General features: G+C 33.5%; 1 protein-coding gene across 1 annotated transcript; it reads right to left on the reverse strand.

Moving 5' to 3' along the window:
- Positions 1–18,063: 18,063 nt before the first annotated feature.
- Positions 18,064–42,056, reverse strand: LOC133802265 (alpha-galactosidase-like). Its single transcript, XM_062240535.1, has 13 exons — positions 41,631–42,056; positions 41,444–41,502; positions 27,629–27,685; positions 26,511–26,649; positions 26,219–26,294; positions 25,860–25,918; positions 25,657–25,722; positions 25,397–25,480; positions 25,246–25,310; positions 19,420–19,502; positions 19,169–19,309; positions 18,871–19,011; positions 18,064–18,345 (listed from the first exon to the last, which is right to left on the reverse strand). Exons 1-13 carry the CDS (start codon positions 41,783–41,785, stop codon positions 18,256–18,258), a joined length of 1,215 nt encoding a protein of 404 aa, XP_062096519.1. The 5' UTR covers positions 41,786–42,056; the 3' UTR covers positions 18,064–18,255.
- Positions 42,057–72,089: the final 30,033 nt, after the last annotated feature.

The raw sequence follows: 72,089 nt of genomic DNA on the forward strand, positions 1-72,089 counted from the left end.
GCACACTAATCAAGGCCTTAAACCTTATTAGCAAATTTGAGTCATTACAGCTTCACCCCAAAATTGTCTCTCCAAACCAGCACTATTGGGCATGCATCTCACTCTTCCCAAGAGTGTTTTGTTCATTCTCTCTGCAAGCCCATTTTGTTGGGGTGTTTTAGGCACTGTATGATGTCTTGCAATTCCTTCTCTTGTGCAAAATCTATCATACTCCTTTGAACAATACTCAAGCCCATTATCAGTTCTTAGCTTTATAACCTTCTTTCCAACTTGATTCTCAGTCAATCTTTTCCAATCTACAAAGGTGTTGAAAGCCTCATCTTTGCTTTTGTGTAAGAATATCCACACCTTCCTTGAGTAGTCATCAATGATACTCATGAAGTAGCTTGCCCCTCCTAGAGTTTTTACTCTTGATGGACCCTAAAGATCTGAGTGGATATAATCCAATGGTTTAGTAGAGGTATGCATGCCAGTACTGAATTTGACTTTACAGGTTTTGCCTAACACACACTCTTCACAAAACTCAAGCTTCCCTGACAGTTTTCCTTTCAAGATACCTTAATTTTCTAACTCTAAAAGACATATCTCACTGACATGACCAAATCCCAGGTGCCACACTCTAGTTTGATCTGTAGCATTGTTGCAATCTGTTACTGATGTTGCAATACTTCTAACTGATGATGCAACACCAGTTACTGTCTCTCAAATAAGGTAGTACAATCCATGTTTGTATTCATCTCTCATTACAACCAGAGATCCTTTGATAACTTTAAGAGAGTTATCATCAATCTTGGCTGTGCAACCTTTGGCAGTCAATGAACCAATCGACAAGAGATTTCTTTTCAGTTTAGGAACATACCTGACATCAATGAGGGTTCTTTGTATGTTGTCATGCATCTTTATGATAACAAACCCAATACCTTGCACCAAATAGGCCTTGTTGTCACCAAGCAAAACAATTTCACTAGTGTTCTCTTCAAGAGAACTAAAGAGGCTCTTATCTGGGCACATGTGAAAGGTACAACCAGAGTCCAAAATCCATTCTTGTCTCGAATCTGAATTAGCAACAACTAGTAAATTGGCTGATTCATAGCCATCTATCACAATACTCGCTTCACCTCTATTGCCTTTGTCATTCTTATCTCTATTCTTGTATGTGTTGTTCTTATTTCTCAGCGAGTAGCACTCATCTTTATAATGACCTTCTTTCTTACAGTAATTACAGAACTTTCCATGTCTGAACCTTGACTTGGATCGATGACCACTATGATTTCTGTTACTACCAATATTCTGATGATTCCCATCATGATTACCATTACTGTTATTGTTCTTGAAACTCCTATTCTCTCTCTTTTCTGATCTACCTCAAACCATAAGTCCTTCTCCATTTGAGTCATTCTTGTCTTCTGGTCTTTTCTGAGTTTCTTTTGAATTCAATGCAGCTTTGACTTCTGACATTGTTAAAGTTTTTTTCCATAAAGCATGGTGTCAACGAAGTGCTCTTATGACTTTGGCAAAGAACTTAGCAAGGCAATCCCTTGGTCCTCCTCATCGATTTTGACACCAATGTTCTTAAGTTCAAGAACTATCCAGTTGAATTCATCAAGATGTTTTATGAGTTCATGAGTTTCATCAATTCTTAGTGTGTACAATCTTTTCTTCAGATACAGTTTATTGGCTAGCGTTTTCTTCAAGTAACTTGTTTAATAACCCAATAGCAGTCTCTTCATGTGAGACTTCTCTAAGAACTTCATCTCCCAAACTTAGAAGAATGGCACTGTGAGCCTTGGTCTGAAGCTCCTTAATCTTCTTTTGATCTTCTTTCGAATCCTTGAATGCCTCTTCTTCAATGGCTTCTGAAAATCCCTAATGCACTAACAGTGCTCTCATTTTGATTCTCCAAAAAGTGAAATCATCCTCCCCAGTGAACTTATCAACTTCAAACTTTGTTGAACTCATTCTTGATGTAATCTTTATCGAGATAAAGACTGTTCTTGATCCTCCAACTTGGCTTTGGTACCGCTTGTGGTGATCAAACCACACAAAACAAGAACAAACAAGTGACTAAGAATAGTATCTGATCACAAACATAAAATGAGAAATTATAAAATAATAGCAAAGTAAACACAACTCACAAAATTACATGGTTCAATCAAGAGATGTCGAATCTCTTGTCTACTCCACGAGGGAGAAGTCTATAAGGCTTGCAGTCTTTATTAGCCACTTAGCTCAATCACACAATCTCAGTTACAAACAATGGAGATCAAAAGCTCATTACAAAACAAAGATTCTTGGTTCTTGGAGAAACATGAGCTCAAAGAATCTTATAGGAGAAAAATTTACAGATGAAAGAATGAAAATGGATTGCCTCAACACTGAGAGTAAAGGCAGAGACTTTATACAAGAGAGCTAATTGTATAAACTGAATAAATGCGTTTGAAAAATGTAAAGGTTGGCTGAGCTGCTGAGGTGGCATACTAAACTAACTTAACTAACTTCCACATAATTAAACCTAAACTACTCTTGTTCTTAATTATACACTTATTTACGTGACAAAGTCTAGCATGCCAAGTATTAAAAGTACACAACATATACGCAAAAGTAGAAACTTTATTAACATCAACATTAAACTTAAATATTCCCACAGTTGCATATCATTTCCCTACAAACATCCCATTCTTAGTTAAAGTAAAAAAAATCAACCCCTATAGTATGTGTAACACCCGCCTTGGTGAGAAGATAGGCTGGGACCAGATTCTTTCTCATTTTTGGTGTGTGCACCACCCTTTGAAGATCACAGTTCTTCCTAAGGTAAACTTCAGTTCCACATCTCCAGTACCAATAACAATAGTGGTGTGGGAATCTCCCAGCAACACTTTCTTATCCTTAGTAGCAATAGCATATGTCTTAAACATATCACAATCATAGCAAACATGGCAAGAGGCGTTAGTGTCTACCCACCACCCTTCCGATACACCAATAAGGTTGACCTTAGAAATCTTAGCCGTTAATGGCTTTTCAGGTAGGTTAGCCTATGGGGCAAGGCGTGGCTTGTTCCGACACTTGTGTGTCATATAACCTGGTTTGTTACAGTTATAACAAATAAACAGTCCAAAGTCATTCTTAGGGGGTTGCTTTGTCTATTTTGGTTTATGGGAGGGTTTAAATTCTTATTATTGTTCCGAGGTTGATTATTGCTGTTGGGATTCTGCTTGGGATTCTAATTCTTAAAAAATTTCCCATTGGGTTTCAAAACTGTAGTGGATCTTTTCTTAATGTTGTTGTTATTATAAGCACTTCATCTTTCTAGCCATGCATACGAGCTTCCTCCTCAATGCGAAAGCGAGTGATAAGACTTTCTAAGGAAAAATCCTTCATTTTGTGTCTGAGAACATTTTTAAAAGCTTTCCATGCAGGGGTTGTTTGTCCATAATAACAACAATTTGAAATTGCTTATCTACTGCTCCGAAACCATATAAAAAACAATGCTTATTTTTTCTGAAAAAAAATGAGATGTGTTTCTCTCGTTGGTTTTGTCACATTATATAAAGAGAATGGAAATAAAAGTATAGGTGAAAGTCTGGTAAAAAGTCTTGTTTACTTTTCTTTAAACCCATTTTATTTCACTTAATTAATTAGTGAAATAAAAATATTTCATTTATTAAATAAATTTTATCTAAAAAATAAAGTGTCACATCATACCGACTATATCAGCTCAGATGGCAGCACGTGTATAGTGGTCAAGTAAATTATGATGTATTTTCTCTCTCTCCCACAAAAGTAGGTAGCCCTTGGGCACAACTCCAAAACTAGAGTCTCCACCTTATATACATCTCCAAAGAAATGATCTCATTCCATGTGAGACTCTTTCACTAAGAAGAAAAAATGATACATTTTCTATTTTTAAAAATTCCAACAAAAGTAATTACTCATTACGATAATATTATAAATGTGACATTCTGATAAAATAACATTGTAAAGGATAAAATCAAGCTCATTACTATATAGAGGAATATGGTCAAAATAGAGTTTTAATTAATAAAAAATTGCATATATATGGAGGAATATTTGACATAGAGACCCTACGATCATAACAATTTTGATATATACGATATATATATTAATCCTCAAGCTGGAGTAGTAAGAATCATTAGAAGCAATATAATACCCAACTTTATTTTTTGCCAAAAAAATATAATACACAACTTGTTTAAAAAAAATTGAAATAAAAAAGATTTATGATATATTTATAGATATAAGTGCGATTTAGTATACTTTTGAAATGCTCAGAAAATGAAACGGTATACTTTTGTTACATTTAATTAAAAAGGTATATGTTTCGGTATATCATTTACTTATGAAATTGTATACGTTTCAAATATTTTAGTTGTTTGTACTAGAGAGATTGGAGGGGCCAAAAGAGATTTTTTTGGGGGGCCAAAATATAATTATTAAAGAAAATTAGATAAAAATATAAGGAAAATAAAATTTCAATAATTGTAGGGGGGAGGGCTTGGCACCGTTTGCCTATACGTTAGTTCCGTCCCTGTTTGTACTCAAGATACAGTATATGTTGGTATATTACATTTGTTCTTTGGTTGTTTTTACTCAAAATGTAGTATATGTTAGCATGTGTTCTTTTTTGACAAAAGTATATGTTGGTCTGTATTTACTATATTAAAATAAAAAACTTCGTTGAAGAAAAAATAAACCACAAAATTGACAAACAATCATGAAAGTTGATTACTTTTGAAACTTTCCAAAGAAGAAGGCCTCTCACAATACAAGACCACATGGGCCTCAGCCCATAAATATGGGTCATGGCTTGGTCTCGCCTTCTTCTACTGCCAAATGGGCCGTAGCCCATAAGCACGGCCCATAATGTGGTATCGTTTATCATTTTCTAATAAATCTCAATATATAATAATCTTGGGAAATTAACACATATACGGTAAATTTGAAAAAAAAAATCTAAAAATATGGTATTTTAAACTAATTACAATATTACGGTAACTCATGCCTATTATATAACCCACAACCCACTATTACCAACATTTACCCAGTTATCCATATTACCCACCCCATTACATGTTTGAATATCACACTCTAAATTTGTATCAAACCATTACAAATATTATCCTCGACAACATATATATATTAACATATTCAAATCAGTTTTGAATTACTTATTTGTAAACTTCCAAAATTGTAATCAAAGTTTACACTTAAGAAAATTATATTGTTGAAAAGTCATAATCATAAAATTATTTAAAAATATAGCAATTAACTTGTAACAAATTTTTACAAACAACAGTAGGGGTGCTCATCCGATCCGATCTAATATTTTTACCACTAACCAATCCAATCCAATCCAATTGTAATTGGATTGGGTCGATTTATTTTTTATTTTTATTTTTTTATCTTTGAACCTAAAATTTGATATTAAACAAATTAACAAGCAAAACAAAAAACATACAAAAACTAGACACTATGGAGTAACAATACCAATTTAAGTCTTTACAATGGTCACATTATAGTCCTTTAAATATTAAATTTACAACATTATGTCTATTAAACACCATGTTAGAGAAAGGCTAAGTCTACAAATCCAATCAAATCCAATTGCAATTAGATATCCAACTTTTTATTATTGGATTGGTTCGGGATAATTGGACTGGTTTGGATCTTGAGCAACCCTAAACAACATGATAGACAAATGCTAAATAAGAATTTATATGTTACAAAACTGTAACAAGCTTTTACAGACAACGACAACTATGAATTTACATGTTACAAACCTGTAACATGCTTTTACAGATGCGTAAACCAGTTACATAAAAACATTTTTGTAAACAACATTTACAAATATATAACCAAGTTTTACATATTTGTAAACAAGTTTTACATTTTTGTAGACAACATTTATAGACTAATTCCTTGCTAAATACATAACTAATTTTATAACTAAAAAAATTATATTTGTGACTAATATTTTCAAAAAGTAAGTTGTAAATTTAGTTAACATATTTGTAACAAAAATATATAAAATTAAGTTTGTAACTAAAATAATTTTATAATTAGTATATACAAAAATATTAAATTGCATTAAACAAGTAACATATATATTTTTTAAATTGTAACAACTAATAAAGAAATAGATTATATTGATTAAATATATAATATTTTATGTAAGCATAAATATATATTTAATATTAATAATTATATTTATTTTAAATATTTATAAATAAAATAAATTTATTTGTAATTATTGTTATTATTATCATACTAAAAGTATCTATGAACTAATGATCGAAGAGAAAAAGACAAAAAAAAAATTAAAGTATTGAGACTTTTTTTAAATATACAATATGAAAATTGTAATATTTGTATTATAAAAATTAATATTGTAAAATCCTTTATTGGCATTTTTGATAATAAAGACAAAATTAATTAAAATGGTTTTTTCGAAATTAGTAGTTTCCTCTTTTTGTAATATTTTGTGGTGAATTTCGAAAATGGGTAGTTTCTTGTTTTGGTGAAATATGTCTTTCTATATTCAGATTTTTATTTATTTGTTAATAAAATAAATATATATATATATTTCCTATAAAAGAATATCTTTTTCTTGAATTGGAAATTATTAGTATTTATTTTATTTATCTGATTTGGTTGCCCAGAAATCGTGTACATCTTGCAATCATAAATGATATATTGTTTCCTTATTTATTTAAGGAAACTGGGTTGAAAAACTGTCCAGGTTCAATGAATCTGTTTGAACGGATTGCCAGTCTGTTTGAACAGATTCTGACTTTCTTGTTTTGGAAGATTTTCCATTTATTGGCTGTTTGATTTCTGATTTGTTTTCCACGACCTAAAGGGATTCTAAAATGTATATAATCATCCTTAGGTCGCTGGTTTCTATTGATCTCTCTCTTGGTGTATTATTTTCTAGATATTTCTCAAGTTTTAGAGAGACTTTTTGTTATGTGAAGAACTTGAGTCCAGCAAGTTCTTAGTCGTTTATTACAGTGTACTTCTGTATTGTTTTCTTTGTGTTAATTGTGCAGGTTGAACACACTTGGACCTTTGTCATCAAGCTTCAGGAGAAGTCTTGTTCGTGAGTCACTTTTCGGGAGGAAAAGTGCAAGTGTTATGATTTGAAGGGAGTTCAAGATCTTAGCACTTCAGAAATGTGATTAGAAGTTTAGATTACAACAGTTGCGACAAATTCAAGAGGGAGTCTTTATTTGTATAAGTCAATTTGGTTTTGTAATCATTTAGATATTCTTCTAATAAATTTCATTCTCTGGGCGTGGCCTCATGGACTAGTAGCAATCTGCAAAGATTGCTGATACCACGTAAAAATTCGTGTGTTCTTTACTTTATGTTCGTTTTTATCTTCTGGTCACAAACTGTTTAAACATATCTGGTTTCTGTTCAAACAGTTTTGGTATCTGTTTAAACATTTCTGTAACAGTTTAACAATTAATTATTTAATTTAAATAATTAAGTTGGTAATTTTAAAAAACGAAATTTCAATTGGTATCAGAGCGGTTCACTAAACTCTTCGTGAGATCTTGTGGTTATTTTCTGTTTGATTTGTTTTGTGTGAAATGTCTTTCTTTGCAGAAGGTAGTTCGGTGTCTCGACCTCCATTGCTAAATGACTCAAACTATCCATACTGGAAAGTTAGGATGAGAGCTTTCATAAAAGCTCAAGATGAGAAAGCATGGAGAGCAATTTTGTCTGGATGGTCACCTCCTACTGAAAAAGGTGAAGATGGAAGCACAATTGTAAAATCTGAACTTGTTTGGGACACAAAAGAAGAAAAATTATCCAGCTATAATAATAAAGCTCTTCACGCCATATTTAATGGTGTTGGAGAAAGTTTTATAAAACTTGTTTCCACATGTGTCTCGGCTAAAGATGCTTGGACAATTCTTCAAACTCAGTTTGAAGGAACTGTAGATGTTAAAAGGTCTAGATTTATCATGTTACAAACCAGGTTTGATGACCTTAGAATGTCTGATTCTGAAACACTATCTGAATTTTATGAGAGATTATCTGATATTTCTAATGAGTATTTTGCACTTGGTGAAAAACTTGATGATTCTGTTCTTGTTAGAAAAATCGTTCGAGTTCTTCCTGACAGGTTCAATGTTAAGCTCACTGCTATGGAAGAGGCAAAAAATTTCAGTACTATGAAGGTAGAAGAACTGATGGGGTCACTTCGTACCTTTGAGTTAAATCAAAAGATTCGTCAAAAAGACAAGCCAAGTACTTCCAAAGAAAAGGAGAAAACCATAGCTTTCAAGAGCACTGAAAAGGAAGTCTCAGATAATGAAGATGGTGATAATGAAATGGCAATACTAGCAAAGAATTTTCGAAAATATATGAATAAGATAGGAAACAAAAAATTCAATGGCAAGATGTCAAAAGGTAACCCTTCTTCTCTTAAACCTTTTCAAACTAATAAAAAGGGTATTCAGTGCAGGGAATGTGATGGATTTGGTCACATCCAGTCTGAATGTGCAAATACTTTGAAAAAGAACAAAAAAGGTATGATTGCTACTTGGAGTGATAATGACTCTGAAAGTAGTGAAGATGAGGAAGGTAATGTCGCTCTCACTTCTATTTTACCTGGTTCTAAATCTGAAAATGAAAAAATTGTTTGCTTGAATAATGTTTCAAAAGATGAAGAAAATTCTGATAGTGATGAATCTGAATTGAATGATGAGTCTTTGAGTGAATCTTACAAAAAGATGTATGGTTCATGGGTGAAAGTGTGTTCTGAAAATCGGTCATTGGTAAGCAAGAATAAAGATTTATCCCTTGAAATTAAACAACTTACTGATTTGAATGAAAATTTGGAAAAAGAAATAATTTCAAAAAATGTTGAAATTAATAAGTTGTCTAAAGATTTGGATACTCTTGAGAAAAATGTTAGAATGCTTAACCCTGGTTCAACTATTTTTGAGAATATACAGAATTCAGGTCAAAGAAGTCATGTGGGACTGGGTGCTTCAAGTTCTCAAAAATCAAAGAAAACTGTCTTTATCTCGGCTGGGATGTTCTCAGTGGATGTTCCTGTTGCATCCTCAGTGAAATCTGTTGTATCCGGTACTCGGTTTGTTCCAACAGAAAGGACACAGTCAGCAGGTAAATCCAATGGTAAATTCGAAAAATTCATTCCAATCTGCCATTTTTGTGGTAGGAAGGGTCATATTCGTCCTAAGTGTTTTACTCTTATGAATTTTGCTAAAAATGAATATTTTAAAAAATTCAATTATTTTGATGATTTCAAAAGAGTAAAAAAGGAAAATGTTCAATCAAAGAAAATATGGATAAAAAAGAATAATTGTTTTGCTAGTTTTACTAGTGAATATGATAGATCTGCTTCTTCATATTTTTGGTATTTTGACAGTGGTTGTTCAAGACATATGACAGGTGACAAGTCTATTCTTACAGACATAAAACCTATGCATTGTGGGTCTGTTACTTTTGGCAATGGAATTGAAGGTAATGTTCTTGGTATGGGTACTCTTAACTTTGAAGGGTTGCCTAGAATCAAAATAGTGTTACTTGTGGAAGGTCTTAAAGCTAATCTTCTAAGCATAAGTCAAATTTGTGATCAAGGTTATACTGTTAACTTTGATAAAGAGAATTGTTTTGTGTTAAACAAGAATGGTGAGAATGTTCTTGAAGGTTATAGATCTAATGACAATTGCTACACTCTTCTGCCATCTATTATGTGTCAATCTGTTGTGAGTAATAACACTGATATGTGGCATGCTAAACTTGGTCACATAAATTTCAAAACCTTGAAAAAATTGTCACATGCAGGGAGTGTTCGTGGTTTACCTAAGCTAGGTAAAGAATCTGATGGTAAGTGTAAGAGTTGTCAACTTGGTAAGCAATTGAAAATTACACATAAAAGTGTTTCTGACATAAACACTTCGAAAGTTTTAGAATTGCTTCACATGGATCTTATGGGTCCAATTCAAATTGAGAGTTTAAATGGCAAAAGGTATATTTTTGTTTGTGTGGATGATTTTTCTAGATATACTTGGGTGGATTTCTTGAAAGAAAAATCTGACACTTTTGATGCCTTTAAAACTCTTTGCTTGAAATTAAAAGTTGAAAAAGATTGCAACATTGGAAAAATTGTTCGTATAAGAAGTGATCATGGTAAAGAATTTGAGAATTCTATCTATGATGATTTTTGTAAGTCTGCAGGTATCTCTCATGAGTTTTCAGCTCCCAAAACTCCTCAACAAAATGGAGTTGTAGAGAGGAAAAATCGCACTCTTCAAGAAATGGCTAGAGTGATGCTAAACAGCAAAAAATTGACCAAACGGTTATGGGCAGAAGCAATCAACACTGCTTGCTATATCATAAATCGTGTTTTTCTTCGTCCAGGTACATCTAAAACATCCTATGAAATTTGGAAAGGTAAGAAACCAAGTGTGGCTTACTTTCATGTTTTTGGATGTGTTTGTTACATTTTGAGAGATAGAGAAAATCTTGGTAAATTTGATGCTAAGAGTGATGAAGGTGTTTTTATTGGATACTCCACTAACAGTAGGGCCTATCGTGTGTATAACATGAGAACCCAAACTGTAATGGAGTCGGCTAACGTTGTTATTGAAGATTCCAGGGATTTCTCGGAGTTTTCTACTGAGGAAGAAATTGAAAGGTTTATTGATGAACCTACTAAAAAACACAAAGAAGCTTGTGTCAGTGATACTACTGTTGCAACGTCTGGTCCATCTGTTCCAACAAATCGCGAATCCGATGAAACAGATTCTGGACAGACAGAAAAGAAATTTCCAGATATTATTTTGGATGAAATCCAAAAGGAGCCATCAACCAGAGTTAAGTTAAATCATCCAGCAGATTTAATACTTGGAAATCCAAAAGACAGTATGGTAACACGAAGAAGGTTTAGTAATGTTGTTCAATTTGTTTGTTTCTTATCTTTAATTGAGCCTAAAAATGTGAAAGAAGCTTTAACTGATGAAAATTGGATTAAAGCTATGCAGGAGGAATTGGAGCAATTTTTTAGAAACAAAGTGTGGATCCTTGTGCCAAGATCGTTGCATACCAATATTATTGGCACAAAATGGATTTTCAAAAATAAATCTGATGAAATTGGTACAATCGTGCGAAATAAAGCAAGATTAGTGGCACTAGGGTACACACAAGTAGAAGGAATAGACTTTGATGAAACATTTGCACCTGTTGCAAGACTTGAATCAATTAGATTATTATTGTCTATTGCTTGTTTGATTGGTTTCAGGTTGTTCCAAATGGATGTCAAATCCGCATTTCTCAATGGGATCTTGAATGAAGAGGTATATGTTGAACAACCCAAAGGATTTGAAGATACTCATGCACCTGATCATGTTTACAAATTGGAGAAAGCTCTTTATGGTTTGAAGCAAGCCCCTCGGGCTTGGTATGAGAGACTTACTCAATTTCTTGTTTCTCATGGATACAAAAGGGGTGGAGTAGATAAAACGTTATTTATCAAAAATATTAAATCTAACATAATTATTGCTCAGATTTATGTTGATGATATTGTGTTTGGTTCTACTTCTGACAATGAGGTGCAGGTTTTTGTGAAACAAATGAAAGAGGAATTTGAAATGAGCATGGTGGGAGAATTGACTTATTTCTTAGGTTTACAAGTCAAGCAGTTAGATGAAGGCACATTTGTTTCTCAAAGAAAATATGCTAAGAACCTGGTCAAAAAGTTTGGACTTGAAAGTTCAAAGATTGCCAAAACACCAATGGGAACAACTGTAAAGCTATCCAAAGATGAAAATGGTGTCAAAGTGGATCCTACACTGTATAGGAGCATGATTGGTAGTCTTCTTTATCTCACTGCTAGTCGACCTGATTTGAGTTATAGTGTTGGTGTGTGTGCCAGGTACCAAGGAAATCCCATGGAGTCTCATGTTGCAGCTGTCAAAAGAATCATTCGATTTGTTCATGGGACTGCTGATTATGGTATTTGGTATTCAAAAGAAACTAACCCTAATCTAGTGTGTTTTAGTGATGCTGATTGGGCAGGTAACACTGATGACAGAAAAAGCACTAGTGGAGGATGTTTCTTCTTGGGAAATAATCTTGTTTCTTGGCACAGCAAGAAACAGAATTCTATTTCTCTCTCAACAGCTGAGGCTGAATACATTGCAGCGGGAAGTTGTTGTGCACAACTTTTGTGGATGAAGCAAATGATGATGGATTATGGGTTTGATCTTGACATTTTAACTATTTTTTGTGATAATACAAGTGCAATCAATATTTCAAAAAATCCTGTGCAACATTCTCGTACTAAACATATTGATATTTGTCATCATTTCATAAGAGAATTAGTTGAAAATAAAGTTCTTGTCTTGGAATATATTGAAACACATAAACAAATTGCAGATATTTTCACTAAAGCTCTTGATTCGCTTCGCTTTGATTTCCTCCGAAAATCTTTGGGGGTTTGTTCTCTTTAAATTCTCTCGTTATGTTGTCCGCTTGATCTAATGTGTGTTATTTTTGGTTAAGAAAATTGTCAATCACTTTGAAAATTTTGTTGTGTGTCAAGCTGGATAATCTGTCTTGTGTTTACGAATCTTTGGTTGTATATTCTTGAGAGAAATTTAATCTATTCCTCCTAGGCATATTCGAGTAGATTAATCAATGTTTAATGTTTGAGCTTCCTTTTGTGTAGCATTGTTTCAAGCTCCTGTGAAAGAATAGAGCTACCTACATCAGTGTGTGAAAGCCGTCTTTTGAGTAAGTTGGAACTTTGTAATTCGGAGTTATGAAGATGATACGCTACCATAGAAAAAGGCTACCACTGGTGTAGTGTGACAGCGTCTTCATGGGTTACAATTATTTTAATTTCGAAAAAGACTTATTTGTCATTGGGCAATGTTCCCTTGCATACACTGTCACACACTTATGCTTGAAACAATGCAATAAAAATTGTACACAGTTTATAAAAAAAAAAAAAAAATGTGTGTAAGACTCATATATGTTGGTTGATTCACTTAAGAATATGTGCTTGTGACTGAATTGTGCTTTATTTCTCTCGAATATTCTTTCTAATTTTTCATTTTCACAAGTGTTCTTATCTCTGATTTACACTAACTCTTATTTTCATTTGCTTGATTTTATTCTTATCAAGATGACTCTCTTTGATCAAAGCAGATTTTTTTTTTTGGGTTGAGTTTTTATTTTTGTACATATATATAAAATAAAAAAAAAATTATAATAAAAAAAAAATGATAATCAAGGAAATTCATGTGAACCGAATCATTGTGGTGATTATGAGAAATTATGCATTTAATTGTGTGATTTAATATATTCTTTGTCTCCAAGGAATCTATTTTTGACTTCTTTCTCATTTTGGAATATCATGATGTGTATCTTTATTGTCTAGTACTTTGTTTAGGATTTTTTTAAAAACAAAAAAAAGGAAAAAGTCAATAAGGAGATCGTGTGGGTATTTATTTCTGGTTACCTTTTTTGGTTTGGGTGTTTATATATATTACATCTTTATAAACAGATTTTTTTTATAAAAAAAAAAAAGGGAAAGTTGTATGTGAATCGTGTGTCTTCAAGATTGTTTCCTTTTCTTGGTTAATTAAAACAATTTTTTTTAATAAAAAAGGGAAACCTCTTTTTGCTGTGGGTATTCATTTTGGGTAAGTAAGTTATTTAAAAAGGCATGTCATTACCCTATTTCCTCTCACCCACGACTTCACTCAGTTATTTCTTCTCCTTCTCATTTTTTTTTTCTCTCATTCTCTTGTAAGTGCTTTCTGTTTTTCAGAGAAAAAATGGTGAGAACTCGTGGTGCCTCCTCCAAGAAGATCCTTGTTTCTCAATCCCGAAAGGTGCCATCTCCTTTGCCTCCTCCGTCTGTGTCAACGGCGCCTCTTTCTGTTCCAACAGCTCCCACATCTGTTGGAAAGTCCTGCAAATCCAAGGCTCGCAAGAAGGTGTTTTCACTCTCTCATGAACATCCTATGGTGTTTCCAGATATCTCTGCTGACATTGTTGCACCACCATTTGAAGAGGTGGTGCCCTCTCGAGCCAAGGACCATTCTCCTCTTCCGTTTGATTCGTCTTTGGAGGCTAGGGAAAAATCGAAATCTGTTTCCTCCTCTTCCAAAGCTGCTGCTGCTGGGTTGCTCAAATTGCCCTTGAAGCCGAGTCAGTCTAAGAAAAATTATGTGACTCCCAAAAGGAAATTGGGGTTGGACGCGTCTCTTTCTCCTTTGTCTGCTGCCAAGAAAAAATTGAAGGCTCATCCCCCTTCATTGTCCTCCTTCGAATCTGATCCTGAGGAAGATAAGTCCGAATCTGAAGCAACTCATGATACCACATTGTCTGATGAAATGGTTCCTGACATTGCCGAATCAGAGGCTGAGTCTGATGAGCCAGAAAAAGAAGACACTATCCCCTCTGAACAGGAAGCCGAATCTGACTCAGACCACATTGCATCTCCTTTGCCATCCAAAGCTAAAGGGAAGAAACTTATTTCTGGTTCTACACCTTCACCAAAACATTCAGGTCAAAAAATGGTATGGCCATCTAATACAGTCATCTCGGTCTCCAATCTCACTTACACTTATGCTGTTCTCCATAAGTTTGCCACAACAAATTGGAAGCCCACTTCTCACACCGCCACTATCTCTTTTGATATGGCCTCATTTTTGTACAAGGTGGGGACCGGTCTTGGTATAAATTTGGCTTCGGTTATTCATGATCAAATCATTGGGTTTCGCAAAGGTAACAGGAAAAACTTGAATCTTCCTTTTCCTCAAGTTATTTATAAAGTGTTGAGTATGCAGAAACAAGATCTCCAACGTGATCAAGAAGACTTGGTGGCCCCAACTACTGTTGCTTCCTACAAAGCCTCTGCCCCTCCTACTGAAGCCACTGCTGCTCCGTCCTCCAAGAAAGTCAAGCCTCAATCCCTGAAGATTTCTTTGGATGACATTCCTCATGCTTCCTCCTCTGTTGCCACAGATTCAGGACTTGTTGCAACCAAAATAGCTGCTGTTCGAGCCTCTGTTGATACTTTGACTGCTCGAGTGATGTCAATTGAAGGGCTGCAACGTTCTGTGTTGGAGGCTGTTCAATCTCTGTCCAAAGATCCAGTTGTTTAGTTTTATTTTTGTTTTTGTCATTTAAACATTGATACTCTTTTTTGTTCTTTTGTTTTATGGTTCTTTGGCTTCTTTGAAAGACACAAAGGGGGAGAGTAGATTTCCAAAAACCTGTTTGTTTGTTGTTTTGTTTAACTCTGGACCTTCCTATTTTGAGGGGGAGTTAAGTCTAGTTTATTTTCATGTTTGTTATAAGTTCATGCATGTTTGCAGGGGGAGTTCTTTCTCTTTACTTATCACTAACATTTGTGTTGCAGGTTTTTGAATTAATTTTGTCTATCAAATTGCCAAAGGGGGAGATTGTAAAATCCTTTATTTGCATTTTTGATAATAAAGACAAAATTAATTAAAATGGTTTTTTCGAAATTAGTAGTTTCCTCTTTTGTAATATTTTGTGGTGAATTTCGAAAATGGGTAGTTTCTTGTTTTGGTGAAATATGTCTTTCTATATTCAGATTTTTATTTATTTGTTAATAAAATAAATAAATATATATTTCCTATAAAAGAATATCTTTTTCTTGAATTGGAAATTATTAGTATTTATTTTATTTATCTGATTTGGTTGCCCAGAAATCGTGTACAGCTTGCAATCATAAATAATATATTGTTTCCTTATTTATTTAAGGAAACTGGGTTGAAAAACTGTCCAGGTTCAATGAATCTGTTTGAACGGATTGCCAGTCTGTTTGAACAGATTCTGACTTTCCTGTTTTGGAAGATTTTCCATTTATTGGCTGTTTGATTTCTGATTTGTTTTCCACGACCTAAAGGGATTCTAAAATGTATATAATCATCCTTAGGTTGCTGGTTTCTATTGATCTCTCTCTTGGTGTATTATTTTCTAGATATTTCTCAAGTTTTAGAGAGACTTTTTGTTATGTGAAGAACTTGAGTCCAGCAAGTTCTTAGTCGTTTATTACAGTGTACTTCTGTATTGTTTTCTTTGTGTTAATTGTGCAGGTTGAACACACTTGGACCTTTGTCATCAAGCTTCGGGAGAAGTCTTGTTCGTGAGTCACTTTTCGGGAGGAAAAGTGCAAGTGTTATGATTTGAAGGGAGTTCAAGATCTTAGCACTTCAGAAATGTGATTAGAAGTTTAGATTACAACAGTTGCGACAAATTCAAGAGGGAATCTTTATTTGTATAAGTCAATTTGGTTTTGTAATCATTTAGATATTCTTCTAATAAATTTCATTCTCTGGGCGTGGCCTCGTGGACTAGTAGCAATCTGCAAAGATTGCTGATACCACGTAAAAATTCGTGTGTTCTTTACTTTATGTTCGTTTTTATCTTCTGGTCACAAACTGTTTAAACATATCTGGTTTCTGTTCAAACAGTTTTGGTATCTGTTTAAACATTTCTGTAACAGTTTAACAATTAATTATTTAATTTAAATAATTAAGTTGGTAATTTTAAAAAACGGAATTTCAAATATAATTAAAACAATTTAAAATATAAGATCAAAATTGAATAGATTTGATAAAAAAATATTAAAGTGATTTGACATATAATATTTAAAAAAAAATTGATTTGACAAAAAAAAAATGTTAGTTCAAAATTGTTATACCCAAAAAATAGGAAGGTGCATTCTAGGAGAGTTAAGGGGAATGGTCCTAGAAGACCCCAAGGAGGGTGTGGTCCTAGGAGACCCCAAGGGTGTATAGGAGGTAAACCTCCCAAGGTTTTCTAAGTGTTGGCTCGAACGTGTCCAAGGTAAATAGCTAAGGAGGAGGAGTCTCATGCAAGAGAATGGAGACTTAGACTTTCATAAGGAAAGTTTATACAATGTTCGATCGGACATGTTTGGGAGATGCTAAAGGAGGTTGCCTCAATGTTGTCCAAGGTGAGGTTCCCTCAATGTTGTCCAAGGTGAGGTTCCCTCAATGTTGTCCAAGGTGAGGTTGCCTCAATGTTGTTCAAGGTGAGGTTGCCTCAATGTTGTTCAAGGTGAGGTGCCAAGGAGGTTGCCTCGGACCACCTTGGTCCGAGGAGAAGCCAAGGAGATTGGTTCAAGGAGGAACATGGCATGCTAGAGGAGAGTGCATGTTAGAGGAGAGAAGTGCATCTCCTACCACCATGCACGTTCAACCTACCACCATGCATATCCTACCACCATGCATGTTCAACCAGCACTTGCATGGGTAGTGAGTAGGAGGTGGACCAACTAGCTAGAGGAGACTAAGTCAGACACAACTTCAACAACATGCGCGGGAATCTCTCATTCTTCCCACAAATGGGGAGTTTGTTACATTTCAAATTTTGAATGTTTATTTGTAATATAAATGTAATAAATATAATAAAATATCCCTATTATAAGGGGATATCAGTTGAGGATCCCATCTCTATAAATAGAGAGCTTATGAGATGAGAGGGGGGTCCCTTCTGCTTCTTCTTTCTAGAGAGAGAGAAAATTGGGTCTGTCTATTCTAGAGAGAGAAAGTGCTGAAATTAGAGAGAATTCTTGTATTTTCACAATTTATACTGAAGAAACTCAGTTGGCATAGTTCATCTGATCTTGAGTATAGATTTATAAATCACAACTCTAAGTGGATTAGGCTATTACCGACAATTGGGGCTGAACCACTATAAAAATCTCTTGTGTTATTTACTTTTCTTGTTTATACCGTCTGTTGTCGTTTTGGTTTCTCTTGAAGGCTTGTCGTATTTGACGTTCTCACGTCGTTGGCTAAAAACGCAGTCAACAAAAATTATATATTAATAGCGGATACGGTGAAAAAAGCATGTGTATATACTAGTTGGTTGGAGCACAATAAATTTGTAATTTTTTTAATTTGTCGTATAAAACGATTTTTTTAAAAATTATCGTGTAACATGCAATTTTCCCAATAATCTTTACATTTCATACAATAAGATCACCAAAAAACCTAGAAAAGATTAGTAATAATTTATTATTGACTCAAACTTTGAAATCTCCAAACTTAACTGCTTGATCTGTTATAAGATGAATTTATCTTTACACCAGATCATAGCTATACAAATATTGAAAATTATATATTATATATATTTATATAATTATTCTTAGAGAAGGTGCTTAAATATTCAGTCAAAACTTCCATCTTAAGAAGGAGCCAGGGTATACATCTTACATCCATGTGGAGCAACATATGAAGTCAATCGAGAACGAATATTTCTTGACACAAACGAATGCTGCAAATATAGCCACATAAACACAAGAAAACTCAAGACTCAATCATATTACAATGATTTTAACTAAAATATATATATATTTTTAAAATAAACAAATTTGTACAATATTTAGTATATGATTGGTATATATTAGATATCGGATCTGTATTTTTTAATTAAAAAATTTAAATAGTATTTTCAAAAAGAATAATTGATAAAAATAGACATTTTAAAAAAAAGTTATTTTGCAAAATGACATTATTTTGATAATTTTTTAGAAAAAAGACTTCTAAATATAACGTGGAATATTTTTTTTATAGGACATCGAGAGTGTCTAAAATATCATTTTGCAAAAAATTATAACAAAAAGTACTACATAGTGGCTGTTAAAAAAATGCTATATGTTTTGTCGAGCATCCATTGTCTAAAATTGGCATTTTTGAAAAAAATAATATTGACAGTAAAATAACGACATGATAATATATGAACATATAAAAGAGTAAATGTGGAAAAATCTAAAAAAAACAAATAAGGGTGATTGATTACCGCCCATAAATCTCTAACAACAACAGGTGTAAAGGTTGAGAGTCCAATTTCTCTCCATCCCACAGATATTGCAGCCATGGAGCTGCCCCTATTCCAAAATACTACCACCACTCTTTTTCTTGATAATGGCCCAGCCCAAACCTGCATTATATAAATATATATATATATATATATATATTATATAACATATTGGTTGATGGTATCAATGACCATCTTGAACAAAATTGAGATAGACCACCAAAAAAGTACATATTGAATATGCATTATAGAAGATTTTGGTTTAATATATATAGCATACTTCTAGGCCAGTTATTGATCGAATTTTCCTTGCTTGAACACCCAAAGGGTCTTGATTAACACTAATGACCTCCTTGTTTCCAAGGATCCCAAGAGTTTCTTTGCTCAAAGATCGAACATCACATCCAATAAGCAATGGAGCCTGTGCCAATGCAAGAGTTTGGAACATCAGTCAATGCAAGTGAATGAAAGAGAAGAGTAGTAGTAGTACTAAGAGAATTGCCCAAGATTTGCGGTGAGAAAGAAACACACTTTCATTGCTGCCCAAATACTAAAATGTGATCGATATTCCTCTACATTCATGCCTCCATTTCCCACTTCCAACATGTCTGGATCTATTGAGAAATCATAACAATATTAATTATAATGATATCATGGTATTTAGAAAAAGAAAATATATTTTTTTGATATTATTTTAATAATTTTGTGTAAAATAGCATTTTTGACGAAATGTCAATAGAGTATGTCAGAATTACCATTTTACAATAAATTATACATCAAAAAGAATATTTGGCATGATAATATTAAGAGAAGTATAATCAGTCTTCCCAACAAAGATGACATTGTCAAAAGAGTGTTATTTTGCAAAAAAAAAAAAAAAATTGAAAATTAACATAGAAGAAAATGTTAAGACCTGGAAAAATAAGCAAGAATAAACTAGAAACCAAGCACAACACTAGCAAGACAGTAAGTAATTGAAGCACAAAAGTTATGAAATTTCTATTAAGAGGAATAGGCAAATACACTCTCACAGCCATTGGTGGTATTCGAGAGACCACCAACTCTCCACACCTTCAACAACTCACTCTACAATCCCCTTACAAACCAAGCCCTTACCTATTTATAAAATAAACCACAGCCTATTCCCATTCCAAAACTGACAGCAATAACACACAGCTTAAATAACATAATAGTAATTAATAGCAACCCATTACAATTCTATAACCCCAGAAGATGAATCAACACCTTTATTTCTTACGTCTAACATAAGTGATGTGAGTTGGAGGCCTAACATTACCCGCCGCCCAAACTCGAACCTTGTCCTCAAGGTTGAAATGTGGAAATTGTTCTGTAAGCACCTCAAAGCGCTCCCAAGAATCCTCAAAAGCTGGCAGCCCCTTCCACCTGATGAGAACCTCAGTACTCGTATAATTGGGATGTGTGGAGGATCGCACACTAACCACCTCCAATGGTTCCACCAAAAGCTCCATGTCAGAAGAGAGATGAATAGGAATAACAGGAAAAGTTGCATGCTTACCCACTGCTAGCTTAAGCTGAGAGACATGGAAGACATCATGAATCTTGGATGTAGGGGGTAACTTAAGCTGATATGTGACCTTTCCAATGCGGCGAAGTATCTCAAAGGGGCCATAAAATCTGGGAGCTAGTTTTTCATTGATTTTGCGAGCGAGAGAATGTTGTCGATAAGGCCTGAGTTTAACATAAACAAAGGTCCCAACCTCATAATTCACATCACGACGTTTCGTATCAGCAAAGGATTGCATCTTTTGTTGGGCTCGAGAAAGGTGAGACTTTAACTCCGTCAAAATCACATCATGTTGAATCGGTTGTTGCTCTACTTCAGCATTGACATCAGAACCTAACTCATAACGGATCAAGGGCGGAGGGTCGCGGCCATAAAGAGCTTTAAAATGTGCCATGCCCGCCGAAGAATGGAAAGAGGTGTTGTAGCTATATTCAGCCCAAGATAGCCATGCAGACCAGCGAGAGGGTTTATCCAAAGCAAAACAACGCAAATAGATTTCTAAACCCCAGTTGACCACCTCGGATTGGCCATCAGTTTGTGGATGATAGGAGGAGCTTTGTTTGAGTTTATAGCCTTGCAAAGAGAACAGCTCTCACAAAAAAAGACTCATAAATATCTTATGCCGATCAGAAATAATACTCTGAGGTACGCCATGTAAGCGAACCACACCCTGAATAAAAACTTCCACCACAGAAGGGGCAAAAAATGAATGCTTCAAAGGAATAAAGTGTGCATATTTGGAAAGTCGATCGAAAACTACTAGAATAGAATCATACCTTTTCGATTTAGGTAAGCCCTCAATGATATCCATAGTAATATCATCCCAAATTGTTGTGGAATTGGCAAGGGTTGAAGAAGTCCAGTTGGAGACATGGCTTCGTATTGGCTGCGTTGACAAACATCACATGCAGCAACAAAATTATGGACAGATCTTTTAATGCCTTTCCAATGAAACTAAGCTGCCAAACGATGATAAGTACGACGTATTCCAGCATAGCCTCCGACGACCCCGCAATGGAATTCGCGAAGCAATATTGGAATATAAGGAGAATCTGCCGGTAAAACGAGTTTCCCATTGTATCTCAAATGGCCCCCAACAAGTGAATATGAAGAATAAGAAGCGGGATATTGTTGCACGCAGTGCTTGATTTTAGAAAGAAAGGCATCGGTATCAACTTGCTCCTTGAGTTCCTCAAAATCTTGAATGATTATGCCAGAAAGTGTACCCAGCGAGACTTCAACCGGTAATCGTGAAAGGGCATCAGCCGCAGTATTAACACTTCCTGGCTCGTATTGAATGTCAAAATCATAGCTCATAAGCTTTAATAACCATTTATGCTACTCACCATCGACAACTCGTCGATCTAATAAAAATTTTAAGTTGCGTTGGTCCGTATGAGCTATGAACTTTTGACCAAGAAGATATGGGCGCCACTTCTCAATGTCGAAAACAATTGCCATTAGTTCCCTCTCGTAAACAAATTTAACGCGAGAGACAGAGCTGAGCTTGTGACTGTAAAAAGCAATGGGATGATCTTCTTGAATAAGGACAGCTGCCAACCCAAAACCAGATGCATCTGATTCAATCACAAATTGCTTAGAAAAATCAGGTAGCGCAAGCACTGGTACACTAATCATGGCTTCTTTAAGTTGGCAGAAAGTTTCCTCCGCTTTCGCATTCCACCCAAAAGCGTCTTTCTTCAGTTGCTGAGTTAATGGCCATGCGATCTTGCTGTAATCTCGCACAAAACGACGATAATAGCTAGTAAGGCCTAGAAAAACTCGTAAGGAACGAAGACTGGTTGGTTGAAGCCAGTCCACCATGGCTTGTACTTTTGCTGGATCAGCTGAGACTCCGGTATCATCAATGATATGCCCTAGATACTCAATCCTCGTTTGAGCAAAAACACATTTCTTAGAATTAGCATACAGTTAATTTGCACGCAATAAAGAAAAAACACAATGTAAGTGATAAAGATTACTTTCTTCAGATGAACTGTATATCAGAATATCATCAAAGAAAACAAGAACAAATTTTCGAAGATATTCACAAAAAAATCTCATTCATCAAGGATTGGAAAGTGGAGGGGGCATTGGTAAGCCCAAACGGCATGACAAGAAACTCGTATTGCCCTTCATGGGTGCGAAAAGCAGTCTTGGGCACATCTTCTCCACGGACACGAATCTGATGATATCCAGATTTAAGATCAATCTTGCTAAATACTCGGGCTCCATGTAATTCATCCAATAATTCCTCAATAAAAGGGATAGGAAATTTATCGGGAATTGTTGCTCGATTCAAAGCACGATAATCAACACAAAAGCGCCAACTCCCATTTTTTTTCTTGACCAATAAAATTGGGCTAGAATACGGACTCGAATTGGGTTGGATAATCCCAGCAGCTAGCATCTTAGCAACCAACCGTTCAATTTCATCTTTTTGAAACTGAGGATATCAATAAGGATGAACCAAAATTGGTGAGGTGCCCTCCTTGAGAATAATGGCATGGTCCTTGACTCTAGTAGGGGAGAAGCAAGAAGGCATGTTGAAGACATCACTGAAATTAGTTAAGAGAGTGGCCACCGTTGGCGACGATATAACCGGTGAGGCCAAGTTATCCAAATCAGGTGCCAACAAAGTCACCTGCCCAAGTTCCAACAGCAAACCATGCCCTTCATGAGTGATCGTTCGCATTATGGCATTTAAGGAAACTTGAGCTTTGCTCAAAGAAGGATCCCCCTGAAGCTTAACCCTCGAGCCTCCCATTGAAAACCTCATACACATGGTACCCTAGTTCATGTAAGATTCCCCAAGAGTAGACAACCATTGGTACCCCAAAATTACTTCCAAACTGTCCAAATGCAGAGGAAAGAAATCTGCAATCACATCAAATTTTTCTAGGTGTAAGCAAACCTGTCGGCATACCCCCATAGTACGAACCTCATCAGCATTGCCTATAGCGACTTCGAACTCTCGTGTATGGCTAATAGGCAATTTTATCTCTTCAACTAGGCTTGCTGAAATAAAATTATGTGAGGCTCCAGAATCAATTAAAATCACAACCTCTCATTCGCCAATCAGCCCACGCACCTTCATAGTGTGTGGAGAGCATAGACCCACTAAGGAAGAAAGGGATAACACTGGAGATTCTAGTTCATCCCCCACCACTGAGTTGTCAGTAATGGCTTTTGCGATCAGTCCATCATCATCAGGTTCTTCATTGACCCATAAAATCTGAAGTTCCTTCTTCTTACAGCAGTGACCTGGACTAAATTTTTCATCACAGCGAAAACAAAGTCCTTTCTCTCGTTTGGCTTGCATCTTTGCATCAGTTAATATGCGAAAAGAATATTGGTTAGGGGGTTTTGAAACTGATATATCTGGTCGATTAACATGTATGGTGGATTCGTGAGAAGATTGGTGAGTGAAAGTAGCACCAGAAGGAGTACGCTGCCCCATTTTCTGGGTCCAGATCGGTACGACAAAATGGCCTGATTTTTGTCTTCAATTTTCTGGGCTAATTTCATTTTCCTGACAAGGCCCATGGGCTCCAAAATTTTGAGTTCAGCCCTAATGTCCTCACATAGCCTTTTTATAAAAATATTTTCCAATACTTGTTCCGATAAATCACGGAGAGGGGCTGAAAGTATTTCAAACTGCTTTATATACGTCTGAACTGTGGAGAGTTGCCGAAGAGAAAAAAGTTGCTCGTGAAGTGACCCTTCTTGAGATGACCGGAAACGTTCAAGAAGCATGTCACGGAATTCGTCCCAACCGCAAAAAGGTCGTCTTCCATCCTCCTAATGGTACCACAAAAGAGCATCACCCTCAAGACACACCACTGCTACGCGAAGCTTCTCTGAAGGAAGCATGTGGTTGATGTTGAAATACCGCTCAGCTCGAAACAACCATCCATCTAGATTAACCCCATCGAAAATGGGCAGCTCCAACTTCCTAGATAACAAATCAGATGAGTTTCTAGGCGTAAGTAACTCCGCAGAATTCTCAACGTCCATACTCTTTACCTTATCACTACTAGAAGCTGCCGCTGGGTTCGGACTCGCACCAGATCCAGCAGAAGGTTGAGGACCCAAGTTGGGCCTTTGATGAATAAAGTCATCGAACTGCCTAACAAGGGCGCATATACTTGACTCCAGGTCTGGGATTTTATCGATTCCGTTGTGCAGTTTTTTAATTTCGAGTCCCTGGAACTCAGATCGCAGCTGACCAAATTCAGTTTGAATGGCCTCTAATTTTTCCTCCAAATCGTCGACCTGGTTCTCCACCCGTTTCACGCCCGCCATAGCCCAAGAAGGAGACTGCTCTGATACCACTGTTAAGACCGAAAAAATAAGCAAGAACAAACCAGAAAACCAAGCACAACACTAGCAAGATAGTAAGTAATTGAAGCACAAAAGTTCTGGAATTTCTATTAAGAGGAATAGGAAAATACACTCTCACATCCACTGGTGGTATTCGAGAGACCACCAACTCTCCACACCTTCAACAACTCACTCTACGATCCCCTTACAAACCAAGCCCTTACCTATTTATAAAATAAACACAACCTATTCCTATTCCAAAAATGACAGCAATAACACACAACTTAAATAACATAATAGTAATTAATAGCAACCCATTACAATTCTATAACTCCAGAATATGAATCAACACCTCTGTTTCTTACGTCTAACATAAGTGATGTGAGTTGGAGGCCTAACAGAAAACAAAATGGTCAACTTTTGTAAGGGGACTACCATATGGTCACATTGGCTAGGATTAACACCAGAACATATGAAGTGTAAATTACCATTCCACCTGCCTGGCTCTGCATACCTTCCCCAAACATTGTTTTGATCTGCAATGGATGTTATACTGAAATACCACAGAAGCACAATATGATCAATTAAAGCAACTGACACAAAGTTATAAACTTTAAATCTCGTTAATGAAATTTGTACCTCTCCCAAGTGTCTTTAATGTCTCCTGTAGTTCGCCAAGCATTACCATATCGACCGGCCCATGTTGCCGGATTCTCTTGTCCCCTACAAGAGTATTTTCTTCTGTTAAAATCCATTAAGAATGTTAAGATTAATAGCGTTTTTACTCATAATCTTATATATAAATATGTTAATATCTTTACATCTATTGGATATCTCTCATATGGAGGAGGAATGAGGAATGAGACGAAGAAGTAATCATGAAGTACAAACTAACTTGCCATTCACACAAGGAGTAAAGGATTGGCCGGCCAGCCTTAGACAATGCATAACTCATCCTAGCGTATCTGTTGCACATCAACAAGTAGCTACATAAATATATATATATATATATATAAGCTATTAATGGTAGAATAGTTTGTTTTGAGTATAGATTTTATTGATGTAAATAATAGCTTTAATTGACAAAAAAAAAAAAAAAAACCTGTCTTGAGGCTTAGAGCCATCATTGTAGCAGTTATCATACTTTAAATAATCGACCCCCTGCAACCAAAATTCACCTATGTAAATTGCAGTATATCTTGTTTGTACTTATTAAATTAGGTGTGTTTAGCGAAATAGACATTTCTTAATGTCACTTTTATAAATAAATTATTAATTAACGTTCGGAATACATGCTTGACATCTTGTTAGGAAGACTATTTTGTAAAATATAAAAATGGTAAAATGACATAAAAAAATGCTTATTTTTGCAAATTACACTATTTTTAACTATAAATGTAATTTAATTATTTTTAAAAAATTCTTGGAATGATCCATGATAAATGTGAAATACCAACTAACCCATTGGGCAAAGGTTTTTGCATCCTGATCTTCATGTCCAAGTGAGCCAGGCATTGTCTTGCTACATGTCCTAAAACTGTATAATACAAAATTAAAGAAAAAACACAATTAGACTTTTACATTCTACTATTTTCTTTTGTAACAAAAATTATACCAGATCAGTTATGTCTTTCCAAATTGTGAAGGCTTATTTAAAATGAAACATGTTATGACTCAATTTTTTATTCCAAATGTTTAATGTTCACAATTCTTTTCATTATGAAATAAGAAGAAAAATATAGTACAAATTTACCCAGCATCAGAGTATATGCCAATTCTTAATCCTCTTGCATGCATGTACTCTGCCAGAGCCTGAATTCCAGAAGGAAAAGTCTTAGATTTTGCCTTTAAATTTCCCTTCTCGTCTCTCTCCATTTCTCCCCAACAATCATCTGTTTTCATGAATTGCGTGATCGTGTTTGGAAAACAGAATAGAATTGGATTGTATTGGATAATATAATTATTATCAATCACGTGATTCTATTATGAAATTAAAGATAATATTGAAAAAAAAATATAACAACCTAAGAAATCTATCTGCGAAGAGATAACTTATCACATTAAGTGTATATTTGATAGGGAAAATACTATTTTCGCCCATTGTTTTTCCCGAATACGCAATTGGTCCTTATGTTTTGTTAAATGACAATTCAGACCTGTGTTAATTTTACAAAATTGATCAAAATAGTACCCTAGACCCGATACTGGTCAAAATAGTTTCAATTATAAGATCAATTCTTAGGTCGTTAACGATGCGATAAGTTCAGAGAAACAGAGAAAATTGTCGATGAGCTAAGAATGAAAGATTATATTTGAAATTTTTTTGACCAAAAATAGGTATAAAGTACTATTTTGATCAATTTTGTAAAATACAGAGTCTGAATTGTCATTTAACAAAAGACATAGGTCAAACTAGTATTTTTCTTATTTTATATCTCATATTATATCGTATTGTATAGTATTATATTAGGATGTATTTTATAGCATATTTTTTTTTTATATAGTAATATGTTTAGTATACTATCTTTGATTAAAATATTGTATATTTATATGTAAATACAAGTCATATAAATATACAATATTTTAATCAAAGTGAATACCAAACATTCTATACAACAATAGAGTACAATAAAACACATCAAATGCACCCTAAGAAAATTGAGATGAATTTATTATATATAATCTTCCATCTTGCATCTAACTTTTTTTCTCTCATAATTTATTAATTATTAGCAAATAATAACCTCATTCATTCTTTTATATTTCTTAATATAATTAAATCATAATTTCCAAACATAACTATAATATAGACATTTTTGCCCCAATTTAACAGAAAAAAAGAAACCAAAAGAATGAGGCAAGAATCCAAACCTATGTTCACATATTTGTATCCAAGTGTTGCCAAGCCAGTTGAAATAAGAGCATCCGCTGTTATTTTAATTTAACCAAATTTATATTAAGGTTCCACTACAAAAAATCTCATTTTTAATGGTGACAAAATTTGTGACTAAAAAGTCATTATCATACTCATGTAATCACTAAAAAAATTTATTGTTAAAAATATTAGTAGCAAAAATCACAATTTTCTGTAATTAAATATAATTTTGACCACAATAAAGTTTATCATTATATTGGCATGCTTGCTCAAAGGAAAAGAAAATGGTTTATATGGTAATGATTCTCATTTGATTGCTTAAAGAAAAATTTATGTGTTGCAATAAATAAACTCTCACTAAATTACAACTTATATTATATATATAGCTAAATTATAATTTTGGGTCCTATGATTTTTTATATCATTTTAGACCCTCATTTTCAAACAATTACAAATAAGACCCCCAATTTTGTATATTGGTAAAATATGGTACCCTCATATCAATCGATTGGATTTTTCCTTCACACTTTTTTAATCTCTCACTAACTCAGCCACAAATGCTAGCAACAAATCTTCAGACAATTTTTTTAGTTTATTGTTGACTAAATTTGAGTTGAAAGTATCATTTTTTACCATTTTACAAAACAAAGATTTATGTTTGTAATGGTTGAAAACTAAGGGTCCAAACTAATATAAAAACAAATCAAAAGGGTTATTGTATAAATCCTTTACAATATTATTTGTTACAAAATAAACACAGCCTTTAAAAGTAAAATCATAATAACAATTGTCAAATAAATTAGATAACTAATTTCATAAAATTAAATAAACAGTATTATAGTCTTAAATAAGTTTTAATAATTAAGTTAACCAAAACCAATCTTGAGCAATATTTTTGTATTAATTTGTCGTACATGATGATGTTTTGATATTAACTCAATTAGAAGGATGTACACAAATAACAAACTAACTAAAAAATTAGTAAAATCTTATTTATTAATATTTATATTTTTTGTCTTGATTTTTCTCATTAATCACCATGACAATGGTACTCATGAACACTAAAATAAACACAACTCATATTGTCTACACAACAAATGACAAGCCTATTGTAACATTAAATTTTTTGAGAGATAAGTAAATAATTTAATAGAAAATGTGACAAGAGAAAAAAGGGTGTCAATATACCAACAATTTTAATTGTAAGTGATATTAAAGTAAGGTTCATATTTTCAATCAAAATGTGTAAAATCCTTTATTGGCTAACTTTAATTTAGACAAAATATTTTAAAGTTATTGAGAAAAATCAGTAGCATATCCTTATTGATTCATGATTTAATTATCAAATTGATTCTGTTTTTTTAATGTGAAAATATCTTTTAAGTGTGAATACATTTTTTTACCTTATTTATCACAAATAAACATTATTTGGTAAAAATATACATTTCAAATATCTTGAGATTATTTTCACGGATTGTGTTCATTCTGGAATAAAGAATGTGTCGAAAATGAACATGGTCAAAAGAAATGACCATGTTCGTTCTCCCAGATAAAACTGATGGCGTTGCTGACTCATCAGTTTCCTTTTCTGTCGACACAAAATTCATCTGGTTGGCTGATTTCCTAAATCAAAGGAATTTGCAAATTGATTACAAAGATCTCAGAAAATGTTGGCCTTGGACGATTTCTTTTCCTATAAATACCTTGCCAAGGCCTTTGGAAATTTCATCTCTTCCATTTTGAATATTTGTAAATATTATGTTATTTTGAAGAGTGTTTTTATTTGTAAAGATTAAGTTTGTTCACCTTATTCTTTGTGAGAGTGCTGAGTGTACTTGTGGATATCTATCTAGTCCCTTGTAAACAGGTAGTGTCTATTGTGAACGTGTTCATAAGTATCTTCGGGAGAGGATTCTATCTAAGTCTCACTTCTGGAGGAAGTGAGCACTCGCTATTCTTTGAAGAGATTTCAAGAGAATCAATGTTTCATCAAAACCAGATTCGTAGAGAAGAGTACAACAAGATTGGGGCAATAGTTTAAGAGGGAGTCTTACATTGTTTAAGTCAATGCTTTTGTACACATTATTTATTTACTAATTTGTTTATTCTCTGAGTGTGGCCCTGTGGATGTAGGTTATCTAAAAGGATTTTTGAACCACGTAAAAATTCTTCTGTGTTGAATTTTTTACCTGTTTTTCTGTTTAAACAGTTGCATAAATAGTATTAACAAAACGAGAATCTGTCTAAATAACTTAATGAGTATTCCGCATTTAATTAAGTTGTTTATTTTAAATCACTTAGTAATATTAAAATACAGAATTTCAATTGGTATCAGAGCATGTCACTAAACTCTTAGTGAGATCTTGTATTTTTCTGTTTGTTTTGTGCCTTGTGAAATGTCTTTCTTTGCAGAAGGTGGATCTATAACTCGCCCTCCCTTACTAAATGATTCTAACTATCCTTATTGGAAGGTTAGGATGAGAGTCTTTATTAAATCTCAAGAAGAAAAGGCGTGGAGATCAATCTTAACCGGTTGGACACCTCCATCTGAATCAAATGATGTAACAAAGGTAAAATATGAACTTAACTAGACTGATGCTGAAGATAAATTGTCTAGTTATAACAACGAAGCCTTGCATGCTATCTTTAATGGAGTTAGTGAATGATACATAAAATTAATATCCTATTGTGAATCTGTCAAAGAAGCTTGGGAAATCCTTCAAACATAATTTGAAGGAACTGCTGATGTCAAGCGTTCTAGGCTTGTTATGTTAACTACACGATTTGAAAATCTTAGAATGACGGAAACTGAGTCTCTCACTGATTTCTATGAAAGACTATCTGACATTGCTAATGAATATTTTGCTTTGGGAGAAAAATTGGAAAATAATGTGTTAGTTCAAAAAATTGTTAGAGTACTTCCTGACATGTTTCAAACAAAGCTCACAGCAGTTGAGGAGGCAAAAGATCTCGACACAATGAAAGTAGAGGAGTTGGTGGGTTCACTGCGAACATTTGAACTCAATCAGAAAATTTGTCAAAAGGAAAAACCAAGTGCTCCCAAAGAAAAATTAGTTGCTCTCAAATCATCAAAGATGAAAGATTAAGATGAAAATGATGATGAAGATGAAATGGCTTTGTTGACCAAAATTTCTCAAAAATACATGAAAAATATTGGTAACAAAAAATCCACGTTCAAATCTTCCAAATGTAATCATTTCTCTAAACCTTTTGACAATAACAATAAAAGAGGTGTGCAATGCAGGGAATGTGAAGGATTTGGTCATACTCAATCTGAATGTGCCAATACACTGAAGAAAAATAAAAAGGTAATGGCAGCTACTTGGATTGATCAGGACTCTGAAACTAGCGATGAAGAAGATAACTCAAACCTTGCCTTAACCTCTGTTGTTTCTGGATGAACTATAAATTCATAGGCTAATAAAAGGCTTGTTTGTCTGAACAACACAGTTTAGGAAGAAAACTCTGAATGTGAATCCAATGAGTCTGATCTGGATGAGGACTCTTGGAAAGAATCATACAAAGATATGTATGATCAATGGTTAAAGGTTTGTTCTGATAATCGCTTAATGGCAAGCAATAACAAATCCTTACAGAAAAAGAATGATGAACTTGAAAAAATTGTAAAGAATCTTGAGGATAAAGTTATTGCAAAAGATTGTGAAATTAAGAAATTATCAAATGAAATTAATCACATTGTTAAATGTGTTAAAATGCTTAATCCAAATTCTAGGATCTTGGATGATGTTATTGGTACAGGACAAAAAGCTGGTAACTTTTCTGGATTAGGATATGATGGTTTTAAATCGAATGGCAAAACCATTTTTGCGAAATCTAGCATTCATTCTAGCTTAACTACTAACGTCTCTGCAGGTACATCTCAGTCAGGTGATGCTACAAAAGTACAATTTATTTCTACATCTGTTAAACAAACCAAGTTTCTCAAAAGAAATAAAACAGGGGATTTCATTCCAATTTGCCATTTTTGCAGAGTGGAAGGGCACATTCGGTCCAGATGTTTTACTATGATGAATTTTTCAAAAATAATTATTTCAATCATTATAGTAAAACAAACACATGCTGTGAAAAAACAACCTAAATGTGTTTGGATTGTAAAAACAAGAACAAATTGTCTTGTTGCTTTTACTTGTCATAAATCTCGTGCCTCTAACTCCTGGTATTTTGATAGTGGATGTTCTAGACATATGACAGGTGATGCAAATATACTCACAAATTTCAAATCTTTGAAATGTGGTGTTGTAACTTTTGGTGATGGTATGTCAGGTAATATTGTTGGAAAAGGTACCCTAAGTCTTGTTGGATTACCAAAGTTGAGAAATGTTTTGCTTGTTGAAGGCCTTAAGGCTAATTTAGATAGCATAAGTCAAATTTGTGATCAAGGCTTCAAAGTAAAATTTTCTCTTGATGATTGCAATGTTATTGATCAAAATGGTATGAGTGTATTGAAAAGATATAGATCTACTGATAATTGTTATACACTTTCACCAACTTTCACATGTCATTCAGCTATAGGTAATACTATTGACTTATGGCATGAAAAACTGGGTCATATAAATTTCAAAACTTTGAAAAAGATTGTAAGTGCAGGGTTAGTTCGTGGGTTACCCAAATTGGGTAAAGAATTTGCAAGTAAATGTGAACCATGTCAGTTGGGAAAATAATTAAAAAACTCTCACATAAGTGTTACAGGAATTAATACTTCAAAAGTTCTTGAGCTTTTGCATATGGATCTCATGGGTCCCATTCAAGTTGAAAGTATTAATGGAAAAAGGTACATCTTTGTGTGTGTTGATGATTTTTCTCGTTTCACTTGGGTTGACTTTTTAAGGGAAAAATAAGACAATTTTGATGCTTTTAAAAATCTTTGCATGAAATTAAGAGTTGAAAAGGATTGCAATATAGGTAAGATTGTGAGAATCAGAAGTGATCATGGTAAGGAATTTGAGAATATTGTTTATGATGATTTTTGTAAATCTCTAGGCATTTCTCATGAGTTCTCAGCTCCCAAAACTCCTGAACAAAATAGGGTTGTTGAAAGAAAAAATAGAACCTTGTGGGAAATGGCTAGAGTAATGCTGAACAGTAAGAAACTCTCCAAATGATTATGGGCAGAGGCTATATTCATTTCTTGCTACACAATTAATCGAGTGTTTCTTCGCCCAGGTACCTCCAAAACTCCTTACAAAATCTGGAAAGGTAAAAAGCCCAATGTAAGTTATTTTCATATTTTTAGGTGTATATGCTATATTCTTAGAGATCGTGAGAATATCAGAAAATTTGATTCAAAAAGTTATGTAGGAGTATTTCTTGGATATTTTATGAATAGTAGAGCTTATTGTGTTTATAACATGAGAACTCAAACTGTTATGGAATCATCCAATGTTGTTGTTGATGATTTAAAAGACTTTTCTGAATATTCTAATGAAGAAGAAATTGATAGGTTCATTGCCGAAACCTCTCAGACAGAATCTCTTGCTGTGACAATAGGTGATGTTGTGCCTTCTTATATAGAAAAAGTTGCAATAGAAGTTGAATCTGTTCCAACAACGTTTGAATGACCAACAAAGGAAGGCCCAGAAATCTTCACAGATTCAATACAGAGAGAACCTTCTGCCAGAATTAAAAAGAATCACCCTTCAGATCTCATTCTTGGTGACATTGAAGAAAGTATGGTCACATGAAAAATGTATGTGAATTTGGTTCAATTTGTTTGCTTTACTTCTAGCTTTGAACCAAAAAATGTGAAAGAAGCTTTGAGTGATGAGTCTTGGATAAAAGCAATGCAAGAGGAATTAGAACAATTCACAAGAAATGAGGCATGGACTCTTGTTCCTAGACCAAATCATACCAATGTTATTGGTACCATATGGATCTTCAAAAATAAAACTGATGCATTTGGTACAATAATAAGAAATAAGGCTAGGCTAGTTGCCCAGGGGTATACTCAAATTGAAGGAGTTGACTTCTATGAAACTTTTGCCCCTGATGCAAGACTTGAGTCAATAAGATTGCTATTGGTTGTTGCTTGTATTGTCAGTTTCAAACTATTCCAAATGGATGTCAAATCTGCCTTTCTAAATGGAATTTTGAATGAAGAAGTATTTGTTGAACAACCAAAAGGTTTTGAAGATCCACATTATCCTGATCATGTTTTTCAACTTAAAAAGTCTCTTTACGGTTTAAAATAGGCTCCTAGAGCTTGGTATGAAAGATTGACTCAATTTCTTGTTTTGAATGGTTATAAAAGAGGCGGAGTCGATAAAACTCTTTTCATAAAAAATGTTGATTATGATATTGTTATTGCTCAAATCTATGTTGATGATATTGTTTTTGCCTCTACTTCTAACACCTTAGTGCATGAGTTTGTCCAGCAAATGACAGATGAGTTCGAAATGAGCATGGTAGGTGAGTTAAACTATTTTATAGGACTGCAAGTCAAACAGTCAGAAGATGGAACCTTAATCTCTCAAAGTAAGTATGCAAAAAATCTGATCAAGAAATTTGGGATGGAGTCTGCTAAACATGCCAAAACACCAATGGGAACCCCGGTCAAACTGACCAAGGATGAAAATGGTGTAAAAGTAGATCTAGTATTGTACAGAAGCATGATTGGAAGTCTTCTGTATTTCACGTCTAGTCGTCCTGACATTAGCTACAGTGTTGGGGTATGTGCTTGGAATCCTATGGAATCCCATGTGACAACTGTAAAGCGAATCATTCGCTATGTGAATGGTACTCAGGAGTATGGAATTTGGTACTCAAAGGAAACAAACTCTAACTTTGTTTGTTTTAGTGATGCTGATTGAGTAGGTAGTGTAGATGACAGAAAAATTACAAGTGGTGGATGTTTCTATCTGGGAAACAATCTGGTTTCTTGGCATAGCAAGAAACAAAATTTAATCTCCTTGTCAACTATTGAGGCGGAGTACATAGCTGCAGGAAGCTGTTGTACTCAATTATTAGGGATGAAACAAATGATGATAGATTATGGGTTTGATCTTAACACCTTGACTATTTTTTGTGATAATACTAGTGCAATTAATATCTCAAAAAATTATGTTCAACACTCTCACACTAAACACATTGACATTCATTATCATTTTATCAGGGAACTTGTTGAAAATAAAACTTTGGTCTTAGAATATATTGAGGCGGACAAACATATTGCAGATATTTTTACAAAAGCCCTTGATATAGTCAGGTTTGATTCCCTCAGGAAATCCTTGGGGTGTGTCCTAATTAATTTTTGTTTGTGTTGTGCCATATCCCTGTGCTAGAAAAAGTTCTGTGATTTCTTCTTGTCCTTGTCCACCGAAAAAGTCTCAATCATTTTGTCAAAATGTATTTTTACTTCAGGTTAGAATTTATAGTTAATATATATCATGCACATTTTCTTTTAAAAATAAAATAAATAGTCCCTCAAATTAATATTCTTCCAAATCAATCTCTGTTTATAGTGTATGAGCATTTGATCCTTGAAAGGTATTTTCAGGCTCCATCTTAGAATAGAGCTACCTACATTGTTGTGTGATTGCTATCTTTGAGTAAGTTGGAACCATGTAACAAAAATTATGTAGAAGATACTCTACCACTGATAAAGGCTGCTTTCAGTGTAGTATGAAAGCGTATAATTTGGGTACTCTTTGAGAAAAAGGCTAAAAATTGCCACATAGGGAAATGTCCCTGAAAATGCTAAAATTTCCATACAGGGCAATGATCTCTGCTTTCACAATCACACACAAATGCTTAAGATATACTGTTGGAAAAATTTGTAAGACTCATACACATGCATTAATTTGGATATAATATATTTTTTTTTTTGTGAGAGGAGTAAATATTTTGTGATATTTAAAAAAAAATAAAAGTATGATTTATATTAATATATTTTCTAACCTTATAGTAAAAATTTGTTATGAATTAATGATTGTTTCTCTCTCCACAGACAAGGGCACGAAGACTTTGGGCACAAATCAAAATGAGATATTTTTGGTACATTTGTTTGTATATATATGTAAAATAATTAAATAATTATTAATAAAAAAATAATATATATATATTTATGTTATATTATTTTATAATATAATGTAATATTATATTATATTATAATATAATGTTTTAGATTAAATAAATGTGACAAAGTGTGTCATATATTGTAACATATAATAGAGAGTTACAATATTTAGATATATGAGATATATCCAAATAATGTAACATATTTGGTGTTACATATTTGTAACTTCCAAATATTACCATTTATTGTGTAAAATTGTTGTTACACAATATTGAGATGAATTTCATAAAACCATATGTAATATGACTGTTAGAGATATGATTTAAACCCCAATAATGTGTTTTGGGAGTTACAAATCATTTGGGAGGGTTTGGAACCGTTTGGAAAAACAGCACATTTTTTGTGTTGAAATTGGTCGGTGGCCGCGGCCTGTGGGACAGAGACTAGTGGTTGCGGCCACATGCCAAAAAAAATTGACCAATTTTCAGTTTTTTCAATCTTTGTTGAACGGCTCAAAAAACCCAAATAACTCCCAAATCTCATTTTTAATTCCATATTAATCCAATTAAACATTGGTAACAGCCATGGGGTTGATGGAATTTGAAATTCAAAGGGTGTCTCTAAACTCGATAAATAGGAGCCTATAGCTCACTTGTAAGACACAACATTTCTATCAATTAGAGCACTTGCCTAGAAACACCTTGAGGCTTGATAATTCCAGAAAGCTTTTCCAATATCTGAGAGAGATCCCTTAGTGCTTGAGTTAGGGGGAAATAAGCTTTTGGACAAAGGTTTAAAACCTTGTTCAAGTTGGTGATCCCCAACCCTCTTCACTTAGGTTGTGTAAGTGAGAGTTTCTTGTATTTCTGTTCTTCTTTCTATTGTATTGTTTTCTTCTTATTCTCTTGTTCTTTTTACTTGTATTTCTTGTTCAAGAGTTGTAATATTTTCTTTTCTTTTGTTTCAAACACTTTACTTTATTTGTAATCTTTTGCTTAGAGTTGTATTTTAATATTCTCTTCTTCTTCATCATCTTCTTCATTTCCTTTGTTTATTTGTAATTTTCAGTTATAGAGTTGTAACACTTTATTTAATCAATCCTTGTCTATTGTAATATTTTGCATAGAGTTGTAACATTTTATTACCATTTCCATTGAGACAATTTATATTTTCCTAACAATTTATATAAAGGAGATTCAAATCTGTGTGTATCAAAAAGGACATGTTATATCAATTTTGTTTTGTCTTTATCACATATTTCTTTAAGATCAAAAGTTTCCTATTATGACTTGATTCCCAATTTTGTTTTGTGTATTAATGTTGGCAGTTATTTTTTTGGGATATTATCGTGTACTTTACAAAAGTGTATATTCTATTTAATTCTCAAAAAAGGAATAAAGATCAAACCCCTATCTCTCTCATTCTTTATATTCAGACATCCTAGGCCCCATTCTCACAATTGTCACCATCCTTCTTCTTTTCTCTTTTTCGTTTTCTCTTTTCCTTGTGGTAGTTTCTCTCTTTGTCTTGCGACCATGGTGAAAACTAGAGGAAGTGGCTCTTGGTCTCTCAAGGATTTGAAGGCTGGCTCGTTCACTGCATCTCCATCTCTCACCAAGAAAAAGGCTCGAAATAGTACCTTGTTTCAACCTAGCCTCATTGATGCAACCACCACCACAACGAGCAAATAAGCTGTGGTCATTCCTGACCTCGAAGCCCCCAAAGCTCCATCTGGACCTCCTTCAACGACGGCTCCGCTCGGCACTATTCCTGGGTCTTCCAAAAAGGCCTGAGCATCCATTTCTGATGACGTCTCTAATCATGAAGGTGATTCGGCCAAAACCCATTCTGATTCCTCTGAATCTCCCAAGAAGAAAAACATGAAGGTGATGTTCTTGCACCCAAGAAGAAAAACAAAGGGTGGTTCCAGGTTTCCTCTTCTCGAAAAATCCTTAGGTCTAAAGGTTCTAATCCTTTGGATTCCACTCCAAAGGCATCTTCTCCCATGGGTTCCACTCCTCTCTCCAAGTTTCGGACAAAGGTGAAGAAGATTCCTCCACCTTGTTCCTCCTTTGAATCTGACCCATCTGAAGCTTTTGTACCCTCTGATGTTGATCCCCTTGAAGATGATACCTCAATTGATGATGATGTTGCATCCGAAGCCGAATCTGACCCATCAAAGGACCCTTCTGTTTCTCTAAAGGGCAAGAAAGCTGTGAAAATTCCTGAGATCCGCACAAAGTCACCAGTGGTTCCTAAAGCCACAACAGATTCATCTTGTAAAACTCACTCTTTGAATTTCTGTTTCAATGACAATGAGAAAAATATGAAGCATTATGTGCATAGAGATGTTATTTGTGAGAAAAAATTTCCTTCTCTGCCCATAGAGTGTTTGGGGTCATTAAGAATATTGAGGATAGAGGGTGGTTAGGATCTTTAACTGGGTTTGATGGTTTTGTTCCTCGGGTTGTTCTGGAATTCTATGCTAATCTTAATGAAGATTTGTTTGATAGCAAGTCTTTTATGTTTGGTCAAGTTTATGTTCGGGGCCATTGGTATTTGTTTAGTGCTGCTGAAATTGCCAAGGTTATCAATGTACCTTATGTTGTTATCAATGATGCTGCGGATTTAAACAAAGATAAGGTTTTATCTGAGTTGGTGGGATAGAATATGGTTTGGGAACAACACTCAATTCTCAAAGTGACCGTTCTTACTCATCACTATGCCGTGCTTCACAAATCCATCAACAACTGGATTCCCACCACTCATACCTCCACCATTACCTTTGACATGGCCTTCTTTCTATTTAAAGTCGGGACTGGTCCCCAAGTTGATCTTGCTACTCTCATTTTTTATCAGATCACTTTCTTAGGAAAAGCCAAAAAGAAAGGCCAATATTTGGTGTTTCCTCATTTGATCTACAACTTACTTGATTCTCAAAAGCCTCTCTGGTTGGAATATGAAATCGTGACACCTCCCACTGCCGGTGTAGATTACAAACTTAAAAAGGAATCCTCACTTGCCAAGATGACTAAAGGGATTGCTCTCAAAGCTGGCGATGCTGATTTTGTCTTTACTGAACTCACTGGTGTCAAGACCACTTTGGAAATTGTTCAGACAGAAGTTCACAGTCTCAAGAATTGTCTCTCGACCATAGAACAACTTTAGCACACCATGATGTCTCAATTTGCTGCGGGTCCTTCCAAATGAGGCCATCTGTTTCTTCCCTTGTTTTGATTACTTTTTTTCGGTTTAAATAAATTGTAAAAGAACGCTTTTAGTGTCTTTTCATTTGGCTTCTTTTGCTTGTGTTGTTTATACTCCTTTGGCTTATTGCTAGACAACAAGGGGGAGTGAGAAGGTTTATTTATGTTTATTTATTTTGTTGGGGTTTTCTTTCACCTTGTGTGTGATATTTGTTACAGTTGAGATGTCTTTCGCAGGGGGAGTAATTACATTACTATTTTGCTCTAACCTAGTTTGTCTTTGCAAGGTCTTTCAAAATAAACTCTTAAAATATTTTTGTCTATCAAGTTGCCAAATAGGGAGAGTGTAAAATCCTTTATTGGCTAACTTTAATTTAGACAAAATATTTTAAAGTTATTGAGGAAAATCGGTAGCATATCCTTATTGATTCACGATTTAATTATCAAATTGATTCTGTTTTTTTAGTGTGAAAATATCTTTTAAGTGTGAATACATTTTTTACCTTATTTATCACAAATAAACATTATTTGGTAAAAATATGTATTTCAAATATCTTGAGATTATTTTCAGGGATTATGTTCATTTTGGAATAAAGAAGGTGTCGAAAATGAACATGGTCAAAAGAAATGACCATGTTTGTTCTACTAGATAAAACTGATGGCATTACTGACTCATTAGTTTTCTTTTCTGTCGGCACAAAATTCATCTGGCTGGCTGATTTCCTAAATCAAAAAAATTTGCAAATTGATTACAAAGATCTCAGAAAATGTTGGCCTTAGACAATTTCTTTTCCTATAAATACCTTGCCAAGGCCATTGGAAATTTCATCTCTTCCATTTTGAATATTTGTAAACATTATGTTATTTTGAAGAGTGTTTTTATTTGTTAAGATTAAGTTTGTTCACCTTAATCTTTGTGAGAGTGCCGAGTGTACTTGTGGATATCTATCTAGTCCCTTGTAAATAGGTAGTGTCTATTATGAACGTCTTCATAAGGATCTTCGGGAGATGATTCTATCTAAGTCTCACTTCGGGAGAAAGTGAGCACTCGCTATTCTTTGAAGAGATTTCAAGAGAATCAACGTTTTATCAAAACCAGATTCGTAGTAAAGAGTACAACAAGATTGCGGCAATAGTTTAAGAGGGAGTATTACATTGTTTAAGTCAATGCTTTTGTACACATTATTTATTTACTAATTGGTTTATTCTCTGGGCTTGACCCTGTGGATGTAGGTTATCTGAAATGATTGTGAACTACATAAAAATTCTTGTGTGTTGAATTTTTTACCTGTTTTTCTGTTTAAACAGTTGCATAAGTAGTGTTAACAAAACGAGAATCTGTCTGAACAACTTAATCAGTATTCCGCATTTAATTAAGTTGTTTATTTTAAATCACTTGGTAATATTAAAATACGAAATTTCAAAATGGTTGACCATAGTTGACAAATATATTATTTATTTTAATTAGTTTATTTTAATAAAAAAAAAGAAATATTAAAGAAGAGATTATAGCTAATAGTTAATTAAATCAGATCACAAAGTAGGATATTTTGTGACCAATCATGTTTTCATATATAAGTGAAGGGAGGAAGCAGATATATTATTTTTATAAATCACATATTGGTACATAAAAAAAAAGGGTTTTGGCTTCTGTTTGGCAATACTCAAGTCTTTATTGTTATTTTTTTCTTCATAAAATTCTTAATTTTTTGAATTTTTTTATACACTAAGATGAAACACATAGAATTTTATTTAAATGAACTATAGAGACTTACTTGGTAATGTTTTCAAAATTCGAAAACTTTATAATCGTTATAAATATTTTCTTAGTGACTAAGTTGTCAAACAATATAAAGTTGTTTTTTACGTATTTATGTTTCAAAAAGAAGAAGAGTATAATGCATGACGTGACCATTAGTAGAAGAATTGAATGTAGTAATAAAAGTGTATTTTTGACTGTTTCCGGTTCACAAGTCTCTTTCTCTGTTCTCCTCAAACATTCCGAGTAATATACTATTGGACTTATTCTCTTCCCCCAAACCCAATTAACTAAATTTACATTCTTTGTTCAAGTGAAACTGAACACACGGTCTCTAGCATAAACCAAACTACTTTTAATTATTTATAATACAAGTACAAAATACGATTAGTTTAACGAATCAGCCTCAACTTTTATACCAATAAAAAAAAACTATAAGATTCAAAGTCAAGAATATCCAATCATAAAAAAAGTACACTACTTATTGGAAAATTATTCAAGTACTAAATTTTTATGATTTTTCTTTTTAATTATGGGAAACAAATAATAAAAGAATAAGTTTATATGAATATGAAAAGAAATGATAATAACAAAAGTTTTTTCGATGATTTTTTTTTTTCATTTTGATTTTTTAAAAGAAAGATAAATATGAATTAAATGAATAACAAATTATATTTATAAGATTATGATCCAATAATTATAAAATTTAGCGATTCTTTTTCAGTCAATACTCTCATTAATTATTATAGAAAGAAGAATTTAAAGACTTAAAAAGGAGAAAGAGTCTGAGTACCAGTGCTCTTTATGGTCCACTCGTCTACATTGCACTGAAAGTGATTCCAGCTGTTCCAACTGCAATAAATATAAATATAATTAATTTTTTATTAATAAATTAAAAAAAAACCAAGTTCAGAGTACTCACAATGAAAATAAAATAAAATGAAAGAACTCCCAGAAAAAAATTGTATGAAAAATAGTACCCCATTGGAGGTGTACGAGCAACTCCATTGGCGATGAGGAACTGAGTGTAGTTTTCATGGGCGGCATTGCTGCTAAAGTTCATAGCATCTATGAACACACTACTACTGCATATGATGATAGTAGCAACATACACACACATTTTCTTAGACCTCATTTGATCCTTAATGATGAGATCAGATATCGAATAATCAAACTATGGAAGAAAAACAAAATGAGTTGTATTATTGATCTTATAATGGGAAGTTTGGGAGTGAGAAAAAAGAAAAAAAGAGAGAAAGAAATCGATGATAAGAAGGAAATGGGTAGAGTGTATTGGACCCCTTTGGTGTGCTAGCAGTGGCTGATGGTGGGAAGACAAGATCTTAAGTACAAAATTCTGCTTTCAATGCCTGATGGATGCTGTCTTATTTTTTTTTAACTCTGTACGCTGTGCACATGCTCTTCAACAGTTTTAACTCACTTCTCTTTGTTTTCAGCCACAAAAATCGAATAATATTTGACAGAAAGGATATTATTATAACATATGCTACCCATACACAAAATTTGTATACAAATATAACTCATTTATTTCAATCACATAATTGAAAATAACGAGATCTCTAAACTTTACATATTTTGACAAATTATTTCTTAACTTATTTTTTTTTGCAAATTGATTCCTAAACTTCCTATCTTCCAGAAGTCGTGACCCTACACCATTAAATGGCTCACTGCTGCGAACAGATAAAGAAGTTTAGAGACACTTTGTCAGGCCACGTGTACGCCACATAAATACCACTAACTGTGTTAGACGGTGAGTAGTGACAAAACTCGTATTTTTTAGACATTGAGTACAATTAAAGCAAAACAAAAATAATATAAAAGTATAATATTTTGAAAACTATATTAAGTATTTTAACTGCCATTTGCCTTTTAAATTAAAAACTTTCAAATTGGAAACCTTGGCTAAGGAAGCTTTGAGCTTGGGATGGACCGTAGTAATCCAAGACTTACCCTCCAAACTCTACAAAAATAATTACATATCTTTATGTGTAATATTTGTACGGGTATAACACTCATCTAAGAACTTATAATCTTCCAAAAAATGAAAAATGTTATAAGAAAACCACTATTCATGTTGGGTTTTACAATTAATATAAGTGTGAATATTAATGATTGTGTATAGAGATAGAGAAGAAAATGGAGGAGGAAATATATTGTATATTCCTTACTCAATGACGAAATCTGTACAGGGGGTCTTAACATATGCAATTACCAAAAGAATTCTAGAAAGAAATAGACTATATTTTGTACACATTGCCACACAAATGCTATACACATAGAATTATATCACATAAAAAGGTCATTGGGCTGGTAAGCACAGCGAGCTTGGTGCTTAAAGACTAAAATGTTGTGTGGGAAGACACTTGGTGAGGCAGTCGGCTAGTTGTTTCCCAGCTAGAATAAATTGAACTTGAAAAGTTTTAGCAGCAACACAATCATGAAAAAATAAAGTGAAAATCAATCTTGACATATTTCGTTTGAGCATGGAGGATGGGGTTTGCAGTCAAGTAAGTAGTGCTTAAGTTGACAAAGTAAACAATCGGTGGAATAGGTAACGAAAGGCTAAGGTTCGACAAGAGAGACTCGAGCCAAGTAAGTTCAGCAATAGTGTTGGTGATGCTCCTACATTTAGCATCTATGGTTGATCGGGAGATAAATTTTTGCTTAGATGAAGCTCAAGAAACAAGGTTGTTGCCAAGAAAGATAATAGGCACCAGTGCTTCTTCGATCATCAAGACAAGAGGCTCAATCAACGTCTGTAAAACAACTTAAGTGAAAATCAGTAGTGTAACGACCCAGATTTTCAGGACTCTATAATGCGGAAATATAAATATTTTCATTTAACAAAATGTATCAAAAACCCGTATAAAAAAAAAAACTTTTTAAAAAGTCGTATGGCCATACTTAACATTTAGTTACAAACATATTTTATAAAGAGTAGAGTGAGCCTAGTTTAGGAAAATTACACAACATTTCCAAAAATAAAACGGCTTCCCAAAAGGTCGGTCCACATGTACATTTGCAAGGTAGACTCCAGCGCTCACTGCTCTGCCTTGCCCTTGCTCTTACCTACAACATGAAGCAACTAGGTAAGCGAAAACGCTTAGTAAGTTCAACCTTCAAACAAAAGCATGTAGAGGATTAGGGTTCCGGATTCATCCGGACCCTACACAATCAATTTCAAGAACGCAAAGCGTCCTGGAAAACTTATGGTCATGTCTGATAACCAATGATAAATTATTTCCTATAAACAAATAAAATCTTGCACTCAGAAAATCCCAGAACAATCAGATATATTATATTGCAACTAATTCTTATCAACAATTATATCCCTGCACTTAGAAAATCCCAGAGCAAGTAGATATATTATTTCACAACTATATCTTATCAACAAATATATCCATGCACTCAGAATATCCCAGAGGAAGTAGATATATCATATCACAATATAAGTCGAGACCAATGCTCGACAATTTCCAACAATTCAGGCTTAACGCGCCCGCCAACATAATTGCTAATCTGTAAGAGAGAACCGACTCTCAATACTAAGATCTAGCCAATAAATATCTCCATCAAGGGTAATATCACATTACCTAGGGCATCACTACTTATCCAAGAGTGAAATCAACTTTACACGATTTTACAGAGACTTCTATGCTAATCAGTGGTGCTGGTGAGCAGTTGCCCCTAGGGTGTTCAGCCTCACTCAATCTGGCAACCCCTAGTATCTCTAGGCACTCTCACTGAATGGCCAATATTTATGGTTGCTATCCAGGAATAACTTATCAGAGCACTTACTTGGGTTCTAACCGTTCACTGATTAAGTAAGCATGAGGGCCCCTAGGTCCCATTTGTTTTGGCGCCCCTAGGTTAACCAACTAATCCTCACCTCTTGTCCACTGGCCGTGGTAATGAGCCGGACATAATAAAATCAAGCAGTGTGACAGGGATCAACCGTCTATGATATGAAGGATATCTACCGTTCATATTTTATAAATCAGCATTCACTAGACTAACGTCTCTAAGCAACTTTCTATGACAGTCTATATATGTGCATGTATCCCTATACCAACATACAAGACAATAATCGTTTCATGTTGCAGCCATACAATATAAGTTGACTTACTTGGAGTCCTTAGCGCTCAGCAGGTTTTCACTCTCCAACGTTCAGTCCAGTTACGCTTAGCCAATACTGTAGTTATCCATACAGTATACTCGGATTAATTATGACACATAATTCATTATTATTATTTTGGGCAGTTTGGTCATTTTCAAAATCACTTGTAAGGATTTATGATCCTTATTTGGTTTAAAACCCATTAAGGAAATTCATACAAAAATATTTAAGACTACACTCTAAGTCTCGGGGAAACCTATCCTAAGGTCTCGATACCTAGGCTTGGGTATCACAATGGTATTTTCCCATAATTCGCTAAAAATCTTATTCTTTCAAGGTATCGCTATTAACCCGCACTTTCGACAAGTCGGTTAAAATATGTAAGATTTTAGCCGGTATTATATCCAGAAAATACTAATAAATTCCTTAATTATTTTTAAAGAAAATAAACTCTTAATTTTTCCCTTTTATTTTTCTTAAGGTTTTAATCTATAAAAACTGTTTTAAGAAAATTGCCTAATTTGTCTTAATTAGGAAAACCGTTAAACATTTCTCATCTTGACTAGTTAATTTTCCAAAATCAATTAATCAATTTTACTTACTAGAAAAATAATTCAGTTAATTCTTTTATCAAAATATAGGGTTTTAAACCCTCTTTTAATTTATTAACTATTAATAAATTAAATCTTTTATTTTTAAAAAGAATAAAAATTCTTTAAAAAAATAATTCACACTAAACTCAAAGTGGTAATTTTAGTGAAAATATGTTTTAAAGACTTACCAATTTATATATTGAAATAAGCAAAATTTTACTTTTTACCTTAAGTTCCAAAATCTCATTTTTACACTAAGTGTGAAAAGTCTATTTTTCACATTTTTAACTACATACTTCGTTAGTTCATAATTTGAAATTTACTTATCCAATTGTTACCAAAATTTCCTAATTCCATTTTTGGTATGCCATTTAGGTCTTTGTAAAATCTTAGGTCAAAATGAGCATTTTTTATTGGTGAAATCATTTTCCAACAATGAGGTAAAAATGACCTTATTTTCAAGTCCTTATTTTTTCTAAACTTTGACAGTTAATAACTTTCAAACCGTTCAATATTTTCTTACCAAATTTTACAGTGGAATACTAGGTTATGCCAAAAATATATCCAAATTTTTTTAGAAAAAACTGGGTTCATTTTCCCTACACAGTGGCTGTCCAAACTTGGTTCCGAAAATAAGAATACGAAAAAACAGTTTTTTACCTAAACTTTGAAATAGCATAACTTACTCATTTCTAAACATTTTTCAGTGTTTCAAAAGCTAAATTTTATGCACTAAATCTCAACAATATCACAGTACAATTTAATTTTGCAAAAATCAATATACAGTGGCTGCTTGACCCTTTGGAAGTCACAGCTCAAAACATGTTTTGTTTTAGGGTTTCCTACAAAACACTTGGGGGTTTTGGTTCCTATTTTCAAAAATCAATACACAAGCATCATAAAAATTATAAAACAACTACCATAACCTTATTACATCACCAATAAGAAACTTTAAGCATTAAGTATACAAAATAATGCTTAAAACTAAAAACCCTACAACAAAATCATAAAAAGTAAACTTCTTACCTCTTTGGTGTTCTTGCTTAAGTTGTGGATCTTCCTACTAGCTTTGGCTCCTTCAAAACATTTCAAAAAACCTAACCAATTTCCCCCAACAACATAGTTAATTAGCTATTTGAAACTCTATGATTAAAACTTGACAAAAGTCTAGATTAATGAAACTTTACCTTAGGGAAAACCCTTCCTAGACCAAGACTTAGCTTCCAAGTTTCCTTGGTGTTCTTGAGGTTGAATATTGAGAGAAAACTTTGAGAGAGTTTTCAAAAAAGATGATAGTGAATGAGAGAGGGAGAGTGGTCGGTTCTTAGGGTTAGAATTGCTTACAAAACTCTTCAAAATATCACAAAACACTTGAGTGCTTTCCTACCCACTTGCCCACTTGACTTCTTAATTAAATGAGATTTAAACTTAATAAAATTGAGTTCACACAACTCTACAAAACCACATGGCCGGCCACCATTTTCATTCTATCTATGTTTTATATATTTTTATTTATTTTTATTTTTTTTATAAAGGTGAATAATTAATTCATGAGAAGAAAAATCCAAATTGACTTTTGATACCTTTCTCACTCTTATTAAGTTTTAAATCACAAAAATTAATATTAAATAATTAAATTAAATGTATTACAAATTTAATTTAATTAATCACACTATAAAATTTAACCTAAGGTCCATTCATGGAATAAAATTCTCCATTTCGGTAAAATTAGGTATTTAACACAAAATGCCCTAAAATTTCCATTTTTCCTTAGGTTTATTATTTTTGACCAAACTTTAATTTTTATGAATGTATTTTATACCCACAATATATTTTCCATAGCTTTTCATTTTATTTTATGAGATTTTTACCCGATCAGGGTTTTTGTATCGGTCTAGGACCGAAAGTCTTATCTTGACTTTTAAATCACAAAATTCATAATTTTCCTAGCAATAACTCATGGAGTAATTTCTAAAAAAATATAATATTATTTAAAATAATATTCGTAACTCGGGGACAAAAATCCCGACCCGAGTCGTTTTAAGGTACCCGAAAATACAGGACGTTACAAGTAGACGTCTCGAACCATAAACCAAAATGAGATGTGCTTTTTAAGTAGTGGTGCAATGCTTGATAGCAAGCTAATGAACATCTATAGGTGAGTTCATAAGTTGGCGAAGTTGTAGGGAAAACATACCGGATCTTGCTTATTATCAATTTCTTATTTAATCAAAACATAAATAGAAATCCTAGGATATGTTTCTATTGAAATAAACTATAAAACAAAGACAAAGTAAATCACTTACTTGTATGTAACATAATTAATAACACTCTACCCTTTCAGTTCTCTATCATTTTGTCCTTTCTAATTGCTAGGTGTTGACCAACGTTTTGGTCAATGACAATGAGTCAATATGATCGACAGTAAATAATTTTAAAGAGCTAAAATCAAGAAAAAATACACATAAAATATATAGTGGTTTGGCTCCCAAGAGTTGGTAAGAACCTACGTCCACTTAAACTTATATTAATCAAGAAAATCCCAGACTCAAGATCAAGAAGAATAAGGTTCCACTGAGTTTCCTAAGCCTGAAAAAGAATACAATGTAGTAGGATTTTGTATGTAAAGTGTGTATTTAGCTAGTGAAAATAATGATTGAGATATCCATATTTATAGTCTCTTAGTGGGCTATGGGCCCTACAAAATGATCTAGGCCCTATATGTGTAGTGTTGGATTATTATAACTGATTAGATATTCAAATAATACCAGAAAAATACATTCAAATATCTGTTACAGAAATATCTTGGGATATTTCATAATATCTTTTGAAATTCGGATCATTCAAGTTAAATGACTTGTTCTTCAAGAAGCTTCATAAGATGGTACAAGGTTCCTTCCCTTCGAGCAACAAACTTGATGGGCTTTTAATCTTCTGCAAGGCAGATTGTTGCCTTCATGCTGATGAAGCTTACTCGAGCAACTAACTTATCTCAACCATCTCTCGTGGGTTTGATGTCGTTTACTGCCACATATCCTCTTCAAACACCGCATCATCATGTCCAATTTTGGATTAAACATTTTCCCCCCAAGTTTATCTCAGTGCGACTAGCACTAGATAAACTTGCATACTTCGACCAGGTTAGTGCCTTTTCAAATTTTGACACACTAAAAATTGTAGTACCACCTTTATAGACAATGATGACACCTTCTTGGTAAGGCAACTGACGACTTTTGGGCTCCCAAAGCAATATGACACCACGTTTCAAGGTAGCAATGATGGTACTTTTTTAAAAAGGAGGCAAAGTTTCATTTACAAAGGTAGATGACGTTAGCTGCTCTCATGCGGGCAGTGAGGCTATATATAGCCCTTGCCTCTCCTCTTCATTCTTTACTTCTTTCAAAATTTCTCAAACCTTTTTCTCTCAAATCCTCTCCCAAAGCTGAAGCTTTGTACTTCATTTCCTTGTTCTCAAACACTTTCATCTTCAGATTCTTCTTCAAAGTCACTACAACAGTAAGTTTCTTGATCTCGTACTCGTATTTGCTTTGCTTTGTAATTTATTTCTCTGATTTATACTACATCTTTGATGATTTTGAATTTTTTTACTCTCGTGTTCTTGAGCAAACTGTAGAAATTTTTTCCTTTTTCTTGTAAAATCATTGATTTTCAGGGAAAACATGTGTTTGGGGAGTAAGCAAATCAATTTTGGGCTTCGGGTATGCCTGATCATGTGTTGATGATAGGAAATTCTGAAAAACTTGAGTAGAATTTTTCTTGATGATCTGGAAAAAATGGTGGGAACTTTCCCTCCAAAAATTAAGTGAAAAGTTTTGTGAAATTTTTTTTAACTACCTTTTGGATTAATTCTTAACCTTGTTTGAATATACCATTTTGTTTATTCGAGCATCACACACTGCTTAGGCACACATATGCTGGTCGAATAACTCACTTCCCCTTTACCTGTTACCAAATGTATGCACGTGATCACTGGGGGAGTGATTATTCAATAGACCCAAATTTACTCCAAACGCTAGTCAATGAAGTGGAACGGACTTGACCATACATCGATCTCAACCGCGATATTCCTGAACCTCCTGATCGATTTGGTTAGCAATCCTAACATTATTATTTTCAATTTTTTTGTGATCAGGAATATCGCCTTAAGGTTGACGAATTACTTCAAGGAATTAGGAAATTTCTACCAAAAGATTGGACCTATGTAGCCCACCCTCACTCTGTTGATTCACTCCCAGTTAGAATTCTGACCAGTCGAAGGGCAACGAGAAGGACTTCATTTGTTGAAGAGGCTGTGACAGTTGCTTTTTATTCCCTAGATATGGCCAGGGTAAAGCAAACTATGAGACAATGAACTACTGCAGATCCTCATGTCGCCAGGCACGCGACTAACATGAATGATGAACAACAAAAACAACAATAGTAGAGGCCCCACGAGCAGCCTGCGATGGATGCACCAGTTGTGAAGGTGACTAACACCATAAGGCTTTACGCGAAGCAGAAGCCTCACAAGAGGAAGAATGTGCCATGACATCTTGTTCCAGCTAGCACCCTCTCGAGTAGCCTTCTTGAGGAATACCCTGAAAAATATGGAATCAAGGGGATAAATATGGTCACTCCTCAGGTCGACTAGAGTATCAACGTACCTGATGGAGCCTTCAGTGCCTGGTCGCGCTTCCATATCCAAGTTGGTGCCTCTTTCCCCCTCCATGATTACTTTAGGGGCATTGCCATGTACTTTGGCATTGCTCCGTAACAAATAACCCCTAACAGATATTTCATGCTTTCTGCATTATATATCATATATCATTTTTAAAGGTGGGAGTCTCCCACTCCCCACGAGGTTTACTACTTATTTGACCTTAATCAAATCCAGGTCATCAGGGTACATGATTTTTCTATTTCTGTCACAGGGACGACCAGGGTGTTCATAATTGAGCCCACATTTAGGAGTAATGTGGGTGCATACTTCAACGAGTATTTTCTAATGATTGACCTAGTTGCGAACAATCTCCCCTTCCACCAAGGATGTAATGAGTCGTTCCTCGTGTTCATTTTCTTTCATCTCCCTATTTAACTAGTACTTAGTTTATTTTGTTTCGTTGTTTTTAGGCCCATGGGAAAGGTCTCCTCCTACTTCAGGCATGCTAACTCGAGCAACCACCATGGATAGTCTTTCTTCTAATGAGAGGAATTGTAGGCTGCTCGTAACCAGTGAAAACCTTAGATTGGTTGGCTTGCTCGAAACCCACCAGATCAACAACAACGACACTACTGAAAGTGAAACTAGTGAAAAACCTACCAAGTAGGCACTTGGCAAGGAGATGGGGAAATCTAAGCAGCCCCAGGCAACCCCCACTCCTACGAGGATGAGGGTAACTAGAATTAGCATAAGGGAGCAGGAAGATGCTCCTCTCCCCAAAGCTCCAACACCTTCCACAAATAAAGGGAAGGGAAAACATGTGCTGGAGGAGGATGAAGATCTCCTTAATATGTCCTTCTCTTCCTCTAACGACAATGATAAATTGTTTGACTCATACTATCGGAGCAGTAGTATAGATACATATATTGTTGTTTGTAATAAGTGTATTGTTTGTTCCTCTTTATATCCTCTAAAGAATTCTAATATGTTTGATTTTGACTACATCAAGTCGGACGCGAATATTTTTGAGCTTTACGCCTCAACACCTGCTTCGACTAGGAAGGCATCTAAAAGGAATGCTACTCCTGGTGCCGGCTCGAGCAAAGAGCCCCCAGCCAAGCATGCCATGGGAGACCCTCTTGCCTTAGCTTCTCCAGCTGCACCAAGCTAGACTCCTCCCGAGTAGACTCATCCATCTGATCGGGCTTCACCAGCTAGTTAGACTCCACCAGCCAACCAACCTCCTCCAGTGAGCACTTTTCATGCAGCGTCTGCGGTTGACCACAACACGCCTCCAAAAATAGTGGAAAGCCTCAAGTCCTTGGCCGAGGCTATCTATACCTACACTCAGAAGCTTGCCCAACATCGCCTAAGTCACTACAATAAAAAACAGTATTCATAACACTTAAAAAATGCTAACTGGTAGTATTGATAACGCTTCTGAAAATGCTAACATAGCCCATGTTATTAAAAGTCCTGTCTTTTCTATAACAGTATTCGAATGTTATGTTCAATGTTATCTTAAACTATTCAATAACACATTTTTAGTTGCTATAATATTCAAATAATAACATTTAGTTAGATTATTTGGTTATAAATTTGAAGTTTAATCTTATACTTTTTGCATAACACTTTTCAACTGTTACATTTGATTATTTTGATAGCATTTTTAGTTTGTTATATTATATAAATCATAATGATTTGTTACGCTTATAATATGTTTTTAAATCATAACATATAGTAATAAAATTTTGTTACTTTAGTGTGGATAATATATTTTAAATTTTATTTGATAAGTATACTTATAAGGTTTTTTTTAATTAAAAGATTTTCATTATTGTACTTTGATAAAAAAAAATCAAAATTAATTATAAAATGTAATTCTCAATAGATTGATAAACCATAAGTATTACATTAAACAATAACTAATTTAAACCATGAATGTGTCTACTTCATGAGATCTTAATTCTAACTTAAGTTTGAAAGCATAATATAATAAAGTTTTATAATCTTGAACATTTTTTACTTCAAAAATGAAAAACAGAAACATTACAAGATATACAAAACTAAACCATGCACGAAACTTGCTCCATCCTTCAATTCATCATCCTTTGTGCACTTGTCTTTGTTGTGAGTCCATTTGCTTAGCTACAACAAAATTTAAATAATTAATGCTTCAACTTAAAGTTAATAGTAAACTAAAAGAGTACATAAAAAAGTTAATTGCCTAATTATGACGTTATTAGCTGGCCATGCAATTATACTACCTATAACATCTTCTATAGTAGACATAATTGTTGAAGGCCTCCACAGAAATGCATCATTCTTTCTCACAAGATCTGTCCCCACTTTCATAGCACTAGGCCCAAGAGGAACATGGTGAACCTCATCCTTTGGGTCACTTGAAACAAAATAGCCTTCTGCAATAATTTCTCCAGATCCAATTTAATATAATATTTTGCATTTGGAGCCAAATGTGTGGTTCTTGACACTCTAACAATATATCAATAAAACAAATTCAGCAGTAGTAACTGATTTTATATTGAATATTATATGTTTAAAATTTTATCATTTTCACATAATTAGTATCATAATTACCTGAGTGGAATGAACATGTGAATTTGATTAAACATTGGCATTTGATTGCTCCTCACTGGGAGCAGATGTATTCTATTTACAAGTAAGATAGCAAGACATGAATTCAACATCAAAATTAAAAAAAAAATACAAAAGTAAAGACTAACCTAAAAACAAAACATGAATCTTAGTTATTATTGAAATTCAGCCACATGAAAATTAAATAAATAATCTAAGCAAATAATTATCAATGACACTTCAATATAGTTTTAGCATCAAAATACTTACTTGATTTTTCATTAAAGAAACAATGAGTTGCTCCATGTGTTGCATTTTATCTTTCAACTCTTTGCATTGACCTTCTATCATCATCATATGGTCATCTCTTTCTGACAAAATTTGCAACTTTGACCGAGTAACTCCTTTTCCAAAAGCTCTCATGCATGTATTTTTTTTCAGGACCAAAGACTTTTGTGAGGATGTCTTCATTAACACTTGTAGTTGAAGACATAGCAGGATTTTTCTTATATTCTTCAACCAAATCCTTCAAAAATAAATAGTATCAATAAATGTATTCAATCAAATAAGTAAGTTAAAACTAATGTCACATGATTTTGAAAGGGCAAGGTGTATACAAAAGCTTCAGCCACTTCTGAATTTACAAGTTCACCTTTTTTCTTCTTATGTGCTTTGGTCCAAACATCAACTCTAGAAGGTGGTGTTTTGGTTTCACTATGGTTCATCTATCAAAATAAGAAAATAAGTTAAAAAAAATATCTAAACCAAATTCTATAATAAAACAACTGTAAATATATTTGGCTTTACCAATTCATCAATCAATCTTGCATAACCTTTACGACTACAAGTGTGGGGTAGTTGCTTTGACCGTATTTTTTTTTTTTTTTTGTATTTCTCACTAGTAGCATAAGAATATAAAGTTAATAGAGACATTAAACTATAAAATTCAATCATAAATATATTTGGTTATAAGATGTTAATAATAAAATACCTTAAACTCAACACTATTTTTTTCCTTCACAAAACTTTTCCACGCATTCATTGATTTAATATTATCAGGTTTTAGTTTCAATCTTACTTCTTCATTTGGTGCCTTTGTTATTTTAGTAACGAGCCTTGATTTTGAGGCTCTCCAAAGATCTGCCATACTTTTGAATATATAGCTCTTTTGCCAATCTTTGTCAACCTTATATCTTGCCTAATTAAAATAATGATAGGTTAGTATTAATGTAAATGAATTTCAACAAATTTCATGTTCATAAATTGAAATAATATATTTACAATGATTAAAATATATACCTGAATAGATTTCCATAAGACCTCTTTCATTCCTAGAGGAATCCTCCTCCAATCTTTTATCGTTACCGGTACAATTTCTCTAACAAGTGCACCCAAAAATGAAGACAAAGAGATTGATGTTGCACCTATTGGTTGTCCCTTTGAGTTAAACTTAACTTCCAAACGACCATCACCGTCTATTACAATAGACTTCATTTTACTAGGGCCTCTAGTTCTCTTTTGGGTAATAGGTGCAACAACTTCTTCAGGTAGTTCTTGTTCGTGTGGCAAGTTTTCAACAATTATTTCATTTGAGTTTTCAGGGATTTGTAGGCGTTGTGATTTTCTTGTGGCTATTGGCGAGATGGCAAGTATTGGTTTTGTTTTTATCATTTTCTTTGAAGGACCATTAGTAGGTGGTCTCACTATTTTTTCAGGAGAGTTTATTGGTTGTTCAACCGAAAATAGATTTTTAAGAGATCTCCTTGTCACAGGGGAGATGGGTACTTCTTCATCAGAAGAGTCATCTCTTACAATCATTCTATGTCGTGTATTTTCCTTTGGAGACACATCCTTAGTATATCTCTCTTCAACAAACTTATCCATTTCCAAATTTAGTCTAAAGCTCTTCCTTTTTTCATTGAGGAGTTTAACTAATTTTACTGTAGGTATGTGCTTTGGTCTCTTTCCTTTTGTAGATGGAGGTGTCATATCTTGTACTTTGCAAATTCTTTGACTAGTTTTTGATCAACCGTTTCTATAATTAATATGAATTTTGATGAGTCACAAAAGATCATCATATATAACAGCAACATATTATCAATTATCACAACAAAAAAAAAACTTGTAATAAAAGTCAGAAAGAAAGAAATAAACAATCATTCTTGGCAGCAAAGAAATAAACAATTTACAAAAACGCAACAATAATCAAACCAATATACCATCAAAATCATCTCTAACATATTGATCATCTTCCACTACAGTATATAACCTAGATTCAGTGGCTTCAGACGTTATAGGAATGAATTCCTTCTCATCATAATTTTCCATGTCATAAAAACCTGTAGGGGGTGCCCTAATCACCACATACCAATTGGAAGAATCATGTTCTCTTGAGTAGAAGACCTGTTTAGTTTGTGAGGCTAAAATAAAAGGGTCTCTACCAACAGACCATTGCCTTTGGTGTAGATTAACTAAAGTAAGACTATCCTCCACCCTAGCACCATTAGGGACATTTGCCCAATCACATTTGAAAATTGGAGTCTGAACTATGTAGTAATCTAACAAGATTATCTCCCTTATAACCCCATAGTATGAAACTAAATTAGGAACTTGAGATACATCTTTGACACTAGATCTACACATAGTTGTTGCTTCAATTGAGACACCACTATTCTGTGTGGGCTTCTCAATGTCATGTATATGAATTCTTTGACCATTGATAATATATCCAGTGTAAGAAGCAGCATGTTTTCTAGGTCCATATGCTAGCCATTTCAACAAATCAGTTTCATCACAACTTGAGGAATGCATAGGAACCTATAAAAATAATAGTATGGCATTGTCAATTTTTTGAATGATAATTAAAACAACTGATATGAACCAGTTAGTTTGCAATTAATTTTCCTTTTCCTTCATCCATGTTGAAAAAGTTTTTATATGTTTATTCCAAAGTAATCCACTATTTCTCTCATATATTTTGTTTGGTTTTTTCAACTCATCTAGGTGAATCCTAATTTATAGGACCAATGAGTTAGTATTACTACATTTTTAATATAAAAAAATAATTTCAAATATCACACACTTACTCTAGAAAAGGCTCCACAATAGATATATTTAATAGAGTGTATCGATGTGCGATTTCTAACAACTCATCTTTTAATATAATTTCTTTCCTCTTAGAAATTGGACAACCTTCAAGTATCACATCATTTGACCACTCTTCATTTCGACTTTCTTTTGTGTTTAATTCAATTGAATGGTCAGTGAATTCATTACGAAAGCTCACACACTCATCTGCAAGATAACACTCCGCAATACAACCTTCAGGCCTTGCTCGATTTCTGACATAATCTTTCAATATCTTCATGCATCAATTAATCACACAATTGCTCATTATTAATATAATTTCCACGTAAACTAATAAGAATAAAGAAAACAATTAAGTTTTAGTGATTCACCTCTCAAATGGATACATCCATCGAAATTGGACTGGTCCACATAGTCGTGCTTCTCATCTAATATGAACCACTAAGTGAATCATGACATCAAAAAATGATGGTGGAAAGAATCTCTCTAGTAAACATAATAAAGTTTCAATAACATCATTTTCTAATGCCATTATGCTTTCTCTATCAAGAACACGTTGACATATTCGATTCAAGAACAAGCATAATATCATTATAGCATCTCTTGGACCCATTGGCATCAATCCTTTTATAGCCACTGGTAGTAATTGTTGCATCAGAATGTGGCAATCGTGTGACTTAAGGCCCATGAACTTGCATTGTTCCATTGAAACACAATTTTGAATATTTGAGCTATATCCATCAGGTACTTTCAATGAGAACAACCTTTTACAAAATAATTCTTTCTCAAGCTTTGATAGTGTGTGTAAAGGTGGAGGAAGATGGGTTCTAGTCCCCTTCTCTTGTGGGTGTAATGCACTCCTAATATCCATATGTTGCAAATCCAAGCGAGCTTTTAGTCCATCTTTACTTTTTCCAGCAACATCTAGCAATGTATTACAGATGCTTTCACAAACATTCTCCTCTATGTGCATCACATCAAAATTGTGACAAACATACAATTCCTAAAAAAATTGCAAAAGAAATAACTAATGAAATTCCTCCAAAGAAAATAATTTACACAAATATCTTTTATATGAATAGTACGAATGTGCTAACCTTCTAATAAGGTAACTGAAAAAATATGGATTGCTTTTTCCACATTTCTCTTGAATCATCTTGTTTCCTTTTCTTTGAAGTGGATTTTCCCCAAACATTCACAAAATCTTTAAGGTGTTCAGCAATTGTAGTCCCATTCATGATTCTTGGCGGATTTCCATGCTCTTCTTCTCCATCAAACCAACTTCTTTTACTCTGAATGAGTACCATAACCACATAAGGGACAGCTGAAACGTCCCTTATTTTTACAATCAGCAAGGTTCCCGTATGCTAGAAAATCTTGGATTGTCCACATCAAAATAGGCCGCAACTTGAAATTTGTATTGTCCAATGCATCATGAGCATCAACTCCCTCATTCCATAATAATTTCAAGTCCGCTACGAGAGGTTCTATGTATATATCAATATCATTCCCAGGTTGTTTAGGTCCTGGAATTAACATTGATAATAAAATATTCTCCTGTTCATGCATAACCATGGGGGTAAGTTGTACATGACTAAAAATACAGGTCAAACACTATACTTAGAACTTAAATTACTAAATGGGTTAAATCCATCTGTGGAAAGGCCAAGTCTAATATTTCTCTCTTCATTTGAAAATGATGGCCATTTATCATTGACTAGCTCCCATGCTGCTGAATCCACTGGGTGACACATTTTTCCATCGCAACTTTTATTGTTGTGATGCCATCTTAATTCCTTTGAAATTCTTTTAGACATGAACATCCGTTTCAACCTAGTGATTATAGGAAAGTACCCTAAAACTTTTGATGAGACACCATGTCGAACCTTTTTAGTCAGTTTATCTGACATCCAACGTGAAGTTCCACATGTTGGACATTCTTGCAAGTTTTCTTTATCTTTTCTAAAGAAACAACAATTATTAACACATGCATGAATCTTTTCATATACTAAATCAAATAATCGAAGAAATTTTCGAACCTCGTACATAGACTTGGGGTTCATGTTATCTAAAGGAAGCATATCTTTCAAAAGTTTTAACAATTCATCAAAACTTTCGTTTGACCATCCATTAGTAGTTTTAAGCTTATACAATGCAACAATTGACGATAACTTAGTATATTTAGTGCATTGTGGATATAATGGAGTGTCTGCATCTTCTATTTTTTTTTCCATAAAAGTGTCATCGTGACCTTCTACATGACTTTCAAAATCACAACCATCAATATTTGTAGCCCTAAACAAGTTGTAAGAATCAAAGGTTTCCATTGTCTCTATATCATCTTCTCTTGATAATTCTTCCCCATGATGAAACCAGATTTTGTATGTTGGATCAATCCCATAAATGACTAAGTGTTCATAATGCTAATACATTGGTGACTTAAGTTTCGATAAACTTTGCATGGACATAATAACTTTTCTGGATAACCAGCTAACTTTTCTGCCATTTCTACAAAATTCTCAGCGCCTTCTCTATACTCATCCGAGACTCTACAATTCAAAGACAAGTTCATATTTATAATATTTTAGTAAAAAATATAGTAAGTTACTAATTTTACTAAGTTTGCACTAATTAAATCCCTAATTCTTATTACCTATTGAAGCGTAGCCAATTTTTATCCAACATGATCACCAACTTAATTGTCCTGTTCTAACTAACAAAAAGAATTTTTTTGATAAGACTATGTAATGGTAAATACATAATTGTATCAACTAAAATATAATTGAATTGTTTATAAACCTAAAAAGTACACATCAAAGAGTAGCTCACTTCCATTTTAACACACCTAAACAAAAATACAAAATATATTTATATTAATGGACTCAACAAGCAGAAAGACAGAGTTTATATATATGATATGTAGAATTTGGTTTCACAAATTCTCAATATCATGCTTGCTTGGCTTCATCTGTAACATGGTTTAAAAAAATGTTCGAAACTTATGTTTTGAAACTCATTTCGTACTAAGGCGCCAAGAAAAAGTATCGAAACTCACATTTCTCAAATTTTATTCAAAACTTACGCCTCAATACCTTTATGTTTCAAAACTCATGAGGCATACGCCTCAATCATATATTCATTTTCAAGTCATAGGTCAACAAATATTTTTATTTTTTATGTATGTTTTCTTTCCTATGTTGGTGTATATATATATACGATATTTATAAAACATATATAATATGTTTGCTAGCTGATCTACTTTTATGTCTTATATTATACGTTTTTTTCATCCTCATATATAATTTTTCTAGAGATATGTTGTAGATATATACATCTTTTACGGCTTATCCGTATGATGTCTCATATAAATATTTGCTAGCTATTTTTTTTAAGTTTCTCCTATTTACATTTTTTTTCATAACAGTTACATATTGTACTACTGTTTTTTTTATAATTTTTTTAATTATCTTATGCCTTAACAGATTTTTGCTACCATGTTGAAAAGTAGTGATGCAAGACTTGAATTTTAGGGTTTAAAAGACTCGACTTAGGACTAAAATACTATACCTGCGTTTCGCCTCAATTGAGGAAAACACCTCGGTTCTATATAAACATTCCAGCCATATTTATTAATCAACCATCTACCATTATCAATTCAAAATATTCAAACAATACACAAGTTTTCTTCCTTTTCTCACCGCAGCACACAAATTTCTTAGATCCTACTTCACTAAGACACACAAGTTCTAAACCTTCCGTTATCACCGCAACGCAGAATAATAATCTCAGGACCTACTTCACTATGGATGAATATCTAAGATATTCAAACTTCTTTAACATTTGAAAAATATTTTAACAAAAATAAAAGAGAACATACCTCTTGCAAACTGTTGTAAATAAAGTTTCCTTCCAATTTGAAATCCAATGAAGCCGCTAAAATGAAAGCAAAATTACATACCAATTAATAAACTATCAACATCATTGGACCTTTAATTAGGAGTCATAATTTAAAAGAATTACAACTCTTACAACATAGAAAATATCCAAACCCACTACAGAGTCTTTGGAAACTAGAGCTCACAAAAGAAAAAAAACAACAAAGCTCTTAAATATATACTCACAGACAAAGATATCGACATACATAACCGACATATTTCATCAACTGGTATATAAAACAAAGAGAACAAGCACTTAATTAAACTTTAAAACATGATTTTTAAACAATTTCATGAACAATTAAATGTGCCTAATAATAATTAACAAACATATAAGTTTTATTAATAAAATTCTTAGCATATAATTATAGAATACAGTATAAGGATTTATTCCAAGATAGCTTGTATTGCACATGAGTATATATGATGCAGCTAGCATCAATCAGATGCAGGAGTAAACAAGAATTTACCAAATGGAAAACTTTCCCAAAAACAACCACTATATATCTATATATGTCCGTAAGGATTTATTCCAATGGCTTTGTGTTGATGGCACACTCGCCTGATTGATCATCTTTGGATATGTTCCACTAAATTGGGAACAATTAATCACAATATTTATAATTAATCAGCTTCCTTATAATATGAATAATAAGGAGACAGAGAGCTAGTACTTGTTTCAATAATAATTGGCTATATATTATATATACCAGTTCTCATTTTCCTAAAGTGTACTTGTTTGTAGTTTTTCATTTTCATGACAATATTAGTCGACTTCTCTGTTGAAAACAAGCCCTCTTTTATATATTCTTAAGTTATGATATACAATATTCATAAATGTGTTTCCAGAGCAAGCATAATGAGCTAGTCAGTTTAACTTATAACTATGTTACTCACAAAGCAATAAAGTAAAAATAAAGTGAGCACACTATATTGAGAGTCATGCACACACACACATATATATATATGTCTTCTTTCAGTCCTTTTAAAAAAATAGGCAAAGTGTACTTTGAGAACACAATAGTGAGTAAAGAATTGAACAAAAAATGACTCATAAGAATCTTTCATTATTTATTAATTACTGATTTGCTAAACATGACTTAAGGACATTTGGCTGATCATAGTGGACAGCCATTTGAGATGAAGGGATTTCATTCTCATCCCATTTGTTGGGTGCCTAATTCTCTTAGTTGTAATTAGTTATTGTTAGTATCAATATTGAAAGTAAAAAAAAAAACTATTGAAGTTGAAAATCGGACGAAAAAGTGAAAGTTTATTAAAATATATATAATTGTACAAGTTCATTATAATAATATTGATTTCTTGGAGCTAGACCAAAAATAATATCACAAGAGAAAAAGAAAAGACTGTTAGGTGGTGAGTGTCGCCACATTTAGGGTAGCTAGTTCAATAAAAATAGATCAAATCATGCACAAAAATACAAACGCAAACCCTTTAACCTTTTCCATTAAATAGAAATAACAACCATGAGTAAAAAAAACAAACATCAAACAATCAATACCATCAAACCCTTGACAGGAAGAGGAAATATAACACCAAACAGAGTACCAAACAAAAACAAAACCAGAAAAATCAACCTGAAACAAAACCAAAACCAATATCAGATCATCTGTAAACCAATACAAATGCACAAAAATACAAACGCAAACCCCTTAACCTTTTCCATTAAATAGAAACAACAACCATGAGTAAAAAAAAAAACAAACATCAAACAATCAATACCATCAAACCCTTGACAGGAAGAGGAAATATAACACCAAACAGAGTAACAAACAAACCTAGCTGAGATGAAAATATGAGATCCCTTTATAAATGCCTCAGTTCCCTAAATTTGCTTGTCTTTTTTCTCTGAATTTCTGCAAGAGTCCTAAAGAAATTTAAAATCTTGTGTAGAGAACCCAATAAATCAAAAAGTCATGTCACAATTATCTCATATTGAAAGAACAACATGCTTCTAAGATCAAAATAAAAATTACATGAAGAAAGACATAGATATAATTTACATGCTCAAATGATCATTGATTAAAAAAATATCAACATTCTTGTGCTACTAAAACCTCATACCATATGGTAGCAATACACTAATTAATCACATTTGCGGAAGAAAAAAGTATCGTTTTACAAGATAAAAACAATTATAAGAAGAAAAAGCAAATTCCTTCTACCCAGAAATATAGAGTTCATTTTGGAAAGTAGAATGGTGATAGACAGAAGTAAATCAGCTTTAGCAAATTTCTACAAACCATTTGTTATAAATATGTCTCAAATGAAGTAATAGCTAAAAAGCATTAGAAGACCTTTCTACATAGCATATTAACACACAATCATGTATTCGGTGTAAATCATCCAGCCATAAACACTACCTTTAATGTGTCTAAAGTGTCATAATACTAGAGCATTTTGAGCCAAATTTTTCTCTCACTTGAAGTTGAGTTTCTGTCTTTCTGATGTACTCGACAGTTTGCTGGGCAACTTCAGAAGTAGCTGGCATGAAAAGTGATCACCAAGAAAGTAATGTTACAATTATGTGATAAAAGGATCATAATTATCCGATAAGAAAACTTATTAATGTCTTTTTCCTACATACATAATACCTGAAAACCAATTATGAAATAAAAAAGTACTAAGTGCATTATAATAAATTAAAATATTCAATTTGAGATTTCTATTTTTCTATACAATCACGTTATGTAGAAAATAACCACAACATACTTTGCACCTTTCTTTAACAATGTATGCAAAAACCAGTTAATAATACATCATATAAGAGCACTGAGATTTTGAATACACAATGGTCTGCACTAAAGTCATTAGGACTAGCTTAAAGGTGTTTGTTGAATGGATGTGAGTGAGAACCTTCTATCTAATAAATGAAATTATACCATCACCACCTATATATGTGATACTACAAAATGAGATCTCTATTTTCTATTCTCTTAAGTTACTACTTTTGTTTTAAGCGGTTGAGCCAGGAGCATATATTTATTATAGTACAATGTGTTTTTATAGACAGAAGTCACAATGCATATATCTACTATTTATGTATACAGTGAGAAAAGAAACATACACTAATTTAAACTACAAATCTAAGTGCTTTTAATTGTCAATATAATCAAATTCTCATACATTAATGTTAAAACTAGATTTTTCTTTAGCTAAATAAAGTACATGATATGTGAAAGAGTAGTTAGTTGGACAACTCAAGAAAAATGATAGATATTGACTATATTTCTTTGCTTAAATAAAAGCAAAACTATATCAATACTAAAGTACAAAACTCAAAGACTGTAATTAGTATACATGAGTAATCTTCTTTCTCTAAACTCATAATATATATGTGTCTGGTAAAATAGTTTTTTTTTTCTAATTCTTTGCAAAATAAAAAATTTTGGACACATTTTTGCAAAGTGATACTAAAACAGAGTCAATACCGTTAAAAACTGAGTATAGCTACTGATGCCCAGCTTCCGAAGGTGCCCAGCTTCCGAATAGTGTCACTGGAAACAGTGGATCCACTCAAATGAAGACCTCATTCAACAACAATATATATATATATATATTCATATATGCAAGTATATATATATATATGAATGTAATTGTTTTACCAGGAGAGAAAGAAAACGAAAGAGAGTGAATGAGAGAGTAAATGCAGGGAGGAACATCACAAAATCATCAAACACATTATAAATACATATACACATAAATATATATATTTATATATTGATTATATGAAATCTGTATAAAAAAAAATTCACCTCACAGAGATGTTCTTGCTTCCAGCAGGGGAGAATCGCCGTGACTCAAGTGAGGGGAAGTTGAGTTTCCGGCGTGACGTACCAACTTGCAATACCACCATTGTGTGCTTCGAAAGCTCGTACCAACGTCGTGTGCTCTAGCGACTCGCATGAGGCAGAGATAGACGAGACGAGAGTGAGAGAGGATAAGTGTGTGAGAGAGAGTGAATGGAGGAGAATAAGCTATGCAACTGTGTAAGAAAGAGAGGCAGAGAGGCAGCAATGTAAACTTGTTTGGGTATCTTAGGTTTAGGGATTGAATGGAGGCTGAGAGAAATTAGACCCATAATTTTTTCATTTGGCGCCTAGGTATATTTCATATGGCAACAAAAATTTTCTTCCATGTCTTATTCCACTTTAAAAAATTATCTGTGTTTTTTTTAAACATCTATTAATAACACTTTTAAATATGTGTCATTTTTTACTGTAATATATACTAAAAATTGTTGTAGTGAGTGATGAGGCCTTCGCCACCCTCGAGAAGGTCTATTGACTAGGCCCTTGGTCGGGCCATGTCAAAGATCTTGTCGGTATGCACCTTTTTTATTCTTAAAAAAGTCATACATTTTTATACAAGTCTTCTACTCAGTTCTAACCTCATCATTTTTTCAGGGTATGATGACACTGGCTCATACCCGTCCTCGAGCGCAGAATCTTGTTGATCCGCTCACAAGATCAAGAGCCACTGTAAAAAGTTTAAATAAGCTAACAGAATCAATCATCAGCGGGCGAAGAATCCCGAGGAGGATCTTAACGGAAAGATTCTCGAGATCGAGGTGAAGAGCCAGGTGATTCAGGCACTCCAGAAGAAGGAGACAAAGAAGACACGTCTCATCGGGGAGCACGACCAAAAATAAAAGAGCCTTGAGGATCGTGTCCAGCAGCTCGAGGCAGAGTAGAAGAGACTCGAGGAGGAATTAGCCCAATAAAAGGAAAAGTACTCCTTGGACTTGATCAAGTTTAAGAGCGTCGCCGTCAATTTTTTTTTCATGATTTGGAAGAACAATAAAGAGGCGGACTTCAACTATTTTCCTGCCAATCTGTGAGATAAGAAGATTGCCAAGTGTTTTGCTCATGAGGAGACGAGTCTGCTGCTACCTCCCTGGAGAGTCCTGGTCTAGAGATATCCTTCAACCCTAATGGCAACCAAGGTTTGGAGCAGGTTGAGGATGATGCGGTCGACCAGTGAGGTGGGAGTTTCCTTATCATTTCATTCATTTTTGTTTATTTTATATGCTAGACACACGGGCCATAAGGTCCGTGGTGAAAAGACAATGGCTAACCGAGTAGCTTTTAATCTTGGGTATTATTGTAATATTTTTCTTGCATTACATATAATATGTTGCTCGTTAATCTAGATATAATAGTTTATTGCTATATGAGTTTTCAAACTTTCTTGCTCGTGTGAACAAAGTTTTTAGTTTCTATGTTCTTTTTTAATAAAGCACATTACTTTATAAATTTGGAAAAAAGTTTCTAAGTACTACTCAGTTGTGATTTTTACTCTTTTGCTTATGTGAGATTGTGTATACCCTATATGCTCCCCAAGTGATCGAGGAGGTAAGTCCTTGGTCACTTGCCTAATGACCAGACTTGTTCGAGCTAACACTGCTGCTCGAAATAACATCATAAAGTAGTATACTTGTTTAGGAAAAATCACACAAGTTAAGCAATTGTAACACCCTGGATAGCCAAGACCATTACACAGTGTATTTTAAATAGTGCTAGACTTGCTAATCAAGTCATTTGGATTTAAATGTGTAACTAAGAGTAATCTTAATTGATAGATTAAGGTTTAAAAGTTTTGATCATAGGAACAATTACTTTCATTTAAATGTGTAAGTCTGTACATGGGATCCAAAAATAAATATGTAAAAGGCATTTACAACTCCAAAGGTAATTACAACACAAGCCAGCGTAAGAGGCAAAATTAGTGTTTGACTCTAGTCCTTCTTGAATCCTCGGCCGTGGCAGTCAAGCAGCTGCAAATGTACACGCCGCCTCTAAAACTATCAAACTCATGGCTGTTCTAGCTTTCCCTTTCTTATACCTGCACCACAGAGCACCCGTGAGCCAAGGCTCAATAAGAAAACTAAAATCAATAGATTCAAATAAGCAACATGATATAAATCACAGGTTTAGCACTAATAGCCCTACTCAATCAAACACATAGCCCAATTTAAATAGTTAACGAGTTAGACAAGTGCATACTACACTTCTAATTATTTAGGTGGCATTTGGGCTAGACAAGTGCATACTACACTCCCAGGTTGCCCTAGCCAAAATGGCATGCGTTCTACATGCTTATCACCGACCCTGGCTCTCTTAGGCCGAGCTTTCAGATCAGGTATAATCAAACACATAATTTGCCTAAAACACAATTAGATACAACATATACAAGCATGTATAATCAAGTAATCCAAACATAATTATAGTCATGTTCATTAACAACGGCCCGAGCCCTAATTACAACCAGGGTGCAGTTTTCTTACCTCGAGTCTCGAGCAGATAGCGTATGGCGATCTCGAGCGCGATCATTACTCCCGAGCCCTAACGGAATAACCTAGTCTCAACATAATAACGGATTAAACTATTTAAAAGCTTCGAGATTAATTCCTAGCCTTCGGGACCTCGAATTCTACTAAGTCGGGTAGTAGAATCCTTCCCGAGCCTTTAGGTTTGAGTTTCCGTGCTCGAAGACCCCATTTGGCGAAAATCCCCAATTTGAGCCGCAACGCCCTTCACAAGCGCCACGACTCTCTACAAGTCAGAGAGTCAATTCCCTTACTTCCCTAGACACGTGCCGCAATGTAGCCCACCAGCCCTGTGATGCTAAGGCGGTTCAGGGAACCACCCCCTAACCCCTGAGTTCATGCGGGCTGTGACGCTCTAAGAACAGCGCCGCGACGCAACCCCGAGAACCCAATTTTCTCCAACATTTTTCCCGAGCCCAATTCCTCAAAATTCATCCTAAATAACAACTAGACCCAGAATTGAGTTATAAACTCAAATCAATTAATCTAGAACAACAATATAACACCACAATATACCCAAAATCCCCATAGAAACTCATAAACCCTACCTTTAGCTTTGAAGCTCAAGAACACCAAAAATGAAAAATGGAACTCAAAGATTACTTGGCCAAAAACATGACCTTAGCTGGAATTCATCCTCCTAGCTACACCTTAAATCAATTCCTAGCACCAAGCTTCAAATTCCAAGCCTCCCTCCTAAAAAATTCAAGAATCCCCAAGTGCTTAAGAGAGAGAGATGAACGAGAGAGAAAGAGAGAATGGGAGTTGCTGAGTGCTAATGGTTTCCTTTGGTCTTTCTAAAAGCTTCTAGTCTTAACTAAGTCAAATCAAGGCTAGGAAAAACACCATAATGCCCCTCACCCAAGTGCTTTCCCTTTAAGGCCCTCAATGGCAAAACAGTCATTTTCCACTAATCCTTAAATTACACCATAATTTCCCAATAAATTATAATATCTCCAATTTATCACCAAAATAAATTCTCATTACCCGATAAATTCCAGAAATGTATTAAGTTACTAAAATACCCCTAGGCTCACCCCGAGCCAGGTATTTGACCCCGTTGTGACTTTCTTGCTAACTCGCTCACTAGGATCGCCTCCTACCGAATATCACAAATATATCCACATAATAATGTGGTCTCAATCACAAAACACATATAATTACAATTATACCCTCAACAGGTTAAAATTACAAAAATGCCCTTGTTAACGAAAACGGGCCCCCATACATATTTAATACACATAAACATGCATAAGTATTCATATCACAGTATAACTCATATATGCCACATAATCGCACATATATTCAATTAAATTCATATATTAACCCGTTCATGCCCTCTCAGCACACTAATATAGACACTAAGCCTTATTAGCGAATTTGGGACGTTACAACAATACTTGTTAAATAACAAATTTTGCAATGTTTAAGTGTGTCAAGCACACTCCCTTGTAAATATCTCGTATTAAAATGGAAAAAATCATGTTTATCGAATTAACAAATTTGTACGAGCAGTGAATGTTTTGAGTAGAAACATTTGGATTGAATTTTATTAAATGACTAGTCATTTTAAGGGGCAAAAATGTGCCTTTCGACCAAGTAAAAACAAATAGACTAGAAAATAACTGGTTATTACAAAGAATGGGCAAAACTTGCCTTACAACAAAAAAATAACAAAAATACACTGGTCGTTACAAAATGGACAAAAATGTGCCTTGCAACCAGTGTTACTGATAATATTTTCTAAGATGTTCGTCATTCAAATATCTTGTGACCAGTTCATCGCTTGATTGAGCAAGTTTATACGTTCATGGTTGCAAAACATCTATGATTTGATATGCCCCAAAAAACCTGCTGCATGATCCTTAGTGTTTTGGAACACCTATTGCAAGACTAGATCTCCTATGGAAAACTTTCTATCCTTAACTTGGGAGTTCAAATATCGAGCAACCTTTTGCTGGTACGAAGCTACCCGCAACTGTGATTGCTCTTGTTGTTCGTCGATCAAATCAAGAGTTTCAACTAACAATGAATGATTATGGGTTTGGTCATATGTACTTCTTCGATGTAATGGTGGTTAATTCAACTGGTATCATAACTTCATATCCATAAGCCAAGGAAAATGGAGTATGACTAGCTGATGTACGAGCAGTAGTGCGATATGACCATAGCACTTATGGTAATATATTTGACCAGATGCCTTTAGCTTGCTCAAGTCATTTCTTCATAGTATCTTTTAAAGTCTTGTTAACAACCTCTACTTGTCCATTTGCTTGAGGGTGAACAATTGCTGATTTTTTTTTTTGTGATACCATCCCTTGTATAGAAGTCTATGAATAGATCACTATCAAATTGGGTACCATTGTCTGAAATGATCTTTTTTGGTAGTCTATATCTGCATATAATATTTTTTACCATGAACTCAAGCACTTTCATCGAAGTAGTTGTTGCTAGTGATTCTGCCTCAATCCAATAAGTAAAGTAATCCATTGCAACGATTGCAAACTTGACTCCTCCTTTTCCTATAGGTAATTTCCCAATGAGATCTATCCCCAAACAATAAAGGGTCATGGACTTTGTTGGTATTAATTGAGAAAAATAAGAATGTGCAACGGAATAGGATCTTTTTTAAAAATTTATTAATACCAGTCAGGATCATACATATATAAATATATTAAATAACACATAAAAGGTATAGAGATTAACTCTCGTAGTCTATCAAGTGTCCTTGTATCTTTTTTGTATAGATCAATGATTTTCCTATCCTTTCTGAATGCTCACACCTTTGCCTTCCAAGCTAATCCTCAAACACAAGAGGATGTGTGTGGGCATGTAGGATTCAAAGGTTGATATAAAACTCTCTAGATGTATTCATCACGTGAGATCTAGATCGGTTTGAGAAGAGAGATGCTATCGAAATTTCTAGAATTTCAGGTTTAGGAAATTCTATCATTTCTTTACTTAGAGAGAGTCTAACAGTAAAAAAAACTTATTAACCTTATTCTTTTTAAAAGAATGGTGTGAGCCACTCTCTCTCGCCCCTTGACTTTCTCATTTGTTTGTTTAATTAATATTTAAGATAATATATTTAGCCCAAAATTAATATCAGTTAATTCAAAATTAACTTTATCTTAAAATATCAGTTTTAAATAAATTAATAAATATCTTATAATAAGATAATTATTAATCTCTCTTTATATTAATCCAAACATGATTAATATTTATTTTAACATATAGTTTTTCAAAATAAAAACTATATAGTTAAATAATTAATTAATTCATAATAAATCAATTGCACCTAATTATCACATAATTATTTCCTTGCCCCAGAAAACATAGGTTCCAATAGACCAGATTATTAATCAAACTCTTTAATATAGTAATCTTATTTATTAATTCCATGATTACTCCACTATAATTATGAGATTGCACTCTATGTATTGATAGAATTATATTTACAGAGTTTTCTTTGTAGTCCATTGATATAATCAATAAATGTAGTTCTGTCTGTTGGGGTTTTATGCCCGAATTAAAACTCAAATTCTTTGTAATCTCATTTTATTATCAATAAAAGAATAGAAATCATTTTTTGACTTGGTCAATCACTTTGCTCACATGTTTTATTTTCATGATTATTTGTTTAATATAAACTTCTATTAAATCCCGAGCATATAGCTAATCGTATTTATAGTGACGTCATCACAGTGGAATATAAATATGATTATATGTTCAAAATAAGTTAGTCCTAAGATTTTTCAGTGCGCAGGATTTACACTGACTTGCCAATCTACGATATGATCTACTTACACATTACAGTGTTATGTTCTTTCCAGAACATTAGCAAAGTAGATAAGATCGGATATATTTGTTACATCGGGCAGGACCGATATTGATAGTTGATAAGATAAGTAAACATACCATTATTATCTATTCTAGTCATATCATATAGTTGACCATAGGTCAATTCAATCTCAATTCTGAGTGGTTAGTATTCTAACTTATTGTATTATTTAAGTTCTTTGACTTGTTCGTTACCAGCTTACCCTACGGACTAGCCCGTACTTACATCTTGGGAACTCGATAGTATAATTGAGTGGGAGTGTTAATCATAGATATGAACATCTATAGCTTCTGATGAAGAAGTGAAACGATGGTTTCCTTTTAGTTTGGTTCAAGGTGTTAAATGATAGAGATCTCATTTCAGTAATTAATTTAGTTTACAGAAATATCATTTACAAGGAACTAAGTGTTTTAAGGATAAAATACAATGAGGGGTAAAACGGTATTTTTGTCCTATCTCATTGTAGACTGTCTCTAGAGGATTGAGTGACAATTATGGTTGTAACAATGGATAATTAATAGCGTATCTATATTTGTTATAGAGCGTTCTATGAATTCAAGAGTGCAATTCCGAGTCTATAGTGGAGTCACGAGGAATTAATAAGTTAGTAAATTTATTTGTTAGATTTATGATAACTTATTGGAGCTTGATTTCATAGGCCCATGGTCCCCATTGTACCTTGGATAAAATCATCTAGATAGTCTCAATTAATTTATTTAATCATCAATTAGAATTATCAAAGTTGACCAGGTCAATTTTTGATAGTTTCACATAGTTGTGTATTTTTGAGAAGAAAAGAGAAATTATGCCAGATTTATTAATTAAGATAAATTGGTATCTAAATTAATAAATAAATTTAAATCAAGGTTCAAATTATAAATAATTAATTTGATAAAAGATTTAAATAATTATTTAATTAATTAAATCAATAGAAAATAATACAGGCCTTGATTTTAAGTCCAATGGGCTTATAATCAAATGAGAAATTTCACGGGCTTATAGCCAATGATAATTTCGACCTAGGGATTCAAAATGACTATTATTTTATTGATTTTTTCATTAAATTAAATGGCCTAATTGAGTCTATAAAAGGAGTGCTTAGAGGGAAGTCAAAACATAAGTCACAAGTCATATTTTCTGATAGTTTTAGATTCTCTCTAAACACAAGTCCTTTTCTAAGCCTCTTTGTTATTTTCTCTTCTTCTCTCTATATTTATATCATGTGTTGAGAATTGCCCACACTAGTCTGTGTGGTTCTAAGGATACATTGGAAGATTGTGAAGAAAATAGAAGATCGGTTCAGTTTCTTGATAATACTCTGCGACGGAGAGGATACAAGAGTTAAAGAAACTGAAGGAAGGACTCTTTAATTCCGTTGCGTGTACTGTAAGTATTCTTGTCTTTGTTTCTCTTTGAATTCAATTTTAGAAACATGTTTTAGGCTATCTCGTATTATTTTTTTTAATATTAGATATACATGAAAATAAATAAAGATCCTATATAAGCTAATCCAACATTGTCCTCAATTTATTAGTTCGTTAATTAGAGTTGGTCAAAATTATTGTTTTACCCTTCTAATTACCTCTTGTTCCTCACGTACCATTCATTCACTAGCGAATAATTAATCTATAAGCAAATTATAGATTTGAGCTCAATAACTATTCAATAGCATAATTAACGCTTAAGGGAACCAATATTCGATCTGTTAGGAAAGTATGGATTCCATTATTGTAAATCATGTTCACCGCCATTCATGATATTGAATTTCCAAAACAGAAGTCACTAGTATCATTATACTAATAAACCTTAACGATTGAATCAAAAGATCTAATAAGCATAAACTCGAGTTCATGACTACTCATGATTTAGATTGATCTACAAATCGTTGGTATTAAATGATCAAATCAAAGATACTCAACAAAATAAATCGACCCATTTTAATAAGTATTAATACCAGTCAGGATCATATACATATATATATATTAAATCACATACAAATAGATTAGGGATTACCTCTTGTAGCCTATCAAGTGTCCTTGAGTCTTTTTTTATAAATCAACAATCTTGCTATCCAGTGTTCTGAGATCTCACACCCTAATCTTCCAAACCAATCCTCAAACATACAAGGACGTGTGTGGGCACTACAACAAAATAGGCATTTAATGGCTATTTGGGAGACATTGTAGACATTTAATGTCTCCCCCTAGGGGAGACGTTGTTGCAGGAGCCATCTAAAGT

This window comes from Humulus lupulus, chromosome 9, assembly GCF_963169125.1.
Source record: "Humulus lupulus chromosome 9, drHumLupu1.1, whole genome shotgun sequence".
Taxonomy (NCBI): domain Eukaryota; kingdom Viridiplantae; phylum Streptophyta; class Magnoliopsida; order Rosales; family Cannabaceae; genus Humulus; species Humulus lupulus.

Coding starts and splice junctions, on each gene's coding strand:
- LOC133802265 (XM_062240535.1), bottom strand. CDS start 41,785: ATGAGGTCTAAGAAAATGTGTGTGTATGTTGCTACTATCATCATATGC. Junction 25,481..25,656: donor CTTTACTCCTTGTGTGAATG/GCAAGTTAGTTT, acceptor ATACTCTTGTAG/GGGACAAGAGAATCCGGCAA. Junction 18,346..18,870: donor TTGTTAGAGATTTATGGGCG/GTAATCAATCAC, acceptor CTATATTTGCAG/CATTCGTTTGTGTCAAGAAA.